At 42.6% G+C, this 54,145-nt stretch overlaps 1 protein-coding gene across 2 annotated transcripts; it reads left to right on the top strand.

Moving 5' to 3' along the window:
• Nucleotides 1–20,939: 20,939 nt before the first annotated feature.
• On the top strand, nucleotides 20,940–47,629 carry C9orf72 (C9orf72-SMCR8 complex subunit). 2 transcript variants are annotated; one of them, XM_080938713.1, is made up of 11 exons: nucleotides 20,940–20,977; nucleotides 27,716–28,201; nucleotides 29,316–29,375; nucleotides 31,039–31,134; nucleotides 31,646–31,710; nucleotides 33,110–33,182; nucleotides 34,975–35,091; nucleotides 41,867–42,102; nucleotides 44,582–44,639; nucleotides 45,395–45,504; nucleotides 45,618–47,629. In XM_080938713.1, exons 2-11 carry the CDS (start codon nucleotides 27,758–27,760, stop codon nucleotides 45,802–45,804), a joined length of 1,446 nt encoding a protein of 481 aa, XP_080794839.1. In that variant the 5' UTR covers nucleotides 20,940–20,977; nucleotides 27,716–27,757; the 3' UTR covers nucleotides 45,805–47,629. The 2 variants fall into 2 exon arrangements, with proteins under 2 accessions (XP_080794839.1, XP_080794838.1); XM_080938712.1 differs by lacking the exon at nucleotides 20,940–20,977 and adding an exon at nucleotides 24,649–24,758.
• Nucleotides 47,630–54,145: the final 6,516 nt, after the last annotated feature.

Here is a 54,145-nt window from a genome sequence, read left to right as displayed (position 1 = left end):
TTCTTTTAGAGGTTTGATAGTATGCATTGAAATCTTACTAGTTACCATAAACATAAAGTACATGTAGAACAGAATGTAACATGGAAACAGAGTTTTCTTGGTATGTATAGATTAAACATAATGATATTTGAATAACAAAAATTGCCACAAGGCTACATTCTTAGCTCTTGGATCATTAATGATTTAAGGTCTAGGTGTACTACACTCTGAGAGGGTGCTATACACTTATTTTTTTTTCTTCAGAAGGACTGAGGCTTTCACTTTTTGGCTTTTGCTTTTCTTGAGCTTCATGTGGCCTGTGAGTTGTTTCTGGGGTGTTCAGAGCTTTCTGGGGTTAGTATCCAATTATCAGTGACTGCATATTATGTATGTTCTTTTGTGACTGGGTTACCTCACTCAGGATGATATTCCCTAGATGCATCCATTTTCTTAAGAATTTCATAAAGTCATTGCTTTTGATAGCTGAGTAGTACTCCATTGTGTAAATATACCACACTTTCTGTATCCATTCATTTGTTGATGGACATCTGGGTTCTTTCCAGCTTCTGGCTATTATAAATAGGGCTGCTATTAATATTTTAAAATATTTATTTAATGTATATGAGTGCTGTCTACATGAACACTTGCATGCCAGAAGAGGACATCAGGTCCCTTTATAGATGGTTGTGAGCCACCATGTGGTTGCTAGGAACTGAACTCAGGATCTCCAGAAGAGCATTCAGTGCTCTTAACCACTGAGCTATCTCTCCAGCTCTACCTTCTTTTCCAAAAGATGTTTGTTAAAGGCAACTGAGAGTCCCAAGACATGACCAGCAATGTTCAAACACTGTGTCTCTTCACATCCCAGAACATGGTATTCAAATTGGCAGACAATGGACCCATTAGGAGTAAGAAAAATAGATGTTGGAAAGGCTGCCTATCTCCCCAGTGTGCTGTCCTGCCACAGATCATGCAGCCATGTCTCTGTGTCTGTACTTCAGATGAAACTTCAGCCTTAACCTTGCATACACAGATAGTCTACAACTTTCTAGATAAGCAATTTTTAATTAACTAATTTACATCCTGACTGCAGCTTCCCTACTCTCCTCATCTCCCCAGCCCTCCTTTCACCTCCCACCCCCTCATTCTCCCACTCTCCTCTTTCTCCTCAGGAAAGGGAGGCCTCCATGGATATCAATCTCCATTGGCATATCAAGTTGCAGTAGGACTTGGCACATCTTCTCCTGCTATGGCCAGATAAAGCATCTCAGTTAGGGGAAAGGGATCCAAAGGCCAGCAGAGGCAGGGACAATCCCTGCTCCTGCTGGTAGGGGTACCACATGAAGACAGAAATGTACGACTGTTACACATGTGTAGAAGCCCTCGGTCTGTACCATGCATGTCTTCTGTTTCATGGATCAATTTTCAGTTGATTCTGTAGGTTTTCTTGTGGTGTGCTTGAACTCTGTTTCCTTCAATTTCTCCTCCCCTTCTTCCATAGAGTTGCCCAAGCTCCACCTAATGTTAGGCTGTGGGTTTCTGTGTCTGTTTCCATTAGTTGCTGGTGAAGTATCTCAGATATGCATAGGTGTCTGTCTGAAAAGACAGCAGAATATTAATAGTAACTGTGTTAGGGTGGGAGCTCTCTGTGGCATCAGTCACAGGCTGGGCCACTAATTAGTTATCCCTTCCCCCAGTTTTGGCTCCATCTTTATTTCTGATCTTGTAATCATGACAGTCTGTGGGTCAAAGTTTTTGTGACTTTGGTGTCCCAGTCCCTCCATTGGAAGGCTTCTCTGGTTACTGAAGTTGGCCATTTCAGGTTTCCATATCCCCCATTGCTAGGAGTCCATTGTCCTCCATTTCTAGTTCATCCCAGAGATGTGCCCCACCAATTGCATTTCTCTCTGTCAATCCTCTCTCCCTCCATCCTCCCCACACTAGTTCTCTCCTCTCATCTTCCCATCCCCTCCTCCTATCCACACCCAATGTCTGTTCTGTTTCCCCTTCTGAGTGAGAGTCAAACGTTCCCCCACTTGGGCTCTTCTTGTTACTTAGCTTCTTTGAGTCTGTAGATTTTAGTATGGTTATCCTGTATTTTATGACTAATATACACCTATGAGTACACACCATGTTTTTCTTTCTGGGAGTAGCTTACCTCACTCAGGATGATCTTTTCTAGGTCCATCTATTTGCCTGAAAATTTCATGTCATTGTTATTAACAGCAGAGTAGTACTCCATTATGTAAATTACCACATTATCCATTCAGTTGAGGGAAATACAGGTTGTTTCCAGTTTTTGACTATTACAAATAAAGCTGCTATGAGCAGAGTTGAGCAAGTGTCCTTGTGGTGTGGTGGAGCATTATTTGGGTTTATGCCCAGGAGTATAATTGGGTTTTGTGGTAGAACTATCCCTAGTTTTCAGAGAAACTGACAAATTGATTTCCAGAGTAGTTGTACGAGTTTGCACTCCCACCAGTAAGGAAGGAGTTTCCCTTGTTCCACATCCTCACCAGCATATGCTGTTGCTTGAGTTTTTCATTTTAGCCATATTGATAGGTTTAAGGTGGAATCTCAGAGTCATTTGATTTGCATTTCCATGATGACTAAGGATGTTGAACATTTACGTGCTTCTGGGCTATTAAAGATTCCTCTGTTGGGAATTCTCCATTTAGATCTGTACCCCTATCTTTAATTGGGTCATTTGATTTGTTGATGTCTAGTTTCTTAAGTTCTTTATATATTTTGATTATCAACTCTCTATTGGATATAAGTTTGGTGAAGATCTTTTCCCATCCTGCAGTCTGCTGTTTTGTCCTTTCAATGGTGTCCTTTTCCTTACAAAAACTTTTCAGTTTCATAAGGTCCCACTAGGGAAAGAATACCATGACAGGAACTGCCAGCAATGTCCAGGATGGAGACATCTCAGAAGCCCTCGGCAGCTCCTGGTAAAAATCAGTTTCCACTTCTCCTAACCTTACTTAGCCCTGGACATTGGTTGTACAGATTTCATTTGTGTGTGACTGCTTTTCAGTTGGCCTTGGTGTGCATAATTACTCTACTACATCTGACTTTGCTATTTCTATCTCCTTCTGCTCTGGTAGATTCTGTGAAACTAAATGTTCCTTGATGTAATGATTCTTAAACAATTGGAAATTGAGGCACAGGAGCCCAGCATAGCACACACAGCACACACAGCACAGCACACACACCACACACAGCACACACAGCACAGCACACACACCACACACAGCACACACAGCACAGCACAGTCCTAATGGCCCAGGTGCATGCATTGTTTCTCACCTTGGAAACAATGTAATAATTGCACAATGGTAGTTCCAGATTAATGTTTGACTTGCAAAACAAGTTTGAAGGCGTTATTAGAAAATGAATTAGAGCCAAGATTGGGACCCCAAGAAAGGAAAGTTATTGAAGTTATGAAGTAAGTTTTGCACAACATTTGAGAGTGATTCCTGGATAAGAACATACAAAATGTATGAAATTATATAGTAGTAAAACTAAGTAAAAAATATTGGGACTCTTAGGAGAGTCATTGTGTACAATGTACAGGAACAGAAAGCTAGAGGAACTACTGAGTTAAGGGTTAACTTGATTCTTTCTGGCCACTGCCTGGCAATTTTTTCAAGTCATTTATCATTAGAGCTTTACAGGAAAATTTGAGTAGCTGACCTCAGAGCTCTGAGCTCTTTAGTATAATAAGTTAAAAGTTAAAGTTTAAATAATGATAAGTTTGTATTATTATTATTTTGGCCACAGGCCTGGGAATAAAGAGGAAGCTTGAAACCTTGGGGAACAATTGTAATTCTGAATTCTTTGTGGGATGTAGTTATTCTTTTGAATTTGATTTGGCAATGGTTATACAGTGTCTTTTTGTTTCTACCTGCTTTTGGAGTATCAATAAAAGACTGGGGCAAGAGAAAGGCAAGGGAGTGAACGAGCTAGCGAGCGAAGGAGAGCACGAGAAGAGCATGTGAATAGTGAGTTCGAGAGAATGTGAGGTGTGTGTGTGTCTGTGTGTGAGAGAGAGAGAGAGACAGAGAGAGAGAGACAGAGAGAGAGAGAGAGAGAGAAAGAGAGAGAGTAACTTTAAGCCTTGAAAAACTGCCTATCAGGTTGTACACAAAAAGTAGTCTGTGTGTATTTATTATACGCCTTCCAGTTGAGAACTCTGATCCTGTGTCGAGGCTGGACCCCAGCAAGGTCCCGTTTATTAATTGATCTTAATGCCTGAGCTGTTGATATTCTGTTGTCTCCTTGTGCCAATGTGTTCAAGGCCGTTTCCCACTTTCTCTCCTGTCAGGTTTAGTTTTTGGTTGAGGTCTTTGATCCACTTGAACTTGAGTTTTGTGCAGGACAATAAGTTGAGTATATTTCAATCTTCTACATGCAGACATCCAGTTAGACAAGCACTGTTTGTTGAAGATGCTTTCTTTTTTCCCTTGTATAGTTTTTCCTTCTTTGTCTAAAATCAAGCGTTCATAATGTGTGTTGGTTTACTTATAGGTTTTCATTTCAATTTCATTGATCAACCTGTCTGTTTTTATGCCAATACCATGCAGTTTTTATTACCATCACCCTATGGTACAACTTGAAATCAGGGATGATGATACCTCCAGAAGTTTTTTACTAACAGGATTACATTGGCTATTCTGAGATTTTTTTTTCATATAAAGTTGAGAATTGCTCTGTCACGATCTATAAAGAATTGTATTGGAATTTTGTTGAGAATTTTGCTATTCTGTAGATTGCTTTTGAGCAGATGGCCATTTTTACTATGTTAATCGTACTGATCCATGAGCTTGGAAAATCTTTCCATCTTCCAACATTTTCTTCAATTTCTTTCTTCAAAGATTTGAAGTTATTGTCATAAAGGTCTTGCTTGGTTAGAGATATCCCAAGATAGTTTGTGTTATTTGTAGCTATAACAGTTAAGAGTGTTGCTTCCCTAATTTCTTCTCAGCCTATTTGTCATTTGTTTAAAGGAGGGCTACTGATCGTCTTTCAGTTAATTTTGCATCCAGCCGCGTGTGTATGAGTGTGTATGTGTGATAATGAACATTGACTTTACTGATGGAATACAAAGATGTTACAGATCTAACCAACCTCAAATAAACTTAAGCAAGACCCCTACCCTCTCCTTACTTCTATTTCCTCTCCTCTCTTCTTCCTTATCCTGCCCCCTCCCCTTGTCCTTCCAGTCTCTCCTTCCCTCTCAGCGTCTTCATCTTGAGGGTCTCATGAGGATTGATGTTAAGGTGATACATGATTGTACAATGGAGAAGTAGGCAGGGGAAAAGGCTAGAAAAATAGAAGAGGCAGAATTGGGAGAGGGAGATTCCTAGAGGAATGAAGATGGAGGCAGACATGTATGTTTCTCTCGGTGCATCCGTTCATAAATAAGGTTGTTATGAAGGTTTTATAAAGGATGGAATTGTACAAGATTATTTGACTTATAAAGGTTAGCAAATTATGTTATACCTATTGGATCAGAGTCATTTGGTGTGTTCTTTGATGTGACTACATAATTGAGTGCAAAGGATGTAGTAGCGGAACGCATAAAGCCTGCCACAGAGTTGGGATGTATATGTCTAAGGCTTGGCAAGAACATGCCAAGGGGACATGAATGAAAACAACACTCCGGGCAGTCATATCCCCCAGGACAGAAGCAGCCGGGAAGACTGAGTGAACCTCATCTGAGTTCATAGAGGCAGAGTAAGGCCACCAAGGTAGAGAGCCCCGTAGTACCAGACGGCCACGTGGGAACCAGACTAGAGGAGAGACAGCTGAGAGAAGGTGGTGTGGGGACCGAAAGCGTGTGCTCGGCTCTGCACAGAGTGAAACTGTGGGGCCGATAAAAAGATAAGCCATCCTTTTAACAGTCACTGCAACAGTCTCAGAATAGATGTGTTTGCCAGTCACTAACTGAGTATCTAGCATGTATCATGTGTTAGTAATGGCTAATTTTCCTTATCATGGGGAAGGCATCAGGCTAAACACTTTTCCTGGATTATCCCATTTAGTTTTCAAAACAAGTTCATCTTCAAAAGAAAAAAAAAGAGAGAGAGAGAGACTAAAAGACGATCGGTGACTCAACCAAGGTATAACGTGTTTGAGTCCAAATTTGTCTCAGTTGACATGACTGCAAAGCTCACACCTTTACATTCTGTGTCACATTGTCCCAAATATTTTCTAATAGTTTCTGTCATCTCTATCAATGTCAGATAACTACTATTCACCCTAAAAAATGCTAAGTGTAAAAACGGAGTTTGGATTTTGTATTACTAGTAGACATTAAGTCTACACAAAGAAACGAGTCATTCTATTGCAGATGGAAAAACTCAAGAAAGCTTCATGGAAGAGATAGCATAGGTAGGACAAGAGTTAAGATTTAACTACACCAGCAGGATATGGTGGCACCTTGAGTCCCAGCATTCGGGAGGAAGAGGCAGGTGGATCTCTGTGAGTTCAAGGCCAGCCTGGTCTACAAAGCAAGTTTCAAGATAGACAAGGCTGTTACACACAGAGAGAAACCCTGTCTTGAAAAACAAACAAATAAACAGAAAGTGAACCCTTAAAACCTGCCTAGAACCAGATTATGTTGAGAGTTTTAAGATATAGTAAGAACCCTAGGTTCACAAAAATGGAAGGTTACTAAAGTCTGAAGGACACCAAAGGCATATTTCTTGTTTAAATTTGTTTCTGTTTTTTTAAAAGCATATAATCAGAAATAATTATATAGCTAAATTGACATTGCAAGATGAATATATGAAATACTATTCCTAAGTGTTTGGCAAATGTCATTTTTAGACAAATGATTTTCATAACACATTAAAATATAATGGGAAAATGTCACAAAATATATGAAATGATTTTTCAGATAAAATGATGTTAGAAGAATGTAGACTTCTCTGCTATATACTCCTGAACTGATCCACAGAATCAGGTCAGGTCCAGTAAGAAATTTCGGAAAGTCAAAGGTGGGCCGGGACTATATCTGTATAGAAGAGATAGATCCATATTTGTCAAAATAACTTTTACAACTGAAAAATCAAATATCAGAACCCACTGTGTGTATTTCTTTTCTAACTAAATGACCTTAACTCTGGCCCAGTTTATCAGTTGTGTTTTCTGTTTCTCTATTAAAAACCAGTGAGAAGGGAGATAAGAAAGGAACTATGCTGGTGGCAAAGAAGACATGAGCCTGGGGAAAACATTTCCAACCCTTAATGCTTAAGTAATGTCTATCTTTAATGTTTAATGTGTGTTTCTTACATTCAGCAGAAGGATAGATTCTGTTTTTTAATCCATTCTGTTTGCTGTGTCTCCTTATTGGGGAATTGACTCCATTGATATTGAAATATATTAATGACCAGTGATTGTTAATTCCTGTTTCTTTGTTAGTGATGGTGGTGGTGGCTGTGTGTGTGTGTGTGTGTGTGTGTGTGTGTGTGTGTGTGTGTGTGTGTGCATGTATGTTTCCCTTCTTTTGGTTTTGTGATGTGAGATTATTTATTGCCTGTGTTTTTGTGGGTGTAGTGGCAGTTTGAATATGCTTGGCCAATGGGTGGTGACACTATTTGGAGGTGTGGTCTTATTGGAGAAGGTGTGGCCTCGTTAGAGGAAGTGCGTCACGGTGGGGGTGGAGCATTGAGGTCTCACGTATATGTTCAAGTCTGATCAGTATGATCCTGAGATCCCTTCTTGGCTCCCTTCTGTTGCCTTCAGATCAAGATGTTGAACTCTTGGGTTTTTGTCTGCACACTGCCATGTTTCCCATCATGATGATAATGGACTGAACCTCTGGATTTATAAGTCAGCCCCAATTAAATGTTTGCCCTTGTAAAAGTTGCCTTGATCATGGTGTCTCTTCAAGCAATGAGATCCTCAATGAGACAGTAGTTAACCTCCTTGGGTTGCAGTTTTTCTTCTAGTACCTTCTGTATGTTTGGATTTATAGATAGATATTGCTTAAATTTGGCTTGGTCTTTGTTAGTTTCTAGTGCTGTGAAAGGTCATCAGGACCGAGGCAAACTCTTATAAAGGAAAATACTTACTCAGGGATGGCTTATGGTTTCAAAAGTTAAATCCATTATCATCATGGAGGGAAGAGTGGCAGCATCCAGGCCAACATGGTACTGGAGAAGAGTTCTACATCTTGATCCGATGCAGAAGAGGACTGTAACACACTGAGCCCAGCTTGAGCATATACTACCTTAAAGTCTGCCCCTACAGTGACATACTCCTCTAATCAGGCTACACCTAATAATGCCACACCCTATAGCCAAGCATTCAAACACATAGATCTCTGGGGACCATTCCTATTTACACTACCACAGTCATGGAATATCTTTGCTGAGCATGTGGATGGTTCCACCAGATGGACATAAGAACTGGTGAGGTGGAACATGCTTAGACCCCGTTGTCTCAGCAATCTGAGACAGCAGGAGTGCAGCTGCTCCCTCCCACCCCTGTGACTGCTCTGGAACACATAACCATGACCCCCAACAAAGGTGACCCTACAACTAAGGTGACCATAGGCAGACAGTCATGTAACTCAGAACTTGGGGTTCTTCCCCATGCAAACAGCATTACCAGCATCTTAAACCTCAGCCAATAGAAAGCATTTACCCTCTAAATACCATCCCATTCCCTAAGGATCATAAAGTCCCTGACCACAAGGAATAAAGCACACCATTATTTCACCAAGGATTGTCTGAGAGTCACAGCATTTACTGAGCTATAACACTTGGGGAAGAACTCTCTGGCTCTCTCTCACTCTCCCCCACCCACCGCCCCACACCCCACACTCACCATTAGATTTTGGACCTGCTTGCTTAGCCAGGATCCCAGTAGCCCACAGAGGCTCTCTTCAGATTGCGGGCTGCTGCATCAATGTCTGGTGTGACGTTATGTGCTGCCTGTTAATACTTATGGTCTTATGCTGGCCTCTACACAATTGGATTTGAAGTGATTGAACGTCTAGGTATCAGTTTCTGAGTTTGTCTTTGTTGTGTGGGTATTTTTCCTCTCAGTTTCTGCTTCTTTTCTGGTCTTCTGGTCCGTTTGGCCTGGGTTTCTCCCAGTCTGTGTGGTCTCCGATAGAACAGGAAGTGTCTTCCCTAGTTGAAGGCTGAGGAAAGGCAAGTAGAAGGGCACAGGACTGGTGATGGGGCAGGGGAAGGCAAGATCGTGAGAGAATGAGGGAGTTTAGCCAGCAAGCTGCCCACAGCCTTCTCCTAATGTACTTGTTCTCCAGTAGAGTAGGAGTCTCCACCTCATTTGGAGGCTGGGAGAAGGCAGCTAGGAGGGTGCATGACTGGGGACTGTAGTGGGAAGGAAGCTGAAACTGTGAGATAGTGGAGAAGTTTGGCAAGCAGCCTACCTGAACTTCCCTTGTCTATGCCTCTATTGTAAGCTGGAGCACAACAAGTCAGGACTGCAGGCAGTGTAGGGAAATGCTGACTTAGTGAGAGTGGGGAATAGCACCCTAACTGGTCTTTTCCTGGTCTGTGGAATCTCTAGTAGACTTGGGAGTCTCCACCTCAGGCTTGTCTCTGATATAGCAGGGAGTCTCTGATAGGTTGGTGGCTGGATGTGGGGCGCCGCCCACACATTCCCACGCATTCGCCATTACAAGATGGCGCTGATATCTGGCTGGAGTTAGCAGTAAACAAGCCATGTGCGCACAGGCTGGGTAACTTCCGCTTCATGAGTTCCGCCTCTTCCCGTGGCGTCATAGGGCCTGGTGAGTTTCAACCAATCAGGGGGCTCTGCGTCCAAGGCAAGGACTGATCCCTTTATAGGGGAAGGGCTGGACAGCTGCTCTCTCTTCTGCCTCTCTTCCTTTCTCTTCTGCCTCTCTCTCCCTCTCTTCTCCTCTCTCTCTTCCCCTCTTCTTCCTCTCTTCCCCTCGTTGGTTTTCGGCCGTCTCGTGGAGCTTGTTCGTCTTGTTCGTCTCCTTGGATCTCTTGGTTTTCCCCGTCCTTTTCGTTACGTGAAGCAAGTACCGGTTTTTCCAGATTAATAAAGTTTACCGCAGAAGGATTCTATTTTGTGTGCCGCGTCGTTCTTGCAGGCGAGACGGTTGCGCGGGACATCTGGTGCCTCAAACCCGGGAAATTCGACCACTCCATCGTCTGCACCACAGAATTCAGAACTGCGGGGAGATTAGTTCGGCAAGGTATGTCTGATCCTGGATCTTTCTTTAATTTGGTTTAAATCTTCCACGGCCGTGTGAAGGGTCTGTAGAGGCTCCGGTCTTCGTCAGTGCAGTTTTTATTCTCTTCCTCTTAATTTCCTCTGTGTCCAACGGGGCTGGTGTTAATTTTGTGCTTAAGTCGGACGTAGATAAGCAGAGGCACCCCTGCGTTCCATAAGTCTTTGTAGATAAAAAAAAAAGCGAGAACGCGCTGAGACTTGCCTTTCAGTTTCGCCTTGGGCCGCCACGCGAATAAGCCGCGGGCATTACATCGCTGTGATGGGCTCTTCACACTGGACCATTACAGCCCTGCAGTCAATTCTTAAGCAGAGAGATTTAGAATTGCCCACCCGCATCTTGCAGCGTTTTGTAAGAGAGGTTGAGTGTACTGCCCCTTGGTTTGCAGTTTCTAGGTCTCTCTCACCAGCCTCATGGAACAGATTGGGTAGAGAATTACACTGTGCACAGAATGCTGGAAACCTCGGGCCCGGAACCATGGCTATTTGGACGATGGTACAAAATTGTTTAAGAGATGAGAGTTGTAGGCCCGCCGTCGCTGCGGGGCAAGAGGTATTGAGTGAAGCACAGGATAGGCTATCAGAAGCCGAACAGAGTGAGAGAATAGGCGCGCGCAGGAAAAGGTATTATCCCCCTAAGGAAAAAGGACCTCCAGAAACGCGGTATAGCGGGAGAGTAGCTACCCACGAACCTTCAGATTATTATTCCCTTATGCCCTCTAATGTTAGGAGAAGGGGAGTCAGTTTGTACCCTGTAGAAGACTTCGAGGCTCTAGACATTGATAGCCCCGAGACTTCAGATGATGATTATGAGCGAGAAGGCTTAGACCCAGAAGAGGAGGCAGGGGTAGATGAAGGAGCAGCTAGTTATGAGGAAAAAGGATATTATCCTGACGAGCAGTATAGGCCCACGCGCTTGTCCCCAGTTGTCCCGACAGCGCCTCCTTTACCAGTAGCCCCTCCTTATGAGACACGCGCACCTTTAAAAGCCTTCTCATTCCTCCCAGAGAGAGTAAAGAAACAGGTGCGTCTTGCATTATGCCACAAAAATTTGATGATTTTAAAAGAGGCATTTCCTATATTGTTACAGGCCCTAAAAAGTAAGGGCCTATATATTGCCACAGAAAAGCTCCAGATTTTTGATACTGGTCAATTCCTAGGGTCTGTGGTATTTATTCACTGATAGGATTGTCCCTCAAAAGCTCGAGATAAGAAGGGATCACCTCCACACTCTTAATGATTTTCAAAAATTACTGGGAGACATTAATTGGCTTAGACCTTTTCTTAAGATTCCTTCTGCTAAACTTAAACCCTTGTTCGATGTTTTAGAAGGGGATCCGCATGTTTCCTCACCTAGAAGTTTGACCCCGCAAGCAGAAAGAGCGTTACAGTTGGTAGAAGAAGCTATACAGGATGCACAATTGGTTCGCATGGATTATGATAAACCTTTCTCATTATGTGTTTTTAAAACAAACCGGCTCCCTACTGCAGTGCTTTGGCAGCAAGGGCCCTTATTGTGGGTGCATCCTAATGCCTCGCCAGCTAAAATAATTGACTGGTATCCAGATGCTGTGGCGCAATTAGCGCTGAGGGGGCTAAAATCTGCCATCACGCATTTTGGCAGTGAGCCACAGCTGTTAATTGTTCCCTATAATGCCATGCAGGTTTCCACTCTTGCTGCCACTTCAAATGATTGGGCTATCTTAGTCACTTCCTTTTCAGGAAAAATAGATAATCATTACCCAAAACATCCAATTTTACAGTTTGCTTTAACTCAACCTGTAGTTTTTCCCAAAGTAACGTCCTGTAGTCCCCTAAAAGAAGGGTTAGTTATTTATACTGACGGTTCCAAAACGGGGCTGGGGGCTTTTGTGGTTAACGGTCAGGTCTACTCGAGGCAATATGCAGAAACCTCCCCACAGGTGGTAGAATGTTTAGTGGTTCTTGAGGTTTTACAACGTTTTTCAGAGCCTATAAATATAGTGTCTGATTCATCTTATGTTGTTAATGCTGTCAATTTGCTTGAGGCGGCTGGCATTATTAAACCGTCTAGCAGAGTTGCCTCAATTTTTGCGCAAATTCAAAATTGCCTTCTAGCCAAAAGATCGCCCTTTTATATTACTCACATTAGAGCTCATTCTGGATTGCCAAGACCTATGGCTCAAGGCAATGATTTGGCAGACAGGGCTACAAAAATAATTGCTATAGCCATGTCTTCGCCGCTAGAGGCTGCTAAAAGTTTTCACAAAAACTTTCATGTAACTTCCGAAACTTTGCGGCGCCGCTTTTCCATTTCCAGAAAACAGGCTCGCGATATTGTTGTCAATTGCCAAAATTGCAGTCAGTTTCTGCCTGCGCCCCACTCGGGGGTTAATCCTCGGGGCATCCAGCCTCTTCAAATATGGCAAATGGACGTTACCCATGTCCCCGCCTTTGGTAAGCTGCAATATGTACATGTATCCATTGATACCTGTTCAAGAATAATTGTAGCCACTCCCTTATCTGGAGAAAAGGCCTCACATGCCATCCAACATTGCTTGGAGGCTTGGAGTGCCTGGGGTAAGCCAAAGTTCTTAAAGACAGACAACGGACCGGCTTTTACCTCACAAAAATTTCAACAATTTTGTAGCCAGATGGCTGTGACTCATCTTACAGGTTTGCCGTATAATCCACAAGGACAAGGTATTGTAAAACGTGCTCACCGCACTCTTAAATCATATCTAATAAAACAGAAAGGTGGGATTATGCAGGCTTTGCCCCCTGTGCCTAGGACAGCAGTATCCATGGCACTGTTCACCTTAAACTTTTTAAATCTTGATGACCATGGCCATACGGCAGCTAAAAGGCATTGCCTACCCATGGATAAACCAAAAGAGATGGTAAAATGGAAAGATGTCATAACTAATAAATGGAAAGGACCGGATCTTGTGTTGATAAGATCCAGGGGAGCTGTTTGTGTTTTTCCTCAGGATGAAAATAATCCTTTCTGGGTTCCCGAGAGGCTCACGCGAAAAACGGCAGAGACTCCTGATGACAGCCCTGCTCCTGACGCGGTGGAACCAGAGAGCCAGAAAAGAGACGAGATGGGCGATTCTGTCGGCATTCCTGAAACCAATTCCAGTGGAACTTGATGCTACAGTCTCCCCTAACCTTTTCACCCCCAATACTAACTTGGGTGGGGGTGGGACTCTTGGGAGCAATCCTTTGCTGCGGACTTGCGTTGCTTCTCTGGCTGGTTTGTAAGCTCGAGGCCCAAACAAAAAAGAGACAAGGTGGTTACTGCCCAAGCGCCGGTCGCTCTAGAACATGCAGCATCAGCCGATATCTGTTTGTCTTTGCTTAAGCAGTAGGTCGCCTGCCAGACAGCTCTTGCACTCCTAGAACTTCGGTTCATTGCACAGGATTAGAGTGTCTGGTTTGAGCAGCCCATGAGGGATGCCGAGCTTAGCATCGCACTGAGAAACCCCTGGTCGCGGGGTATTCTCCGAGAGATAAGCCATTTGTATGAGGGTTTCCTGCCCCAGTGTCCCTCCCTCAGAAAAACGGCAGAGGACAGGTCAGGTGTACTGCGGGCTACAAAAGGCCTAGCGGTTACTCCTGTACATGGTCTTTATACACCTTAATGAGGATTTGACCTCTATCTCCGCCCTCCTAATATGGGTGTCCTACTTTGCTTAAAGTATAAAAGATAGGGGGAGATGTGGGGCGCCGCCCACACATTCCCACGCATTCGCCATTACAAGATGGCGCTGATATCTGGCTGGAGTTAGCAGTAAACAAGCCATGTGCGCACAGGCTGGGTAACTTCCGCTTCATGAGTTCCGCCTCTTCCCGTGGCGTCATAGGGCCTGGTGAGTTTCAACCAATCAGGGGGCTCTGCATCCAAGGCAAGGACTGATCCCTTTATAGGGGAAGGGCTGGACAGCTGCTCTCTCTTCTCCTCTCTCTCTTCCCCTCTTCTTCCTCTCTTCCCCTCGTTGGTTTTCGGCCGTCTCGTGGAGCTTGTTCGTCTTGTTCGTCTCCTTGGATCTCTTGGTTTTCCCCGTCCTTTTCGTTACGTGAAGCAAGTACCGGTTTTTCCAGATTAATAAAGTTTACCGCAGAAGGATTCTATTTTGTGTGCCGCGTCGTTCTTGCAGGCGAGACGGTTGCGCGGGACAGCTGGAGTACAACATATAAGCAGATATTAACTGTAAAGTAATATCAGAGAGGCTAATTGACAAGGAGGGCATAAAGGGAGGAAAGCATCAATCTCCTTGGGAAGGGGAAATACAGTAGATACTTTGGGTAGTCAACGTGGGAAATGAGATCAGGAGGAATCAGGTGGAAAAAGGACGGAAAGACAACTGGAATTGGGGGGGAGCAATTCAGAGGCAAAAGAGAAACCTAGTTTAATGGAAACTCCAGGAATCTATTAGGGTGACCATAACTAAGACTGCTAGCAATGGGAGATACAGTATACTAATTAACAGTATAAAAAAACAATTAAACATCTGAAACTAATACTTTTTAATTACACAAAATCTTTATAAATTTTTATAGAGAAATATTCTTTGTCACAAAGTTGAATGTGCAAAGATAGGTTTGATATGGTGTTGATGTATCAAAATAACGCATTTCACGTTATGTGATAAATTTTCAACACCATCCAACTCTTCTGTTACCAGGCAAGTCTTCCAGTGGAAGGACTGGAACACTAATCTAGCTGCAGAAACCTTTGACCTACAATTTGTCCTGTCAGCATGATGTACTGGGGTAAAGGTGGCACAGAAATTTTAGGAGTAGCTAACCAATGACTGGTCCAGCTTGAGACCCATGTTGTGAGAAAGAGCCTACCCTTAACACTACCTAGAGGGGCAGAAAACAATGGCTGGGAAGCCCAGAGATCTAGAGTAGAACCATACACCACTGAGTAAAAATTCTTTTCAATGAAATGTTTAATGGCTATTCCTGGTTGTCAACTTGACTATATCTGGAATGAACTACAATCCAGAATTGGAGGGCTCACCTGTGATTCAGGTCTTGAGGCTGGAAGACACAAGTTTCTGACCTGGATTATGGAGATCTTGAAACATAATGGCCATGAAAAATTTAGGCCCTGGCAAAATAGTACATGCCCTTAATCCCAGGAGACTAAGGCAAGGAAATCTCTAAGTTTAAGGTCAGCCTGAAACAAAATAAGTCCCAGATTCAGGTGCGGTGGCACACACCTTTAATCTGGGCCACACCTTCTACTGGAGACCTACATAAGGACATTAGAAGAAGGAAGAAGTTATTCTCCACTTGGACTTACTTGCCAGCACATATGCTGGAATCTACTTCTACAGAAGACCAGCTGAAACAGCTTGTGGGACAGAACAAGCACCAGATTCCTGGACTTCCCATTCACAACTCAGTATTGTTGGGGTAGCTGGACTACAGATTGTAAGTCATCACAATAAATTTCCTCAATATAGGGAGACATTCTATAAGCTCTGTGACTCTAGAGAATCCTGACTAATACAAAATGAAGTCTACTGGTATTCTGCTATACTCATAGGTTGGTGCCTAACTCAATTGTCATCAGAGATGCTTCACCCAGCAACTGATGGAAACAGATACCGACACCCACAGCCACAGAATAGACAGAGTTCAGGAAATCCTTCAGAAAGGGGGCAGAGGATTGTAGGAGTCAGAAGGGTCAAGGATACCAGAAGAAAACCCACAGAGTCAACAAACCTGACTCACAGGGTCTCCCTGAGACTGAACTGAAAATGAGGGAGCCTGCACGGTCTAACCTAGGCCCTGTGCATACATGTTAGTCAGATAGGTGTTTTTCTGGGACACCTTACCTAGGGAGCAGGAGCTGTTCTGAAGGTTTTGTCTGCTTTGGGGACTCTGAATGGCCTAATTCAGCCTTAATATTGGAGGAGGTACCTTATAGTATTGCAACTTGATATGCTGTACTTGGTTGATATCCTTGTGAGGCCTGCCATTTTCTGAATGGAAACTGAAGAGGAGCGGCTGGGGAAGCTGTGTGGGTGGGTAGGAGAGGAGAAAGGGGAAACTGCAGTGGAGATGGAATATATGAGACTTAATTACATTTTTTAAGACAGATGCTTACCCACAGCTTCTCATTTGGTTTATCCAATATGACTCTGACTTTTAAATGAACTATTTTCAAACGTAGCAACTGAGTCTGGGCCAGGACAATTGCTCCAAGTTTAGGCCAACCTGGCCTACAGAATCATATCCTGTTAGGTATAGGGGAACAAAGAGGAAGAGGAAAATATGTGTCTCAAGGATAACACTTTTCAGTGACTGGAATGAAAATTCAATTAGACATCTGACATATACCAATCACAATCTGCTAAAATGTAAATGAATCCACAGGTAACCATATGGTCTTGGGTTTCAATTAGTATGTGATAACACTGACCGTCAATGAATTCACACCGCTACTAAATACTGAAAACCCTGCTTACCAGCCCCACTGAATGCAATAAAATAGAAACATAACTGCAAAATTGATAACATTTGCAAGCAGACAGTGACACTTGACAGAGATGCTCAGTAACACATCTGGATCTAGCCTGAGCAGTGTGTGGCTGGAAAGTGTGCATTACTGCTGTGAGTGTTCTGCATGAGCACCAACACCATTAGTTTGCAATGCTGGCTGCATCTCTGGTCTATCAAATTGTTAGACATGCACAACCACAAATTCTTTCTTCTTCTAAAGAAACAGAATTTCATATTCTGTCATTGCACATTAACATCTAAGATTTAAGATGATGTTTTGATCCAATGTTTTAAGATGTACAATGAGCTAAGAAATCCTTCCCCCGAGACTCTATTTGGAGTTTACATTCTTCGTGTGTGTGTGTGTGTGTGTGTGTGTGTGTGTGTGTGTGTGTGTTCGTGCACACACACCTAACCTTTAACAGCTAAGCCATCTCTCTAGCCTGGAGCGTCTGTCCTTAGAACCAGTTGCATATAAGGTAAGGTACACACACAGCAGCAATGTGAAGGAACAGGATCTAACACCTGGTGAAGGATGACATTCCTCTCACTAAGGATATTGTTCATAAAATTATAAGTTCAAGGAGGAGCTCAAAAGAAATGCATATTATGTCCTAATGACATTTTTTTACAGTACTGAAGCAACACCATGTGTTGTTAAAACTATAAAGTGTTGACTCCAGACAGAAACTCAAGGGTTTTCTATATCATTTCATCATACTGGATCAACACGCTGAGGTTCCATTTATATTTCAAATGAAGGTGATGCATCTTAATGCACATTTATTATTAGTCTTCAGTGATTAAGGAAGGCAACCACATAAAGTTACATTTCCTAAGAGAAATTAATTGGACGGAGGTTTACACAGCAATATTCTTCATCTGTCTGTCATGAAATTATTCACATGCCTGTCTTTTCTGTAATCTACGTGAGTAGGAGCTAATCAAGGAGCCCTTGGTTCCAGCCCTGAAGCAATGTATATCACACTTCTGAAACACATTAGCAGGAAAAATAGAAAAAAAGCCTCCCTGACAACTGGCATTTTTGATGTGGCAAGAAGGTTCTCTGTATTCTGACATATTTACTAGAGCTGTAAATATGTGTAGGGTATAAGAGGGTTATAAGTCATTTACATGCTATATTATTTCTGAATAGCTACAAAAATGAAAGTAAAACCATCACTCGTAGAATGTACTGGTCTAATTTTCTAGTTTGCTTGATTGCACAGAAACCTTACAGCAACCAGGTGACAGATTACTAGGCATGCTATCTTGCTGCTGAGCAACGGTGTCCTGCTAAAAGATTGCATTTACAAGCTCTCGTGGTCAGGCAAGAACGCTGCAGAGGGAGGAACTATAGAAGTGCAGTGTACCTAGGGTAGTCGTTTCCACTCCTATTAAAGGGGCTGCAGCCACTACTTTCTGTGGGCATGTTTCCATCCACACACATGGGAAACAAAATGCCCCCTTGTCATAAATACATAGTCTTACCTAAGGGTCACACTGGTCTCTCTCTTTTCCTTCCTTTAAGCCACCACAGTAAACTAGGACACTGAGTCACCAAGGAATGAAGAACTGTCCAGTTTCGTGGGTAATCTAAAGCAGAGACAATACTTAGCATCTGTTGTGGTTACAAAGCCCAACCTCTTATTTTGCTTTAGAATTCCCCTTGCTGGAGAGTATTTGCATGACTGAATGCTAATGAAACATGGATAGTTCTAATTCTTTCTATAACAGACCTTTAAGGATGTTGTTCTGCTTGCAAATAGAGGGGATAGAGTTCTTAGTTTTTGCTTGAAGAGATACTCTCTTTCCTTTTCTTTTCTTAGATGCCCCCCATAGCCTTCAGCATGTAGTGTAGCCTAGGATGGTCTTGAACTTCTAATTCTCCTGTCTCAAATTATAGGTATTTGCCATCTCATCAGTTTGGTATTGGGGGGTGAACCAGTGCATAGTAGGCAAGCCCTCTGCCAAAGGCCTGGAGATATAATTCTATAGCAAGCAAATTTTCACTTAGAGCCTAGCATTATTTGAGGGGCTTTATTTGGAAAGTTTAGGAGGGTAAGGGTTAAAAAAATCTGCCACACCAATAACGTGGGTCATATTTCTAAACAGTCATAATTATTTTCTCCTTGGTTCTCTAGAGAAAAGATGTATTCTAGACTACTTTACACCTTTCAGGCAATCTCATAATTAAGGGCCAGTATACATACTTAATATTTTCTTCCTGATTAATAAAATTTAGCTACAATCCAATTAAAATATATAAGCTACTTTACTTATGCCTAAGTAATTGTTCTATCAGATGTGAAGGAAAGGTTTCCACTCATTGGTCACAAATTACGCAGCAAAATATAGGTTTTATCGTGGTTTATTTCATTTCTTGTGGTCATACAACATTTTAGGTCTTGGTGTTTTATTATTTTTCTCCAGAGAGAGAAAGAGAGGAGTGTGCTAGGGACCAAACTCAGGGAGTCACACATGCCCGGCAAGCCCTCACACTAAGATACATCCCTAGTCCTTTTTTGGTTTTATTGTCTTTTTTAATTTTTTAAATAAAATATATTTATTCTAGGACTAAAATTACACAAAATCAGATATTGGATGAACATTGTTTTTGCCTTTAAACAAAATTTGAAGTAAAAAAAATATATATGACAAGGTATATTTCTTCCCCAAGCACTTAATCAAAGTTCTGGTCTTATTCTGAAGTGGAGTGTTAGTTTGAATCACCACAGACATGTTTTAAAGGAGAAGGGCTTACTTCAACAGGAGACCAAACATATCTTCTATACCTAGTGGGCTTTGGAGTCACACAAAACTGACCCAATCAACAGTTACACTGATAGCTCTGGGTTACTACAGGCAAGCAATCTCCCTCCTCTCTCTGTCTCTCTGTGTCTCTCTCTCTCTCTCTCTCTCTCTCTCTCTCTCTCTGTGTGTGTGTGTGTGTGTGTGTGTGTGCGCATGTGTGTGTGTGATAGTACTTAAAACCTATTAACTTTTCAGTGTGGGATATAGTATAAATGCCAATGTCAATTCCTCATGCAAACTCGCCCACTTTAACCTACAGCATCTCTCTCTTAATCCTAGCCTTCCAAATATGGTTCTATTCCATTTCTGTGTGTCTGGATGCATTTTTAACTCTACAGATAATCCTTTGTGTAGTCTGAAGAGCACTATACAAAACAGTGTAAGAACTTGATAACAGTTGCTGGGTTATAAACAAAGCATACAATACCCGAAGGTGATGTTGATAAGTATTTTGTTATTAATTCCTTTCTCTTTCTATAAATGAAAAGCTGTTGGAGAATATTAAACACTACCCATATGTAGCGAAAAGCCAAAATACAGCTACAAACCAAAAGAAATCAAACATATTAAACGTCAAGGTGCTACTTTCCAAAAAGTTAAAAAAGTGCACTGTGCTGTTTGGCAAAAAAAAAAAAAAAAAAAAAAAAAAAAAAAAAATGACGTTTAGAAGAAAACACGGAATGTTTGTCCTACGCACAGAGGGGAAAGAATTAACAAATTGTGCTTGTTGTGGAATGAACGTGCACAGTCTGCACACTGACTTATGGCAGTTATCTATGTCATGCGGACAAAAAGAAATCCACTCATTCATTAAATATTTGTTGAGCACCCCACTACCTGCTGATCAAAAAACCAAAACTACTTAGAACCTCTAACTATGCTTCGGGGACCCAGCAGGTATCCCTAACGCAGATGGTACTAGCTATGCTCTGCCGAGGTATTTCCTGAGCAGCCTTTGGAAGATACAAAGCACAAGACAGCCTCCGCCCGGCCAGCTGCCTCTGGCGCCTCAAGGCTGGCAAAGCACATTGAAAATGCGACGCCGGAACTTACGGAGTCCCACGAGGAAACGGCGGCGCGTCAAGCAGAGACTAGTTCCGCCCACGTGAAAGATGGCGTTTGTAGTGTCAGCCATCCCAAGTGCCTGTCCCTCCTCCGTGGGAGTGGTGTCTAGACAGTCCAGAGAGAGTGTGCTAGGGAGGTGCGTTTTGGTTGCCTCAGCTCGCAACTTGACTCCACAACGGTGACCAAAGACAAAAGAAAAAAAGGAGATCGCAAAGATCGCACACAGTACCCTGCAGAATCTGGGGCGGCCCTGGGCTGGGGGCGGGGCTACGACGGGGCGGAGCTGGGGGCGTGGGCGGGGCGGGCCCGGGGCGGGGCCCGGAGCGGGCTGCGGTTGTGGTCCCTGCGCCGGCGGTGAAGGCGCAGCGGCGGCGAGTGGGTGAGTGAGACGCGCGGGCGGAGCGGGGCTGCCTCGGTCGGCTTGCCGGCCGGCTCCGGTACCAGCGGGGCTTTTCCTCCTTCGGGGTGAACTCCTCTCTGTCCCCCGAGCGAAAGTGCCCTTGGCCTTGCAGGAGCGGCGGGGGCCTCGGCGGTGCTGAGGGGATGGGGATGGGCCTCGTCTACGCTGTCCGCCTGCGCTCCCCTACCCGCACCTTCTCCCGGGCCCTTGAGGGAACCCTCGGGGAGTACCGCTGGCGCGGCCTCCACCAACAGAAGCCTGGGCCCTAGGGGCCTGGCCCGGTGACAGCCAGAGCGCTGGCGGGTCTTACCGAGGGTCCCCGCCCGGGAGGAGAAAGCGAAGGTGGGATGGATAAAGGACGGACAGCATGCAGGCAGAAGTTTGCAAGGAGTGCGGATGCCCACTTACAAGGGCTGCATCTCTCACCAGGGTGTTCCCCAGTTCTGTGGGACATGACCTGGTTGCCTCACAGTTCCGCGGTTGCACAGACTTAGTAAAGGAAGTGACCATTGTGACTTGGGCATCATTTGACTGATGGTAATCAGTTGCAGAGAGAAGTGCACTGATTAAGTCTGTCCACACTGGGTCTGTCTGGCCAGGTCTTATATTCCGAAAGGAGCGAAATAGATCATTTGCCTGGGAGGGATTGCTTCTGCTGACATGGGGACTGTTTGGCTCTTGTAGAGTTTTGTCCCGGCAGGTGGATAAATTTCTAGTCAAAACTCCCGTTCGTCACCAGTTGTGTAAAACGGGAACACAGTATGTCTCAGTATTACTTTTACTTTAAAGAGCCCAAAAAAGACCAAAAAATACTTTGAGATAGGATCATTAGTCCACTTGGGAAACTCCCAACATAATATAGAAACAGCATGAGAGAGAATATGTTAATAATAATATGGAATCAGAATATTTGAAATAAATGTAATCTTCCCTCAATTAAAGAGGACGTTCCAGGAGCCTCCCCCCTCCAGTATAGCCCGAAATCTAGGGAAACGCCTACACACTTCGTGTGAATTTAGGTGTTTTTCTCTCGTTACATTTCATACATAGATAATAAAGTTTAGAAACTCGCACAAGAAGAGATCACAAATAACGGATAGTAAAGCCGAGTCATTGCAGCCACGCTGTAAAATCCCGTGAATGTGATCTCTTTGTGTATCAAAGTAGCTTGCTGTAAAGGATCCAGGCACCTTGGTACTTGGACACCAGCTCCGATAGCCAAGAAGACAGAAATAGTGGCAGACAGTATGGAACACATGAATATCCTGGACAAAAGGGGGAATCACAACCTAGGAGCAGAAAGCAGGTGATTGCACAGCACCATGTATCACGTAAAAACCTGCAAGTCATTTTCCTAGAACTTTTCATTTACTGTTTTCAAATGAGAGTTAAAATAGTCTGTGGATCAGGAGGAACTGGGGTTTTCTGTCTGAGACACTGCTAACTAGCACCTCAGTGACCGTTGGCACAGTGGGATGTTCTGAATCTGTTGGAAACTGCCTCAAGGTGCCAGTGTTTCCATTTCCTAGAACACACACACAGAAGAAATGAGAGGGATTACAGCCCACTCTGCAGATTGGACATTCAACAGGTGTTTACATTTCCGGGAGACAAATGAAAATATAACTTAAAAAGTTGGTAAAACAGTCTTGTTGGCTATGTTGGCCATCCAATGTTTGCTTTGAGAATGTGACCGAATGAATAAAACTCCTGTCTTTTGAGCCTGCCTTAGACCCCCATGTGGATTGAATGCTGGCAAAGTGTTAGGCACAGTCCTGGTGTCATGAATGTGCATGTGAGCTTTGACTGAAAATGAACATTTGTAAAGAGTGGCAGAGGCTTGCCTGGCACGTAGTCTGGTGCCTTTACAGAACTTGGTTAGTTCCCATTTGGCTGAGAGAGCTGGTTGATGGCGTCCCCCCACCTTCCCACGAGAAGTGGAAGCCTTATGATATAATTCTTCAGCACAGTAGACAAATGAACTTCCTCAAAGCAGCCTCGAAAGCTGTAGCTTTATTTTTCTTTTGCACAGGTTATGAAAGGCGGGCGGGTAAAATGTGGCAGTCTGCTAACAGGGTTAACATGCTTAGTAACAAATACACTTTATTAGTTTTACAAGTTATAGTTAAGCCCTCATGACCCCTGAACTCTGTTTATAGAGTAATGAGCCTTAGCTTAATTGTTTGGATTCTAGCTTCCCTCAGAAGCTTCTGTGGCTAATTTTAACCTTCTGAAGTAGCCAGAAAACACATTAAAAGTCTGTGAGTTTGAAATAAATCGTTCTGACCACATTTGTATATGGGTTTTGACCAAAGCTAACTTTAGGTGTTAGAAAAGTCAGAGTCCCTGATTACACTTCTCTTTAAGACTTTATTTTTTTAGGTCATAGGAATTTCCCCTTTTTCATGATTTCGTTTGTATCCAGCTACAGTACAAAAATATTATATTACTAAAATAAACAATTTCTAAGTTTTAAGCTGCATGCTGTTCTCAATCTGAACGGTCTGATGCTTTCCTGTACCTTGTTGTGTGTCCTACCCAGGACATGGTTGATTCCTTTGTTCAAACGTCTGTCTGTTGTATCCACAGCAGATATATACCACCTACTTGCCAGTCACTCACTCAGATGTTTTTGTTATAAGGTCGCTTATATTTGCTCCTTATTTTATTTAATAATGGCCTCAGATCAAGTGGGTAATGTTACTAGTAATTTGGATTTGCTTAAGAGAAGCCATGAAGCACTCTTAAATGAAAGGTGAAGGTTCTAATTATAATTTAGAGGGGCTATCCTGGCACTACTGAGATCCATGGTAAGAGTGAACCTCTGTGAAATTATGAAGGGGAAAGTTACACTGGTCTAGTCTTGCTGTTGCATTGACTTTACACAGTTATAACCACAGTACACAGTAAATTATCTTAGACCGATGAATTTGTAGGTGAATGGCATAATCTGAAAATCAGGTTCTGGGCAGTTGATGCCAGCATGCTGTGCTGAAAGTGTTAGGTTTGTTGGTAGATTTCAGCCAGAGCTCTGAAGGGGCTGGAGAGATAGCTCAGTGGCTAAGATTGCTTGTTGTTACAGAGGCCGCGGGTACCAGGCAAGCATTCGATACACTGAGATACATACAGACAAAACATAAAATTAAATAAATATGCATAATAATACTAATGGTGTATGAGTAAAGTAAGAATGACTGTACATTGTGATTAAATAAATTGTAAAGCTCTCTAGAAGTGAGGGTCACAAGCCATTTATGTACAAGGCGGCTGCACTGATGCAGGGATGTGTGTGAGCTAGAAAAGGGTAAAACTTAACAGAGAGGTCCCATGTCAAGTTACTGAAGGCTTGGCTAGCATGCTTGACGTGCAGAAATGCTATAGGCCATGGGAGGTTTTCACAAATGAGGAATTAGAAGAACTATTTTACTAATCTACAGAAAAAAAGGGAAGAAAAAGCTGAAGCAGCCTGCAGCGTGGACCCAGAAACGCAGTGACATTGTAAAGGCATGAAGGGACAGAGCTGTGGAGTGCAGACCTCAGGTGGAGCTCAGCATAGAGCCATCCAAGGGATCATTCCTGCTGCAGTAGCAAGAATGAGCTCCGAAGAGACACTGACTTCTGAGTATACTGGGGTTGTTCTGTTTTTTTCCAGAAGGATTGGGCAGAAAACCTTTTAGCTGTGGAATCTTCTGAACCATTTGCTCCTGACATCTAGCCACCAGGACCATCCTAGCTCAGTGATCTAGGACCATCCAAACAGGTGATCTGTTGTTGAATAGTTTTAATCCCAATCCAGGGTTTCCACCCCGCCTCGGACCATTTAGTTCCCAGATAAAAGACACATACAACCTCTATATTTATAATAAACCTTAATCAGTGCAGGGGCTGGGCAGATATCTGTCCTCTGTGCTATTATGTCTGTTTCCCAGCCAATAATCTCATTATATAATTTGCCATGTTTCATCTGGGCTGCTCTTAACTCCAATTAGCCAGCCCCCTGGCCATTATTTTAAGATTTTTATACCATGATGTCTTCCCACTTTACCTTTCTCTCTCTCATGGTTCTCTCCAACCCCAAGCCTGAGAACCCTAAACCCCGCCTATGTCTGTGCTCAGCAATTGGCTGTTGGCATCTTTATTCACCAGTCAGAGTTACTGGGGGGATGGGGGGCAAGGTCATGTAGTGACCTGGGCCTAGGTTTGGTCTCTGGGAGCAAGCAGTACTTAGCATAGCAAAAGACCAAGCCTCTACCATGGTCACTCTGACACGTCAGGTCAGTAGGAGCCTACTCGCCTGTGCCACTCCCCTCACCTTGTCAATCACATGTCCTGTGGTGTGTACCATCACCTGTTATCACAGAACGACTGAGTCCCATCAAGTAAGACATTTCAGAAAGAGACTATGTTCATATAACCCTTTATCATTCTGGTGTGTTGTTAGTGGCTATATTTCTATATTTTGTTATTAATCTCTTTGTTCCTGTTTCGTAAATTACACCTTACAATAAATAAAATAGATGTGGGTACTCTTTGCAATTTAGACATCCAGTGGGGTCTTTGAATTGATCCCCTGGGGATTAGAGGACTGTTTGGGGATGGGCTATATTTGAAGCTGAACAACCCAACATGATCCTTAATCCTTTCTTTCCTCATACTTAGACTAGGAATGAGGTTAATAAAGTGAGTGGCATATAATACTTGAAGTTTCCCAGTCAGGTTAGAAGTTTTTCCATAGGTCTTTAAGATTATGCTCTAGTTCTCAATACTGCTTCCAGAAGTGCTTTTCTTTTCAGTATAGTTATGGAATATTTGTATTATATTTAGATATATTTGTATTGCATTGTATTTAGAATTATTCACCTTTTCAAACGAAAAGGAAAAATGGGACAGAAATATGTTGGCAGTATAAGTTTATGGTCGTGTGTTGAGTTTACTTGTTATGTGGTCCTGCAGTCTGCTGCTGTTAGCAAGAACAACAGTGGCACCGTTACAGTTCCCACTCACATTACACTTCTGTTCCCCCACTGAAAGCTGACCTCGCCTCTGTGTCCAGAAGAGTCAACATCTTAAACAAGCTGTACAGCTCATATAATCTGTGGTCTCTTCAGACTACTAAATTGACATATATTAAAAAGTATATAGTACCTAATTGAATTTCTGAAACTAAAAGTGCACATTTAAAAACTCTAGGTAAACTGTTCCTTAGAGTTGAGTGTTCTGCCCAGTTCTGTGTGCCTAATCATAATATGATAGAAACACTCACTCAGCGTTCTAAATATAGAAGTTACTCCTTTGCATGAGACTCTAAACTCTTGATAAGATGGAGAAAGAAACACAGAGACTGTGCTGGTTCCAGGACCACTTATGGGAACTAGTTATGTCCTTGCTCCCTTCCTCCTATGATCTTAGGGACTGAATCAGGTCATGAGCTCAGTGACAAGCTGTACTGTTGAAAGGTCTGTCCAGCCCACTAAATAGTCCTTTTTATTTACATGGACATTTGTAGCTAATCTAATGTTCACTCCCAAAGTAATCACACAGGCATAGGTAACTTCCTACAGTACTGTTGTTACCTTACATAAAACCTACCATTTTGTTATTTTTTTCTACTTTAAATCTTTGATTACATGTTTTTAATTAGAAAATTTGGTATTTTATACATACAGAATATAAAATGTAATATATATATATAATTTTATATTACGTACATTATATAAAATGAATGAAGATCCGCATGTGTAACCCTGGCTCTGGATTGGCTCTGAGCTCATCTGCTCTTCTCTGCCTATCTGTCTTTTGTGTTGTGAGTAACTGAGACTTTCATCTCAGCAACTTAGTGTGCGCCCTTCACATCGCTGTACCGCCTTCTCACGAACGCCCTTGCTTATGTTTCTCTTCCTCTTTCAGTGTCTTTAAGCAGTAGTATTGACCTCAGTAGCCAGAGCTCTCCGAGAGTGACAGGGCTGTTGCTCTGCTCTTGTTTTCTGATTTTACATCTTTTTAGCTGTCTTATGATATTTCTGCTCTCGGGTATTTTTTAAATTACTTTTCTAAGAGCACCTAGAAAATACAGACTGGGACTAGAGAGAAGGCTCAGTGGTTAGAGCACTGACTGCTCTCCCAGAGGTCCTGAGTTCAATTCCCAGCAACCCCATGGTGGCTCACAACCATCTGTAATGAGATCTGATGCCCTCTTCTGAAGGGTGTTTGAAAACAGCTACAGTGCACTCATATAAATAAAATAAATAAATCTTTTTTTTAATTTATAAAAGAAAAAAGAAAAAGGAAGAAAACACAAACTAGGGGAGTATAAAGAGAAGCAGCGTCTTCTCAGTTCTAGAAACTCCAAGCCTAGTGCTAAGTCAAGTGGTTGTCAGGACCATGATCCTCTGAAGCCTTCCTTGTCTCAGTACCACCTCTGGTGGTGAGCACTAATCCATGGCTCAGCAGTCACTGGATCAGATCATTCTTCTCTGGAATGGCCCACTGGACCTAGTTTTACTGTTCGTACCTAAGGTCCCATTTACTTATGCAGCGTCCTCCCCTTCCTGTTTTGCTCTTTAGTTGAAATGGTTTAGGGGCCAAATATCCAATAGGTAATAAAGGCTCATTCTTTGTTTCTGTTGGTATGTGACATTTTTCTAAGTCAGCTGGAGTTTGGATGGTTGTCTTTAAATGGCTGGACCTAATCACTGTTTTTTGTATGTCCTTGTTTAGCTATTGCAGGCGTTTGGATAATGTGAGACCTGGGATGCAGGGATGTCGACTATCTGCCCCCCACCATCTCCTGCTGTTGCCAAGACAGAGATTGCTTTAAGTGGCGAATCACCCTTGTTGGCGGCTACCTTTGCTTACTGGGATAATATTCTTGGTCCAAGAGTAAGGCACATTTGGGCTCCAAAGACAGACCAAGTACTTCTCAGTGATGGAGAAATAACTTTTCTTGCCAACCACACTCTAAACGGAGAGATTCTTCGAAATGCAGAGAGTGGGGCTATAGACGTAAAGTTTTTCGTCTTATCTGAAAAGGGCGTCATTATTGTGTCGTTAATCTTCGATGGAAACTGGAACGGAGACCGGAGCACGTACGGACTGTCCATTATACTTCCGCAGGCCGAGCTTAGTTTCTACCTCCCACTCCACAGGGTGTGTGTGGACAGGCTAACACACATTATTCGGAAAGGAAGAATATGGATGCATAAGGTAGGGGGCTTCTGACCCTGTTTGTGGTAACCTGGCCAATGGCAGTTCTTTCTGGCACATTGCACTTAAGTTTGGGGAATTATGTGCAGCTAACACCAGGCAGCTGTGTTGTCTCCGAGCACAGAAAGGTCTGCTCATGTGGCTGCTCTTCACAGTCGCAATGGAAGATGAGATGCTTACAGCTTAGAGAAAGTAAACATTTAGTCTGAGCTGGTTCTGGAAGCTTTGGCTCTAACTCCTTGTTTTCCTTTTCCCGTGTGACTTTGTCTTTTACTTACAACCATGTAAAAGTATAAATGTTCAAAGATGTTGAGAAGCTGTCAGCCATGAGGCCTTGGGTAACTAAGCTTCTTTCCCCGGTTCCCAGTTTTGTATAATGAGGACAGACCAAGTGGATTCTAGGGAGTTATTCCTTTCAATTTGCAAGTTTAGCTAAAGAAAATGCTGTTTTCTCCTGACACTTGCATTGCTGTGCATTTTCAGCATATAATTCGCCTTCCTATTTTCTAGTTTAATATTATCCTGGAACCCATTAAAACATGACTGGTTTTATAAGGCTTCTAACCTAGTGCAAAGGGAAACAGCATTTTTTAAAAGAACCATTTTCTCTATTATACCTAGTGCAGACTTCCTTCCTTATTTCTGACCTACTTAACAAAAACCATTAGATCAAACAGTTGAGCTGCAGGTGCTGTTACAAGCAGATAATCCCAGAGCTCAAGTCTGAGGCAAAAGGATTTGAGTTCGGTGCCAGCCTGTTCTACCGGGTGAGTTCCGGTCCCATAAATAAACAAACTAAAACAGCCATTCCTCTGTCCCTCAGATGCAAGTCGATCTTGTTTGATCTGAATAGTGTATAATTCTTTTCTTTTGAAGCTGCAGGTCTTATGTGGGCTGTTTTCGACTAAGTTATCTCTTTGCTGTAGAATAAAGGATACTTCGATGTACTTAATGTTCTGTGTGAGAGCATGGATTTGTCGAGCTAATCTCTTGTCTCCATCCCTTCTCCCCACCCTCATAGAAAGTATTTTCCTATGAACGTTAGAACATATCTACATTGAAAAATGAACAAGCATCCATGTGAATTTGTTAAAGCAAATTTTCTTTTTCTTAGGAAAGACAAGAAAATGTCCAGAAAATTGTCTTGGAAGGCGCAGAGAGGATGGAAGATCAGGTACAGTGCATATCACATGCTGCCGGGACAGTTCCCTCTGCTTATGTCTGCATAGTTGGTGGTATTTCCGGTGAGGACTCAGTCATTGGACAAAAGAACCTGAAAATGAGTAATTCTTGTTAAGCTTTGTAAAATGAACTGAATATAAATTCTGCAGCCTAAATCCGAAGACTTCAATAAAAAAAGTTAATTACGCCTACAAATTAATATTTGGCCACCCTTTCTCAGTCTGCCAGAATATGTTTGAAGTCATTTACTTGTAGTACAAGATACTACATGCAATTTATTTATTTATTGAAAATAGATTTTTAAATACTATATATTCTCATATGGTTTCCCTTCCCCTGACTCCTCCCATAACCTCCACCCACCCAAATCCATACCTGTTTTTTCTTCTCTCATTAGGATATAATCAGGCATTAATAATAACAATAATAATAACAATAATAATAATAATAATAATGTAAAATAAAAACAAACCAAAATAGAAGAAGATAAATACATAAAAGTAGAAAACAGCCAAAGAAAAAACTTCAAGAAACACATATAGAGACAGATACAATATTTGCATACACAGAAATTGTATAAAAACACAGAAGCAGAAACCATAATATATACGTAAGGGGGAAGAAAGCCCAGACATAGCATTACAAGTAAAGCACTTTTAGAAACACCACTGACCTGGAATTATGCTGTCTGTCTGCTGGGCATGAGGCCTGGCCTTAAAGAGTTGTGTGTATGCGCAGGAAGACTTCTGCAGACAATTAGCTTTCCATGTGTGACGCGGTATCAGCGGGAGATAGTTTCTGGGTTAGGCATGTGGACTGATCACCACTCCCCTCAGCACTGAGACCTCTTGTGAGTCCGGCCTGTGCAAGCCTGTTCTTTTGCAGATTGAAAGGTTATTCCTTCTGCAGCTGTGGAGGGAGCTAGCTCACCCCTGAGGCATCACTCGGGTGCAGCCCAGCTATAGGCAGTGTTCTTAAAATGTTTATGTTGTACTTTTACTTTCTTTTTTTAAGATTATTTATCTTATGTATTCATGCTCTATCTGCATATACACCTGCATGACAGAAGAGAGCTTCAGATCTCGTTACAGATGGTTGTGAGCTACCAGGTGGATGCTGGGAATTGACCTTGAGACTTCTGGAAAAGCAGTCGGTGCTCTTAACCACTGAGCCAGCTCTTCAGATGGCCTATGTTGTAGTTTTAAAACTCAGACGTTTAAGCATATTGGTGGCAGATTGTTTGAATGTTGAAATTTGTCAGTAATATCATTTCTCTTCTTCCCCTTACGCTGCATGCCACCCACCCCCACTATTTGTCCTTTAAAACTCCAGTAATTAAACATAGCTGTGTGGGCTTGTCTCCTATTTTCCTTAACATGACCAAGCAGAATGGTACTTAAAAATAATAATAATTGTTTTAAGTATTTCTGAGGGTTTAGGGTATAGTGATGGAATATTTGCCTAGCCTCTGTGGCATGATTCTACATTTGATCCCTAGCAAAACACACACACACACACAGACACACACACACACACACACAGATACACAGACACACACACACACACACACCAATGGAAAATGACTTTTACAAAATGTTTTTCCTGCCCGGCTCACCCGCACTGTGATTTCTTTCACTTCCCTATGTTTGATCCAGGGTCAGAGTATCATTCCTATGCTTACTGGGGAAGTCATTCCTGTAATGGAGCTGCTTGCATCTATGAAGTCACACAGTGTCCCTGAAGACATTGATGTAAGTGTCATGTATCCATGTATCCTTTATGGGTTCCCTTGAGAGAGAGAGAGTATGTGTGTGTGTGCATGCATGTGCATGCCGGGAGTGTGTGTGTCTGTGTACACACGCACACTCGTGCATGCTGGGAATTGAACCCAAGTCCTCAGGAAGAGCAGCCAGTGCTCTCAAGCACTGAGCCATCTCTCCAGCTCCTCATCCACCAGTTTCTTTGAACATTGGTGTTTCAGCCACACATTTTCCATGAGTAAATACCTCTAGACACTGTTCCTAATCCTGACTTTTCATTAACCTGGTCTCCTAATTCTGATAGCTAAGGGGGGGGGGGGTCATAAAAAGTGTCTTTCACACTGCCTGGCCAATTTCCGTTTGCTCTTCTGAAAAGGGCATACACAGCATTGCTTTATAGGTAGTCTAGGTGCTCATAATGAGAGGGCCGGCTTGTGCATAGTTATTATTAAACATTCTCTCAACACTGTAAACAGACTAATTTTGTGTGTGTGCCTTCTAGATAGCTGATACAGTGCTCAATGATGATGACATTGGTGACAGCTGTCATGAAGGCTTTCTTCTCAAGTAAGAACTTTACTTCTTTCTCTGACAAGCTTTAGGGGGGAAATGGTAGAATGCCCACTCCCCGAGGTGATTGTCGACAGCACTGCACGTCTCTGAGCTCATACAGCAGTGGCACATCTGACATTACTCTCCCAGAGTCTGCCGAGGCTGGACTTCCACAGACCCAGAGAAGTTCTAGTCGATGTTTGGATCTGGTTTCTTCTTTCAAGTCTCATTAAATATAACCCATAGGGACCTATCGAGTTGTGGCATTGTAAATTCCGGTGAATTCTTTAAGTCTAGAAATGGAAGTCATTCATATTTTAGACTGACATTTTCCATCTTCCTGTGGAATTTAACATTTAAGAGCATGGGCTCAGGCTGGAGAGCTGGCTCAGTGGTTAAGGGCACTGACTGCTCTTCCAGAGGTCCTGAGTTCAAATCAGGACCACATGGTGGCTCACAGCCATCTGTAATGAGATCTGATGCCCTCTTCTGGTGTGTCTGAAGACAGCTACAGTGTACTTATATATAATAAATAATTAAATCTTGAAAGAAATAAAAAAGCATGGGCTCTAAAACCAGACTGTCTGGGTTACAACTGGGAAACCTTGGTAAAGCTACCCAAAGCTGTACCTCCATGTCTTACCTGTGAAAGGTGAACGGCTCTAACTGCTGGTTTATCAGGTCCTTGCAGGCACCGGGTGACACGGGTTATATAAAGCACTTAGAACAGAGCCAGGCACATGAAGTCACCCAGGAGACGTTAGCCAGTGTGTCCTATCATAGTTGCTCTGAGGACAGTGCTCACTGAGCAGCCATGTGTCCCTGTGTGTCCCTCCGCAGGACTGAGTGCTGTACAGTACCTCATCTCCGGTGTGGTCTCCTTTACAGCTGCAGACAGTCACCACAGTGAGAAGTGAAGAAGTATTTGTCACAGTGTTGACTTCTGTGTTACATTCCCTTCCTTTAAGCTCACAATGAAATACCAGGTGACAGAGTTTGCTGGTGCCAGTCATACAGTGTTTTCAGTGTCCTTTCCCTTTAAAGAAGTCACTATGAAATAGTGGCATCTGTTAACTAATTGGGATATCGTTTTCCTTCAAATGTACCTAATTTTATGTGTGTTTGAATACTTGCATCTGTGGCAGACCTGGTAGCTGCAAAAGGCAGCAGAGGGCTTTGGCGTTCTAGGAACTAGATGCTTGTGGGTCATTGTGTGGGTTCTGGATCCTCTTCTCTGCACGAGCAGCAGGTGCTCTTCACCAGTGAGCCCTGAGTGGTCTTAAGGTGTGATACCCGTGAAAGGTTTTACACAGATAAAGGATAACGACGTGCAGATGGCTTTGGTGTTCGCCAGGCTCTTGCGTGTTTTCTCGTTGTGAAGCTGTGGCCCTGCCCATGTTTTCTTTCCCCACAGTGCCATCAGCTCACATCTGCAGACCTGTGGCTGCTCTGTCGTCGTGGGCAGCAGCGCAGAGAAAGTGAATAAGGTAATCCGGCTACAGCTCCCCGGTGGCCCTCTCGTCATCACTAGCCTGCCGTGACTTATCCTTTAAATAGTGGGCTGCCGTTGAAATAGCCTCACAGTATAAGGAGGCAATGTGATTTTACCAACTGACTCTAATAGAATGAGTAGGAATTCAATTACCACATTAATTTTCATGATTCATAACTCATAGTTGTATCATAAATTGTTTTGAGGAACATTTTTAAATGAGTTTTTTTTTTTTTTTTTTTTTTTTTTTGGAGATAGGGTCTCACTATATAGTCTCGGCTGGCCTGTAGCTCAGGCTAGCCTCAAATTCACACAATCCATTTGCTTCTTATGCTCCACTACAGAGATTAAAAGTATACACCATCTTGCCTGGCCTTTAAATGAGATCTTTTTCTCCAATTTTCCAGTTGTTGGTTTTTATTCCTGTATGACTTTACCTGCTATACAATGTGCTATGTAAGGACACAACAATTTGGATGTGAAGGATAGGAAACTGTACTGATAAAGATTACCATCAGGTAGAGAGTGACCACACACAGCTTTGTATTAGGACAAACATTTGAGAGTCCCAAAAGCGTGGTATAAACTAGCTAACTAGATAACTCATTCTGCTTCTGGAGGTGATTTCTGCAAAATCTGAGTTTATGTCATGTACATAATGGTGTGCGGGAGCGACAGGTGATCAAACTTTCTAGAAGATCCCTGCCAAAAGCCAGCAGCCATTTTTATAGTCACTAAGGACATAAATACATTATTCAACTGGAACAAACCTAACTTCTTTTTAAATGTTTTACATGGAAATAAATTGGGGGTGGCTATTTGCTTTACCAAGTGCTTCAGCTTTTTCTTTTTTGTTTGTTTCTTTCTTTCTTTTTTTTTTTTTTTGAAAGCTGGCCTGTGTACTTATATGAACTTTAATTTTCCAAATTTATAATTCTCATTCAATCATTTCTAACAGAATATTAAACTTCTCACTATATTTTCGGCATTTAGAGCTGCCATCCATGATTCCAAATAGTAGCTTTCCACTTGAGATGCTGAAGGCCTCGGGTCCCATGGGGTCACCATGGGGGGTCTCTAGGGGCCATGTTGGTTGGCTTTATGAAAAGAGAAAGGCTCCATTGTTTGGGGTTCATTTATTAAGTTGGTTTTGTCATTTTTCATCATCTTTTAGGTTGAATAGCTTGTCCTTTATCTTTTCATTTTTGAGAGACAAGCTGTCTCTACTCTAGTTGAGACCCGCTGTCTTCAGACTGTCTCCGGCTACAATCAGAGTTCCAACACAGCTCCTGTTTACTTTCTCTGTACAGCTCTAGGCCAACTTTGATTACTGGCAGCGATTTCTAAACCCAACATTCACTTGGTCCCCCATGAAACTGAGTGGTTTTTTTTCCTGTGGAAGATTTTGAGCAGTCCCTGTTGTCACTTTGCATCAGATGATAGTTCCCTCATGGAAACATGTGGTTGATTCTCCAGAGCAGTCTGCCCACTGGAAAGGCAGCTGGTGCTGTGTAGAGATGTGCCAAGTGTTGCACTAGTGTGAGAGCAACACTTGTTCAAATGTAGCACATTCTAAGGTACCATGCAGCTGATTTGCTAACTACTTCCTAAACTTAAGTGGCCCCAACCCTTTGCGAGCAGTGTGTGTTTGACCCATGCCCTGTCAGGGGATGCTCCTTTGGGAACTGTTTCAGTGATGGCAACAAAAATTCCTATTTAAATGTATTTCAAAAGCAAGCAGTGGTCTTCTTACCTCCTGTTTCAATGCTGAATCTTTTCCTCTCTAGATAGTAAGAACACTGTGCCTTTTTCTGACGCCAGCGGAGAGGAAATGCTCCAGGCTCTGTGAAGCAGACTCATCCTTTAAGTACGAGTCGGGCCTCTTTGTACAGGGCTTGCTAAAGGTACACTTGCCATTCATTTATCGTATATGAAACAACAAGGAAAAATGAATTTTAAAAGCATTACTGAGAATCTTTGTGAAGCATATTGTTAGCATTTAACATATCATATTTTTAATTGTCTGGGGACTGGTTTCTTTCCATCATTCTGAGCAAACTTGCTTTTCATGATCACTACATGGGTCTCAGTTATTCTTAAGGATGTGAACATAGCAGAATGAAACAAAACAAAAGCTTTACTGTTGTAGGTACCCTAAATAAACTTGTATAATCAAGGAACATTCCTACTTGTGTGGTGCAAAAGCTGTCTGTATTGGACAGACTACAACCAGCATTAGACCTAATAGGGAGCCGCCGAGGTCACTGTGTCAAAGGTGAGAAATGAGGTCATGTCTACTCTCACAGCTTTTATTCATGTCTAGTGTCATAAGTCTTTGCCAAAGCAAAAAAAGAAAGCATAGACTCTGGGCTGAGGCTTCAGGTTAGTGGCAAAGTGCTTACCTAACATGCCTAATGTCCTAGACTCCACCCAAATGACAAATTCAGTCAGGTGTAGGATGCAAAGCCCCCCCTCAACAAAAAAAATTTTGTATACCAGAGATGAAATTTCTGAGAAAAAGAAACTAAGGAAGCAGTTTCACGCGCAGTAGCTGCAAACTAAGCAGCCCTGTGGATGAAGTGAGCACTGTCCGCTGTGGCAATTATAAAGCCCCAATGAAAGACATAAACATGGACAGATGGAGGAAAGGCATGCAGTGCATGACTGAAGACTGCTGCTCAAATGCCTGCCCCACCCAGTTTCCTGTAGAAAGACGTTCTTAACGGAACCAGAAAGAGGCTCCCCTAGGTGTGCTGCCCTTTGGACCTTCTGTGTTCCCAAAGACTCCCATGCCATGTTGAACATCTCATCCTAGCTGGTGCCACTGTTTGGAAGGGATGGACATGTTAGGAACTGTAGGTTAGTTGAGATGTCTAATGAGATGGGGACATGCCTATGGTAGGCACAGCAGGCACCTGGCCTTCACCCTCACCCTGTCCACCCAGGCTCCCCTGTGCACCTGGCCACGGTGTTCTGCCTCCCCATGAACCCAAAGTACAGTGGACAGTACTTCAGAAGTGACATTTCCTCTTCAAAGCTGAGTCTTCTGGGTGCTCTACCATGTTAATGGAATCTGATTAATACAGACCCTAAGTAGGCAAGGCAGTCTTACACAAAAACAGCAAAGCTGGTAGCATAGAAGTACATAACTTCCCAACACACACTGATGGATCCTCAGAGACTCGGAGTGGAGTCCTCAAGAGTTACAGTGACTGAGCTCTGATGGTCACAGTCAGAGTGTACTTCAGAGATAAGGAGCAATACCTCTGGGAGATCTGGACATCTCTGTGAAGAAAGCCAAAGTGGCTCATTCTCCCCAGACACAAATTGAGCTAGGTAAGATGCATAAACCTCAGATCCTATTCACAAGCTATTAGAAAGCTTAGGAGAAACACATCAATCTGGGGAAAAGGGCCTCTTCTTTAGAATATCCCAAAAATCATAACCGCAAAGCCCAGACTTGACAGATGACATCACACTGCAAAGCTTTTGTACAACCAAGAAAGCAACCACCAGAGTGCAGTAACAGCCAAAGGAGGAGAGAAGATACTGTGGCAGTTCATCACACAATCAGTATGTGTATCTCAGCACAGAATTAGCCAATGCTGATGGAGTGGACATCTCCAGAAAAGATATGGAAGTAACTGATAGACATGAAGTAGTACTCAGCATTGCTGTGTATAAGATAAAGTCAAAACCATAGTGAGATATTACCCCATCTAGGTAGACATTATCAAAACAACAAAAAGTGACATGCTTTCAGGGATATGGGGAGAGTACACTTGTCACATCTTGGGGGGATTTGAATTACTAATTCTGTTCAAGAGGACAGAAGGCAGTTTAAATGTAAGAACTGGAAGTGGCAGAGCACTCACCTAGAACATACAAGACGCACCTAGAACGTACAAGACTCACCTAGAACATACAAAACTCACCTAGACTGTACAAGACTCACCTAGACCGTACAAGACTCACCTAGAACGTACAAGACTCACCTAGACCGTACAAGACTCACCTAGAACGTACAAGACTCACCTAGACCGTACAAGACTCACCTAGAACATACAAGGTTCAGCACTGTAATAAATGAGCAAACAGATGTGTGAACCGGCTCTCTCACAGTTAGGCAGGTCCTACAAGAGATGAAGTGGGTAAGTGGGTGAAACACAGGCTCCTTCATCTGCACTGCAACATGAGTCACCACAGCTGCACGCAGGGTGGTGCAGTCCGCAAATGAATGGTGCATAGCACAGTGGAGTGTTTCATCACACAAAGGAAAGTCAGGACGTGGTGATGAATGAAACAAGCCAGGCACAGAAAGATCAATGCTGCACGTTATCATTATATGTAAAAGCTAAAACGTTTATCTCATACAAGTAGAAGGTAAATATAGAGATTCCCAGAACTTAGAAAGGGTTTTGGAAAAGGCTTAGGGCTGAATAACTGAAATAATACCTAAGATAACTAAAAGAATAACTTACATTGTTCTGTAGCACTGTAGAATAATTGTGACAGTTTATTGTATTTTTCTGATTTCTGTGTAAGGAAGAGAGGACAGTGGCTGATACAGTGTGTGTGACTCTGTCACTCTCCACCGTGTTTTTTAAGGCACAGTCTCTAAACCTTTCAGTGGACTGGCTGGGCAGTGGTGCCCTGAGATCTACCTGTGCATACATCCCCTAACACTGTCCCGACCGCTGCAACTGACGGATCCGTGGGTGCTGGGGATCCTAGCACAGGTTAGGTCCTGATGTTTACACAGAAATTAGTACTTCACCTACTGAACCATTACCCCAGCTCTAGTTTTTAATAGCTAGTAATTGGAATTTTAAATATTCCTAACAAAAAAAAATGATAACTATCTGAGATGCTAGGTATGACATCCTGAGTGAATCACACTTTGTGTGCATCTACTGAATTATCACATTGTACCCTGAGTGAATCACACTTTGTGTGCATGTACTGAAATGCCACACTGTACCCTGAGTGAATCACACTTTGCATTTCCTGAAATGTCACACTGTACCCTGAGTGAATTACACTTTGTGTGCATTTCCTGAAATGTCACGCTGTGTCTGCACATACAACAGTTGCTCTGTGTTGATTGGATAGATGTGTATTAGCCAGGGATCTCTAGAGTAACAAAACTTATAAAGGAGCGTGTGAGTGAGTGTGTGTGTGTGTGTGTGTGTGTGTGTGTGTGTGTGTGTGTGTACACATATGTGTATATATTAGAAGGAGCATGTGTGTGTACATATATATATACATATTAGAAGGAGCGTGGGGGGAGTTTATTAGAATGAATGACTTATAGTCAAAGATCCAGCTAATCCAACAATGGTGGGCTGTGAACAGTTAAGTCTAAGAATCCAATAGCTGCTCAGTCTGCAAGGCTGGATGTCTCAGCTGGCTTCTGTATACAGTGGAATCCTAAAGAAATGCTAGTAAAGGAATGGTCTTGCTAGCAAGGCCAGGGTAATCAAGCAGAAACAAAAGCTTCTTTTTCCCATGTCCATATATAGGCTTCTGGCAGAACAAGTGGCCCGATTAGATCTGGATTACATGTGTTTATAGTGTTGGTGGCATGTCTTTGTCCCACTCAAATAAAAACGATAACCATGTTATGATACCCAATTGTGATGCCACTGTCCCACCTACAGCTAGAAATGCATTATATATTTGAGCAGGTCATAATTACACCTAACATGATAGGACTGTTCCTTGTACATCTGCAAACATTATAAACTATAATAGGTGACAATGTCTTATTCTTTTAATATGTCAAACTTAAATATGATAACTATTGATGTTATCTTAATTGATGTCACATCATATGATAAATTGATGAAAGAAAACACAAATGTCTGCACAAACCCATTATTAAGAAAATATGACAGAAACTCTCATGTCAATTATAATCCTCTTTTGTGCAACTAGTCATGTGGCCTTGGCTAGTATTTATAACGACCCTCCTCTGCTAAACCATTTTTATTTTTCTTCCCTTGGCAAGAAGATCTTGGGTCTTTGCCTGGAGGAGAGACCCACACCTTCATTCCTTACATGTCTGTTCCCTTTGTCATCCTGACTGGATTAGGTTCTTGTTGACTTTAATCACAGGACATGGTAGCACCAAGAGAAGCCCCAAAGGATCTCCTGCACTCCAGACATGATCTTTCTAACTTCCATTGTAGAGAGGCAGTCAGTTCTGCATGGTAATCTAGATCTGTCACCCCCTTTAACACTTACTCCTTTCTTAGTGGTTGGTTTAAAGGGCATCAGAAGTCCAAAGTTGCCGGAGAGAAATCTGAACTTCCAGTTTAATACAATGTTTTCTAGGCCAGCAGAATTTAAGGTCTCAGGAACAGGAAGCAAACATTTTCTGTGTCACTACAGAATAGTAGTGAGTAGAATTATTCTCATTTCTACCCCTTGATTCCTGGATCTGTGGATCCTGGTGTCAAAGAAACTGTCTCTTATACTGGACACTGATTCAAAGCATGCCTTCTGGGAGAACCCTGCCCCAGCCCTTTATGCTGCTGCCACCAAAGTGGCACATGTGTCTTCCTGGTACCAACTTTTGTCCTGGTTAGGGTCACTAGTGCTGTGAGGAAACACCATGACCAAAGCAACTTGGGGAGACAGAAGTTTATTCAGCTTATGCTTCCACGTCAGAGTTCATCAGCAAAGGAAGCCAGGACAGGAGCTCAACAGGGCGGGACCTGGAGGCAGCTGATGCTGAGCCATGGAGGATGCTGCTCACTGGCCTGCTCTCCATGGAGGATGCTGCTCACTGGCCTGCTCTCCATGGAGGATGCTGCTCACTGGCCTGCTCTCCATGGAGGATGCTGCTCACTGGCCTGCTCTCCATGGAGGATGCTGCTCACTGGCCTGCTCCTAATGCCTTGCTTAGCCTGTTTCCTTATAGAACCCAGGACCACCAGCCCAGAGTGACCTTCCCAGGAAGAAACTAAGAAAATGTCCCACGTGCTTGCCTACAGCCCAGGCATTTTAGAGGTGTTTTCTCTGTGAATCTGCCTCCTCTCTGATGACTCTAGCTTTTGTTAAGTTGAAATAAAACTAGGCAGCCTTAAACTCACAATGATCCACCTGACTCAATTTTCTGACTGCTAAGGTTATATTAATTTAAAAATTAAATATAACATATAAAGGAGATGAGAAAAGACTAGATTCATGGAATGGATACACGTTATGGAAAACAAATACATGTATATATTGTTCTCTAGTTTGAATTCTGTCATGAATTTTTCAATGTAGGTGGTGGGTAAATGCATGAAATACATCTGATACTGAAAGGATAAAATTGAAAGTGGAGCCCCACAGCTTCTATTCCACATGCCTATTCTAACTGCAGAAATTTATGCATTTGTATAGACTGGTTAATTTTGGTATGCAATGTGTGTGTGTGTGTGTGTGTGTGTACATATACACACATATGCAAGATTTTTTATAATGACATTTATGAAATTAAAAATGTTTTAAAAAATTGAATCCTTGCAAATAAAATGCAGCTTTTGGTGATTGGAGATATAGTTTATTAATATGGTTGATGTTTACTTAGAAAGTTAAAGGCTCTGAGTTCAATCCCCAGTTTTACCCCCAAAATGAAAATCAGCTTTTGGGTTTCAAATCATGTGCTTGTCATGAGCTCAGGACTAGAGAAAACACATTTCTAATCTATTTTACCAATTTTCCTTAAAGTCACAATGAAGTACACAGTACTTTCTAGCACCCCCTCATTCAATTAGATATTAGTTATTTCTGAAAGAGCTCCTCTACACCAGACATAGGAAATACGGAACTGTGATTAAGTGAAATATGAAGAGTTCTCCAAGCAAAGCTACGTCGTGTTGGTGTATTTGCTGTCACATTGGGTCCTTATGTCTCTGTGTCCCTTGCCACCATATTCTACCCTGATCCCTTCCCTCCCTGCAGTACTAGGTAGGAGAGAAAGAGATTAGAGGTGGAGGGTGTACGTCTCTTTAGACTACTTCCTGCTGAGCAGGGGTGTTGGGTCCTTGAGGCAAGCCCAGTCTCCGTTGTCAGGATGTCTTCAACTTCTTCTCTTTGCTCACAAAGCTTATCACAAATTGATAAACTACAGCCTCAGGAGCCAGCAGGAGCAGGACAGCGGAGCTGTATAGAAAGTACCTGATATGGTGACCATCCCAGCCTTGAAGAGTGAAAGATCTAAGCAGCCTCTGTACTCTGCAGTCGACACAATTCCTCGTACATAGCAGGTGTTTCCCGCATGCTAAGTGGCTCCCCAGCTACACAGCAAGAGGCGAATGTCTTACCTAGTAACGTGTATAACGTTAGATCAGAGAGAAGATAAAACAACAACGGAGAAAGAATGGCAGCCATAACTTTACAGACCAGAAAGTAATCATTAATACTTGGCATAGATCTGTGTCGTCTTCTCTGCTGTGCATACTTCCTTCAGTGCCCATACCCTTTGGTTGGACTGTATACGGCACGTTCTGACCCACGTTTTAATGGTATACTGTATATTCTCACGTAAACACAACCACTTGACTGTTAGTTCTGAGCCAGCCCTGTACCAGAATCACAGGAGTATGCATCTCTTATCATGTTTTATTCTTTTAAAAATTGCTTGTCTCATTTGGCATGTAGTTAGTAAGCTTTCTCTTCCTTCGACAGGATGCAACTGGCAGTTTTGTACTGCCTTTCCGGCAAGTTATGTATGCCCCATATCCCACCACACACATCGATGTGGACGTCAACACTGTCAAGCAGATGCCACCGTGTCATGAACATATTTATAATCAACGCAGATACATGAGGTCGGAGCTGACAGCCTTCTGGAGGGCAACTTCAGAAGAGGACATGGCTCAGGACACCATCATCTACACAGATGAGAGCTTCACTCCTGATTTGTAAGTGACACTTGGCCTTAGGGGTCATTGTTACACAGCATAAACTTTTGTCATTTGCAAGTAAAAGCAATGCAAGTCATATTTAGAGAAGAAGTATGACAAGCACACACTCAGGCACGGTTTTAAAAACAACTTTAAATTCGTATTACTTTTATTTTTAGACAGTCTCACTGGGCAGTCCTAGGTAACCTGGAACTCACTATAGAGATCAGGCTAGCTCCAAAGTCCAAGATGTCCACCCGCCTCTGCCTCCCAAGTGCAAGGATTAAAGGCATGTGCCTTCATACCTAGCCTAAATCTTCATTTCCTAAAATACTATTTCTTATAAGGTAGGCTAAGATTTCCTCTTAAAATAAATACTTAGCCAATATATACTGATGTCCCAGTTACTTAGTGAAGGGCCAGGTTAGTAGTTAGTAGTCAGAAAGTGCCAGCCCCATTGCCAGAAACTTAGTATATAATGGTTGTTGTATGCTAAACTGAAGTAATTCTAAATCTTTATTTCTGGTGTGAATATCAAACACAGAAACGTAGTTGGTATTTATGAAGAGAACAACTTTTTCTTTGCATTTTATATTTTGCTATTTATTTCTTATCAGAAAATATGATCAGCAAAGTAAATGACAATAATTGTTGATTGATTAGGAGGAAATTATAAATTTTAATTGTAAAACTTGAAGAAAGCATTTAAGTGGTATTCTGAAGTCTGAAAAAGAATAGTGAGCCAGTATTACTGTTCTCTTGAAGCAGTTGGAGCTTGAAATGGTACTAGTCCTTAGTCTATGCTGCAAATATGTGTGATCATCCGGGTTGCAGGGCTTTGGGCAGCAGTAAACCTGGAGCAATGAGTGTGACCCGTATGTCTGAAGAAGACAGAAAAGCTGAAGCAAGACACACGCTACACCTGTAGCCTAGGAGACGCCAGCTAGAGCCACAGGCAGGAGCATGATGCCCAAAGGTCCCAGTGTGTAGCTGCATATTTAAAAGACCCATTACCCAGCTGTCCTGTGCTCTCATGATAGCTTAGAAGGGCTGAGAGGGGTTGCTTCAGAGAGGGGAAGGGTCGGTGACCTCTATGTCACTAGTTCACGGACTGGCAAGCAGATCTCCTCAGAGCCTGAGCCTGCATCTTTCCATTGCTAACACACTTGACAGCCTCTTTACCTTTTTAGTTGATTCTCAGAATCTCTTCTCAGTAAGTGAGCTGACCTTGAATGGATTTGCACCATGTTAGCGTTTTTGTTTTGAATATGTTTGTTTGGACGATTTGACAAAAGCATATTTTCAACTATTCTGGCATGGCAAAATCATGTCATGAATCTTAGAATTTTATTTCCAGTTCTAATAAATGTTTTAAATATAAAATTGTCAGAAATAATTTTAGCCACAAGATTATATTTTCTATTATTGTGGGCTCATAATAGTATCAGTGTGTTTTAAATAATATTCTCTTTTGAGTCTGAGAACTTGAGGTTTTGAATTTAGGGATTCACACACCCTGGGCAATTGCTGGACCACTGAGCGATTACTTATTATTACCACTGAGTAATCCCCAGTTACGTTATTGTTCATTTTAACCTTTTTAAGAGAAAAGCAGTCATGGTAGTACAAGGTCTGGCTCTTCCTTGGAGACAGTCCCACCTTCCAGCTCTCTGCAGTCCAGATTCTCCACAGAAATGACTGAAGTCCTGAGGGGTGCACAGTGACTGCTGTGTGACTGCTGAGAGGCCACTTCCCCAGCCGTGCACTTCCTCCCCTCAGGACAGACAGACTGCTCTCTGCTTCCTGCTCTCTTCTGTGTGTTTCCTCTTCCCCTGGTTCCTGGGCGGTGCTGTGATCAATACCTTCTGAGTGCTGCTTTTTAGTTATCTTATTGTGATAAATGTTCAGTTTCCCTCTGACATGAATACAGCAGCCTAGGAAAGACAGGAAAACATTGAGAGGGAATGAACGGTCTTGCTCATTAGCTCCTGCTCTGACCTGCATGCTGAAATGGGTCTCCTCAGTTGGCATTTCGCCTGGACTTTCCATGCCAGCCAGAGCTGAGGTGGTGATAACCTACAGGCTGCCTTATACTTCCACACGGTGAGGCTCTGGACGTGAGCCAGCTGTAAGGTGAGGGTTCTGGAACATATGGATAGATATGGGCACACGCCCTGCCTCGATAGCCTCAACCTACACTGGCCAGGGGAAACTCCAACAGTGTACAGATGGATCCTTGAGTTAAAACGGAGCTGTGTGTGTTTTCTGTGCACTGGGTGTATCTATGTATGTGTCTTTGTGTTTATATTGTGTGTGTTGAATGTTTGTGTATTTTTGCGCTCATTTTGTGTGCACTGAATTTTGAACCCAGGGCCTCATGCAAACTAAGTATGCATTCCAAATACACTCGTCTGTCTCCTGTTTATAAAACTTCAGCTTTTTGACTAGAGTGGCAGACTGTGGAAACCATTTAACATCTGGACCATTTTCTCCTTAGGAATATTTTCCAAGATGTCTTACACAGAGACACTCTAGTGAAAGCCTTCCTGGATCAGGTAAATATGACACCATCCAGTGCCAGACAAAAGAACACTGCATGTTTTCTTTTAAAATATATCCCAAGTGCCTACAAAATACATACAAAGAATTAAAGTGCTAGAAACCTTTCTGAAGTCCGTAAATGAATTTCGCCTTGAATTATTAATGGGCAGTAGTAGTAGAAGAGCATTCTCCATCCTTGTAGTTGCTTCAGGCACAACCCTATACCTTAAGGATTTTTTTGTTGTTGATGAAGAAGAGGGGTGTGCTTTAATTTGTGTTGTTGTCTCTGTTTTTAAAAATATCTGATGAGTTATCCATTTGGAATTGGTGAGGGATTGCATGAGACTTGTTTCTATGCGTAAGCAGAGCTTTGTCATAATCCCACTGTGGGAATCAGGCCAAGATCCTGTGCCATAGGCGTAGCTTTGAGCCAAGGAGAGCCTCCTGTTCCCTGGGGCTTGTGCATCTGCGTCTGAGGTGTGACAGTAAAAGGTTCGAGGACAGTTTGTAGTACTGTGGTCCCATGGTTTGAAGCTGAAACAAAATTCCCATCCTCTACTCTACACAACCTGGAATTATTTTCATAATAAAATAAGGAGATGTTTTGATGTAGAATATAAAGTCTAAGTGCATTAAAACAGGGAATCTCAAAAACTGTTGTAGGGTTTCCAGACATCTTTGGGAATCGGAAGAAATGGCTGTAATGGGTGATGTGTGTCAGGTCCTGTCAACAATGTCATGGAAGCTGTACTGTCTCGTGTCCCTGCAGGTCTTCCATCTGAAGCCTGGCCTGTCTCTCAGGAGCACTTTCCTTGCACAATTCCTCCTCATCCTTCACAGAAAAGCCTTGACACTCATCAAATACATAGAGGATGACACGTGAGTCCAGCTCGTCTGGGGAAGCCCTCATGCTTTGACAGCTGCTGTTTTCCCTTTGAGCATTGCCAGTGTTGTAACGTTTGGGGTTTTTGTCTGTTTTGTTTTCTTTATAGGCAGAAGGGGAAAAAGCCCTTTAAGTCTCTTCGGAACCTGAAGATAGATCTTGACTTAACAGCAGAGGGCGATCTTAACATAATAATGGCTCTGGCTGAGAAGATTAAGCCAGGCCTACACTCTTTCATCTTCGGGAGACCTTTCTACACTAGTGTACAAGAACGTGATGTCCTAATGACTTTTTAAACGTGTGGTTTGCTGTGTCCCACTTGCTGTCACAGTGTCTCAGCAGTGTGGACACATCCTTCCTCGGGTCCTGCTGCAGGACAGGTTACACTACACTTATCAGTCGAGGTCTGTACCAGACGTCTGGCCCATCACTGTAGTGACTGTCTCTTCCTGGAATAGACGTACTCTCTTAGGGACTTATGTTTACAATTATCCTAAGCACTCTTGCTGTCTTTTAAAGATATGAATGATGGGATATAAACTTGACCATAACTGCTGGTTGTTTTGTTGTGAAACTTATGATTCATGGTTTACATGCATCACACTGAAACCCCAGTTAGCTTTTACAGGTAAACTGCGAGTTGACTCCCTGTCCCTCTGTGTTCTGTGGTCACTTTTGCAGCAACTAAAAATTAGAGTATTTCCAGTTTGCAGTTCTACAGAAAGGAACTGAGTGTGACTACAGAAAGGAACTTAGTGTGACTACAGATTTTCTTTTGAAAGAAGACACTGATAAAGCAATTTTTAGGTGAAATCTGTTGTTAGATCTTCCTTTATAGACTTAGTCCTTCAAATGCAGTCTGTTTAGAAATCCCCAACAGTCGTGCGTAGGCACTGAAGAGTGTGAAACATACTATGCTTTTCATTGGTTTACTGTAGTTCTGTCAAAGAAAGTGGATTTGTTTTTATAATTGTTGCCAACTTTTAAGGTTAATTTTCATTATGTTTGAGCCAATTTAAAATGCGCACCTTCTGTGCCTTTCCCAATCTTGGAAATATAATTTCTTGACAAAGGGTCAGATTTCAGGACCCAGTCATTTTCATCTGGCTTCCCTTTGCAGTCTGCCGTGTGCCTGGCTTAGAGGTCCTTGTGAGATCTGTCAGCACACGCTGGTGAGATCTTCTTTGAAGGTCAGGAAAGCTTCTTGCCTCTTTCCTTTCGTTTTTGCCTGAACTCTAGTGTTTCCTGTGTTGCCTACATGGTCAGAACAGCAGGAGAAATCTGACTTCACTGCTGTTTCTCTCGGTGCTATGACGGCAAGCTCGAGTGGTCTGTCTGTCTGTCTGTTCCTGTGACATTTGTGTTGCGCTGGCTGTGAAGTAGACTAGTAGAGTTCTGTGCTGTAGCAGCGTAGGAGTATACACAGACACAAAGGAGTGTTTTTATTTAAAGTGTGGACTTAGCATAAAAAGGGAGAATATATTTATTTTTTACAAAAGGAATAAAAATGGAACCCTTTCCTCACCCACCAGATTTAGCAAGAAAAAAAAACCCATTCTATTCTGAAAGGTCACAGTGGCTTTGACATACAAATCAGAACAATGCACACTCACCATGATAGCTTATGTACTCCACGTCACTGTCACTCCGTTGTGGTCAATGGGTGGATGCCACCTTCTAGTGTGCCATCCCATTGCTTTACACAGTAGAATCTTATTTAAGTGCTAATTGTTGTCTTTTGCTGGCTTACTGTGTTGTTATAGAGAATGTAAGATGTACAGTGAATAAGTTATTGACGCATGTGTAAACACTGTTATATATCTTTTCTCCTAGATGGGGAGTTTTGAATAAAATACCTTTGAAATTCTGTCTGTTTTAGTTCATTATTTAGGGAAAATGCCACTGTGAAGGGGGCAAGACAGTCATGTTGAATCTAACCCATTGTTTTGGTCTTCAAGAAAGATATTTAAAGTTTGTGAATAATGTTAGAATCTTACATCTAAAAAAAGTACTCAAACCGCCAAGTGTGTTAGTGCACGCTTGTAATTCCAGTACTTGGGAGGAAGGGACAGGAGGAGAAGCTCCAGGCTAGCTTTAAATACAGGGTTCACCAGCAGCTGAGCTACATGAGGCTACATGATCCTGTCTTTAACAACAATAAAAATAAAGCTTTCTTTTTGACTTCCAGTGTTGCATCTTGACTTTCCCTCTTCATATTTTACATACGACGTAATTCTTAAATTCTCTTTTGAAAAATTTCCTACTGGGGCCAGAGACACAGATCAGTCGGTAAAGATGCCTGTTGTCAAACGTAGCGACCTGAGTTAAATCACAGCCCCACATGCTGAAAGGAAGAAACTCCCACAGCTTGTCCTTTGGCCTCTATGCATGGACCGTGGGCATGTGTACACTAAAACGTAAGTTCCTATTACAGTGATGTTAATATCATCTAAACTGATTTATTCTTTCCAAGTCATAGATCCAGGTGTCCAACATAAAATCCAAAGGCTGAACAAATCACTTTTAGGTGCTTCAATTTGGAAAGCAGGAAGCAAGATTGACACTTTTACTCCAAGAGAACTCTTCATAGTAGCTGGGAGATCTGCTGTTGCATAAAGATGCTCAGAGACGACAGCTGGGGACGCACCTCAGGAGTGGACAATGACATACCCTGGCCTCAACTCCTAACACTGGAAAAGCATAGGGCCCTCAAGCCAGGAAACAAAAATACTGCAAGTTAAACCAAAAAAAAAAAAAAAAAAAAAAAAGTGGCGTTACACTAACTTGTGGAATTGCACAAGTTGATTTTCCTCCCAGTCTACTGAGTAATGCTTGAAGTAATGGAGCTGTTACTGGCCTCAGTTAACAGACAGCACTCCCCCAGGACAGTCTCAGGCTGCCACCACCATGGCTGACATCTTAGATGTGAGAGAGCCAAAGCTAAACTCCCAACCAATAACTGCTCACAGTTCAGTCGTCTCCGAACACACAGCATTTAGCACAGTTCCTCTCTGTGGTAGTTAGCATTGTTGAATTGAGGGGCATTGAAAAACTCAAGTTTATGTTCTCGAACTTTTTTGAAGCTCCTTTTCAAACCAATTTTTATTATAATGTAAGCTTTTAATTTTTATTATCATGCCCTAACTTTGTATACACATTTAGTGTTTTTGTACATGGAGCACACTGGTCAGAACCAGTCTCCTCTTGTCCAGCCTCCCCACTGTTTTCGGCTTCTAGTCCACTTCAGTACCTCTCTAGAACCACATGAGAGGGGAAACATTCAGAGCCCGTCTTTCTGTATGTGGGGTATCTCAACTAACTTGATATTCTCCAGTTCTGTTTCCGTCCATTTCATTGCAAACAGCAGGATTCACTCTGGCCAAATGACACATTTGTCTGTGTGTACCATGTTTTTCTTATTCATCTGTTGAATGGCTTAAGACTAATATCTGGGATAATATCAGTACAGACTTCTTAGCCTCTGAGAACAGAAGCTTTTATATATGTCCAAAAAATGGGATTGATTGATCGTCTGGCAGATCCATTTGTGTGTGTGTGTGTGTGTGTGTGTGTGTGTGTGTGTTCACATGTGTAGGCATAAGTGTGTGAGTATGTGCATAGACAAGTGGCATATTCCTGTAAAGGACAGGTTGACACTGGAATCTTCATCAGTGACCTCACTTTATTTACTGAGGCTGGATCGTTTTCTGAACCTAGAGCTTGCAGGTTCAGCTAGTCAAAGAGCTTATCCTGAGGGTCATCTGTTTTCAGCTTTCAAACGCTGGGATTATGGGGTGCCTGGACAGCTTTTTTCTTTTTTTTTTTTTTTCAATGTGGTTGCTGAGATTCTGAACTGCAGTTCTTTTGCTTGCCTAGCAAGCACGTTATCCAGATCCATTTCCCCAGTCCCATGTTTAGCTTTTTAAGGACCCTCTGTGAACTATTCTCCATAATAGCCCCGCTGATTTACATTTAATTACGCTGTAATGAAATACCTGGGAAAAGTCACTTTCTGAGGAAATACACGTTTGGATCCATGGGATCCACAGTCTCTCGGTCCGTTGTTTCTGAACCCGTGGTGAAACAGAATGTACTGGGAGCGTACACAGGAGCCAAGCTGTTCTTTGAGGGAGTCCCTGCAAGCTCTGCTGCTGGCAAAGAAATGGGGCTCCATGAAGCAAGAAGAAACCTCAGTCTGGCAAGAGTCTGACACCAGGCCAGTTTATTTTAGAGATATTTAAGTACAGTACAGTTTAGAAAAAAGTTTCTCTGGAAAAAAATTATCCCAATCCTATGTACACAATAAAGCTTTAAGGCATAACTACATCAGAAGCACATGAGGCTTCTATCAGGAAGATGGATCTCTAGCCCAGGATCCTATGGTCTCTAATGGAGGTCAGCAGGTTATAAAATACATGTGATATCCCCCCAAGAATGGCTTCCACTGATTGAAAAACAAAGCTGAAGATAAAGGTCTAGTGGGGGGAGAGTCTGGTGTAAACATTCTGGGGAAATTCAGTGAAGCAAAGGTAACCAGGTTTTTAACACCATCCACTGCCAGCCTTCTGGGTGGGAAACAGGTATGTGTTCCCTTCATTGAGGAGACACCAGATGATGATAAACATTCCTCAGTGTTTATCTATGAGCACTTCTGCCCTCTACAGTTTATCTCATGGTGGCCATGATAATGAGAGAAAGAGGAAGGAGCCAAGGACAAAATACATTTCAACCACGTGCTCTCAGGGCCTGATTCCTCCAGCTAGGCCCCACTTCCTGAGACTTCCAAACTTGTCCTGGTTGGATTTTTGTCAGCTTGACACAAGCTAGCGTTATCTGGGAAAGGGGACCTCAGCTGAGAAAATGCTTCCATCAGATGGCCTGTAGGCCAGTCTGGGGACACTTTCATGACTAATGATTGATGTGGGAGGGCCCAGCGCACTGTGGATTGTCCTGTCCCTGGGCAGATGGTGCTTTACCACTGAGAAAGCCATGGGGAGCAAAAGCCAGTAAACAGTGGTTTTGTTGTTTCGGTTTGTTTGTGGCTTCCTCTTCAGTTCCCACCATAAGTTTCTTGCTTACCTTCCCTCGAGGGACTGTGACCCTGCTTATGAAAGCCGAATCAATCCTTTCCTCCCCAAGTTGAAGGTCAAGGTGTTTCATCATAACAATAGAAGCCCGACTAAAACAAAAATGGGGACTGGGTTCATGGGATGTGGCTGTGACAAATCCGACCATGTTGTTTGGGGGAATGTTACGGAGCTTTGGGCTGGAAAAGCCATCGAGTGAGCTGTTATGGGAACTTAAGATAATGCTGAGAGCGGTGCATACAGTGGAGGCCCGGCTTGCAACATTGCAGACGGATTCGCAAACTCCACAAGGACCATGTAAGTGATATCTTGAATTAAAAATCTGGTTCTAGTCAGCTGTGTTTGAAAAATTAGCCTTGGATATGGTCTTTTATCACAACAATAGACACATAACTAATATATAGCTAACATATACCCACACACATGTACCCAAGTACCATATTCTAAGCCATAGAACAAATCTAATACATGTAAACGGATTCAGTCTAGACACTATGACAGACATCATGACCAAAGCAACTCTTATAAAGGACAACGTTTAATTGGGGCCAACTTACAGTTTCAGAGGTACAGTCCGTCACGGCAGGAAGCATGACAGCATGTAGGCAGACATGGTGCTGGAGAAGGAGCTGAGAGTTCTACATCGTGATCCTCAAGTAGCAGGAGACTGTCAACACTGGGTGCAGCTTGAGCATATATGAGACCTCAAAGCCTGCCTTCACAACGACATACTTCTCCAATAAGGCCACACCTACTTCATCAGGGCCACACCTCCTAATAGTGCCACTGCCTGTGGCCAAGCAGGGGAAATCTCAAAAAGCCTGGCAAGACAGTGCTTTCTAAAGATGACATATAGGCTGCAGAGGTGGCTCAGAGCTAAGGTGTCTTGCTGTTCCTGCAAAAGACTAGAGTCTGGCTTTTAGCACCCACACTGAACAGTTCACAACAGTCAGTGCCAGGGAATCTGATGTCCTCTTTTGGCTTCTGTGGGCTCATGTGCATGTATACACACACACACACACACACACATACACACACACACCATGTATATATCTTAAAAATTTATAATTTTTTGTGTCTTGGGGCAAGGGAAAATGGCTTAACAAACAGAAATAGAGACCTCAGAACATTCTGGAATGATTTTTATGAAGAGTGGACTTTGCTCTGCTGTGGTGCTCCCTACCCTCTAGCTCATTCTTCATTGATAATAGCACGATCCTTCTCATATTGTGTGATTGCCTATTCTGCTTAATGGCCTCCATCACTTAAAGACTAAGTCCAAAATCTGAGCAGCACGGTATGGTTCACTCCTCTAGCCTTGCTCCCCAGGTCCTTAGAACATGCTTCTTTTATCATACAATCTTTTATTCTACGATTTCTTTGCTTATACATCTTCCCATAGACGCTAGGCAACAAGATTTATACTTTACAGTTTCTGCATTCTGGTGCCTTGCACGGGGCTAGGCACAGAGCACATCTCCAGCGAACAGTACTTGAGTGAATATAAGAAATGTTTCTGGTTTTGTTTTAAACATTTATTTATTTATTATATGTAAGTACACTGTAGCTGTCTTCAGACACACCAGAAGAGGGTATCAGATCTCATCACAGATGGTTGTGAGCCACCATGTGGTTGCTGGGATTTGAACTCAGGACCTCTGGAAGAGCAGTCAGTGCTCTTAACCACGGAGCCATCTCTCCAGCCCGAATATAATAATTGTAATCAGCATTATTTTCTTCTAAAAAAAAAAAAAAACTCTTCTTCAAATTGAGGAAATGGCTTTCTTTATGTAATCAGAGATTTCCCCCATCCCAGAAATTTCTTCATTGAATTTGAGACTATACAAAACCTAACTCTACCATTTCAAAGGTCTTGAGCAGCGATTTTAATCTTTCTGGAGCAGTAATCCCCTATCACTTTCTGAGTTGCATTTGTACCTTACAATCTCATCTCTTACTGAAGTGTGCTTTTAAGATTAATTAATTAGCTGATAAATTGTTAAGCACATTTCATCAGGCCAATTAGAGACAATGGAAGTATTGGTCTGTGGTGTGTGGACTTTGAAGAAATCTGATCCAGTATTTAGAAAATTGTTCTGAACTCGGAGTTGGCTCAAACTGGCACCTTCTGGCATGTGCTTGTGGGTGGGGAATGTGGAATGCTTTGAAAACTGAATGGGTTTGTCAAGTTTTAAAATTCCCTATGGCTAAAAGAAAACAACATTCATTGTTTAGAAACACCATTGCTTGTTTTTTCTCCTTTTCTAATCTTTAGGGCCTAAATCTGTAAAAACATGGCATTTTTTCTTCTTCTTGAACCTCTCCTAAGACTTTTCTAGAGACACGGTGGAGTAAAAGCCTTTCCATTGTTTCTTGAGAATGCCAGAACAAATGGGGAACGTCGTTTTTAATGTTCATACTGAGTTGGAGGAAGGAGTATAATTCTGTGTATTTTCTGTGGGCCAGGTAAATAGAATTGTGGAGTGCAGGGATCCCTGAAATACGACTTTCAACTTCTCTACTTCCTCAGGGAGTGAGTGAATGACCTTAGCCAAGGTATTTAAACAGTCTGTGCTCTGACCTACGCTATACTGAACCAAAGGCAGCCTGCCTCGTAGGGCGGCTTGAACACTAAGTGGTCTAATGCATGGAGGACGCCTGAAGACAACTGGTGCAGAATCTGTGCTCTGTAAAACTGTGTGACCATTAAGCCTTCTAATGTAGAGTTCCAGTGTCTGGTAATTAAATCATAGCAAGTCTTTCCCTTGATTCTACAGGATGCATGCACCTCGGTAGCAAGAGTATCTCGCTAACCTGACCCATCACTGCCTCACTGCACAGTGCAGAGCATCCTTGGGTAAAACTTACTGGAAAAGAGAGTCTGTGTTGGGTAGTATGCAGACTTCCCCTGTTTCTCGGCTATGTCTGCTGGGGTTTCTGCAAACACTCGTGCCAGAAGAGTAGCCATCTGTGTGAGGTAAGGAGGAAATCTGCTTCAACACAATCCTTCTAGAGGCCGGCATTGGGAGATGTATATTTTAGTCATATTTAAGCACAGTGCAGTTTGAAAGAAAGGTTTCCTGGTGACAATTCACTCAAGCCCGTGTGCGCAACACTTTAGACTACATCTGAACCTTTTCAAAGTACCTGTGACCTCCTCCATAAAGATGGGTCCTTATAGACTGACTACATTTGTTATCTTACCTGCGTACGGGAGGATCCGATGTGGTCTCGGTCATACAGGTGAGCACAGAGGTCACTCAGGTTATCAACTACCTACGGTCCTGCTCGGGGGAACCTGGGGCAACCCCTGGTCATACAGAAAGCACAGAGGTCACCTAGATTATTAACTGTCTCCAGTTCTTCTCAGGGGAGCCTAAGAGCCCCTGGTCATACAGTTAGCTCAAGGATGGCCTAGGCTCTTCCAACCTTCTGGGAGAAAGGGGGTCGTGTATCTCTTCCACTGAAGGGATAATTCTGGGTGTTTAGCGTGGCTATGTTCCTAGTGCTTACCTGTGAGTGAGGGACTTCGCTCTCCCACCAGTGCCGG

Source organism: Micromys minutus (genome assembly GCF_963924665.1).
Source record: "Micromys minutus genome assembly, chromosome: 26".
NCBI lineage: Eukaryota > Metazoa > Chordata > Mammalia > Rodentia > Muridae > Micromys > Micromys minutus.
This window is presented reverse-complemented; position numbering and strand designations above follow the sequence as displayed.

What these genes read in the sequence shown, in the direction of transcription:
- C9orf72 (XM_080938713.1), top strand. Translation starts at nt 27,758, where the DNA reads ATGTCGACTATCTGCCCCCCACCATCTCCTGCTGTTGCCAAGACAGAG. An exon ending in GCGCAGAGAAAGTGAATAAG is followed by an intron (nt 33,183 to 34,974) that starts GTAATCCGGCTA and finishes TTTCCTCTCTAG; the next exon opens with ATAGTAAGAACACTGTGCCT. An exon ending in GAGAGCTTCACTCCTGATTT is followed by an intron (nt 42,103 to 44,581) that starts GTAAGTGACACT and finishes TTTTCTCCTTAG; the next exon opens with GAATATTTTCCAAGATGTCT.